General features: G+C 47.0%; 1 long non-coding RNA gene across 2 annotated transcripts; it reads left to right on the top strand.

The window, feature by feature from the left end:
- The first annotated feature begins 19,298 nt into the window (after positions 1–19,298).
- Positions 19,299–64,339, top strand: LOC135425669 (uncharacterized). 2 transcript variants are annotated; one of them, XR_010435691.1, is made up of 5 exons: positions 19,299–19,435; positions 19,685–19,728; positions 50,513–50,787; positions 55,719–56,008; positions 60,871–64,339. It is a non-coding gene; the product is annotated as an uncharacterized LOC135425669 (long non-coding RNA). The 2 variants fall into 2 exon arrangements; XR_010435692.1 differs by lacking the exon at positions 60,871–64,339 and adding an exon at positions 56,618–57,652 and having other exon boundaries at positions 19,300–19,435.
- The last annotated feature ends 7,368 nt before the right edge of the window (positions 64,340–71,707 follow it).

Genomic DNA, 71,707 nt, shown 5'->3' with positions numbered 1-71,707 from the left:
GTTTTGTGGCCAGTTCTCTTCACCAAACTGGTGGAAATAAAACCCCTCAGCTATTTGTACAGTTTGGATATAAGCTTAGATTTTTGCCAGCTCAACTCATAGCCTGAATTAAGCACATGTTGTGCCTAATTCTCATTAAGAACAATAATGGAGGTAACAAAACAGCTTGTGATTAGAAAAGTGTAATTATATCCTTGTGTGGAGTTACTGGGATGAAACATGGTGGAGCTCTGGACCCAGCTGGAATTGTGGGGTTTTCAGCCTGGAAAGGTAGGGTACCCAAGGATTTATTTTCTTCTTTCCATTGTTGATCTCTGAGCTGTAGAAGATCCTTCAAAGCACTACAAAGTGTCCAATGCGTATGAGAATTGTGAAAATTAATTTAGAATTTTATTTGCTGTTTGCCTTAGTTTTAGTAATATACATCAAATTAAACTCATAGTCATGCCCATATGAACCCAGGACTCTTCTGCTGCAGTTACTGGGATGATTTCAGGTTTCCTTTCTCCCTGTTCCTCCATCCTCTGTCAGTGCCGTGCCTCCATCAGTTCTCCATCCTCGGTACTTCCAAAGGCCCAGCTTGCTCTGGAGCAGGGCTGGCTGTGGTCACTCTGCTTGGAGGGTCCTGGCTTCACACCCCATGATGTGCCAGCTCTCTGGCCTGCCTGGCTGCACTCCCTGTGCTGGGGGCAGAGCTGTGGGTTTGCCTCCCCCGAATTCGGAGGCGCCGCTGGCAGTGGAGCAGGGGCTCGGCTGTTGCTTGGTAACTGAAGCCACGTTTCAAAAATGTACCCATTTACAGCCAGCTTCCCAAACTAATGGCTTTGAAAGGAAGAGTTGTTCTTTCAGGATCGTTTTCATTTTGTACTTTCTTAAAAAAAAGGAAAAAGAAAAAAAAAAGCCTTTCAGCTCCAGCTTTGCTTTTCTTCTGTGCTCTCTTTCCTCGCATCTGGTCCCACAAAGGGGAGCAGTGTCACATGCCTGGGAGCAAAGTCCTTTCATCCCCCCCTCCTTAGGGTTCAGCTGTTATCATTCTGAATTTCAGGCTGAACGGAAGGAAACACTGAGCACTTCCCATAACATTGCATTTGGCATTTGCTGAGCATGGCTTTCCTCTTGTAAGAGTTCTACCTGTCAACTACACACCCCCCACCTGGAGGACAGGTCAGTGGAAGGTGGGACAGGTGTTACAGAAGTGTTTGGTGTCTGTTCTCAGCTCTCATGGTGCTTTGCTGGATGTCCCTCTTGGACACACCACTTGCTCCTCAGGCCTTGCTGTCCCTTCCACAGAGCAGCCCGGGGAGCTGGTGCAGGGCCCTGTGCCCCATGGGCAGCCAGGCTTTAGGCAACTTAGCCATTGCATTTCCATCACCAACGTTGGTTGAGGCTGTCAGGTCTGGCTGGGTCTGCACCTGGAAGAGTTGCATCCATGGTAGACCACAGGCAACCAAAAATCTTAACTGCTCTGAGACCAAACTGCTGCTGTTCAGCTACTGGCAGCCATCTGTTCCTCATTAGCCTACTGGACAGCCAGCTCGTCCCTGTGGGATGCAGCTGGGAGCCAAGGCAGCATCCACTGAGGGCAGCAGGCAGGTGTGAGCAGTGGCTCTAGCTTTAATCTCTGTGTTCCTGCCCGTGGAGCACCTCAGCCATGGATGGTGCAAGGGCTTTGATCTAGCAGGAAGCTGAACAGCCTCTGTATGTCATTGACATTGCAGTTATTCCCAAAGACACAGTATGGAACTGTCCTTAGTAACTAATTTCTATCCAATCTGAAGTTTTTGTGTGGCATCAATACCGGGATGTCTTCCACATAATTGCTCTTATGGTGCTGGTAATAAATCCCAGGAAGATGATTGCTCTGTCCTGATCCCTTGATGAGCAAATTAAAAGCATTCCAGATTGTATACACAAGGGCACAAATTCTCACACCCTTTAAATTCCTGGGAACGGAAAGTGGCTCTGCAAAATAACCAGTCACTGGTGTAATGAAATATAAACCTTTATCATCAGAGCAGTGAGAAGGTGTGTTTGCTGTTTTGATGCCAAGGAAGGTTTTTTTAGGTTTTAGTGATAGTTCCACAAGCTGTAATGTTCCTTGGCTGCCCAGGCCCTCCTCCTGCCTCTGGAAACATCAAAGGCTGTAGCTGTTGTTTTGAGTTTCAGTCCAGCTGTGAGAAGAGGCTGTCAGATAACAGCAGCTGAGAAGGCTGGTCACATCACCAGCAAAAGACAGCAGTGAGGTGTCTTTCTGTGCCGCTGGCAGAATATTGTCAAATAGTCCTGGCCCAGCTGAAAGAGTGACAGAGCAGATTGTAGCCATTCCATCCCCGTGACCTGCAGGTTGCTGCAGTGCTCTGTGAGCAAGGTGTCAGCCATACCATTATGTGGTACAGGAAACCAGGACAATTTTTCCTGGTCCTTGTTGCTGTAGACTCTCAGACTTGAGTGGGTGATCCCACGTGGGGATAGGTCAGGTTCTTCATACAGAGTCAGTGCTGGGTGGCTGGTGGAATAGGCCAAGGTTGTTCCTTGTGTACAGGACCACAAAACCTGCCAGGATGTCCAGGGAGCAGCAGTTCTGGTGTCAGTGCTGTGCTGAGAGGGCTCCTGAGCAGAGATCATGGCCCCTTTCCAGTGGTACCCAGATTGCTGCCTGATGGCAGGAGGTGGTGGTAGGACAAGTGAGATCATCCCTTGTGCTTTGAATGGCAGTGCCATGTCTTGGGCTCAGAGGTCAGTTCCACCATCATGCTGAAGCCTTTTAGTGTGTCCAAAGAGATGCACCCGATTTGTGCCGGCTCCATCTGTTTGAAAATTGAAATGACAGCATCATAACAACACTTGATGTAGGCTGTCACCTTTTATTTCACCACTGCTGCCCCTAGAAACACACACAGTTGCAAAAGAAGCCAGCATCCAGAGGAATGTGCTGCTAACACAGTGGGAGCACAAGACACAAAGAACGTACGATAACGTGGGCTGGGCACGGAAACAGGAAAACTGGGATGGTGAACGTGGTGTGAAAACAGAGCTGGCAGAAATCACGAGGAGAGGACTCAGTGCTAATAAATACTGCATTAATAACAGGAAAGGATGACTCACAACTCGAGCGGACTATAATGCTCATCTCGTCTTTTCCAACAAGTTCAGAACCGAGCACTCGTTACTGGGCTTTGTTCTCCCTGATTGCTTTTAATTTCTGACTCTCTGTTCTGGATGGCTGCAGCCATCTGAACCTTTGGGTGCATTAATATTTTAGCAGGATGGGCAACAGGAGGCTGTGAAATGTCAGTTGTCTCTGAAAATCAAAAGGGATTTAGAAGTAGATGATGGGTAGGTGGCTGTCTTAATTCAGCAGTGTAACAGCAAAGCTAACACAAACTCCCTCCTCTCTTTCATCCCCTCCCACGTGCACTCGCTGAAAGGAAAATAAAAGACGTTTGAGTTCATTGACAGCTGGTGATGTGTTCAAAAGGATCTTTACTGAGCTGGTAAACAGTCATGACTCCCTCCCCTTCCCCAAATTCTGGTTTGATGACTACTTTCTCTTTGCTTTTGAGATGGAAAAGGCTCTTGAAAACATGAGCCACTATGTAATAAATTAGAGAAAGGGGGAAAAAAGTGCACACTCATACTTCTGTATCTCAGGGCTGAAGTCAAACAGCAGCTGCTCAGAGCTGGCCTTCTCAGAAACCTGGAGTCAGACCTTCCTAGTCTGCCGTTAGTGTCCTTTTAAGAGCTGTTCATTCATCAGGGTATTTCATATAATCTGACAGGAAATTATATTTACGATGCTTTTAGCTCCATTTGGGACATTTTTTTAACACTACTTCTGGGATGTAAATTATTTAAAAATCATCAATTTAGTTCTTTACATAAAGAGATGAAAGCTTACCAAAAAGCTTTCCTGTTCATGGCAGTCTTAAATTCTCCAGCAGAACTCTGGATTTTTGCTTAATTGAACACCTAAAGAATAAAAAGAGCTTGGCCTCGTAACATTTTTAGTAGAAGTAAATTTTAGATTTATTTAACCCCGTTGACTTTTGAAATACAACCACTAACGGCATCTGTTTAAATATTGTCCTTCAGAATGGATAAAGTGCTTTTATCACCAGGCATTAAAGTCACTGAAGTAGCATTTTATGTACCCCTCTGCCCCTTGCACAGCTCTTCCAGCGGCTCCAGCCCTGTATTCCCATTCCAAAGAGATGGATAAAGATGGGCTCCCCCATGGGAGGGGCGTTGGGAGTGCAGCTGCCCAAGCCCCCTCCGTGCAGCAGGGCAGGAGAGGCACAGGGGAGGCCTGGGGGCTGGAGGTCCTGGTGGTGCAGGTCAGAGCCCAGGAGCCCTCCTGCTCCTGCTTCACCTCACCTGCCCACAGGTGAGGTGCCCGTGGCTGCTCTGGCCCGGGAGGGGTGGCTGTGGCTCCTGACTCCCTCTCAGCCAGCTGGGCACAGTGAACCTCACACATGCCCAGCCTGTGGCTCTGGCTGTGGCACAGGGCAGGGCTTTGTGCCAGCCCTGACAGCCAGGCTGGTCAGGATGCCAGCAGGACTTGTCCTCTGGTGTAACCTGCTGCTCACATGCTCCTCCTCAAGTGACACTTGTGGCTGTGTGTGATTCCTTTGGCCTGGCAGTCCTTTCAAAGAACTAATGGGAGCAGTGACTAGGAAATACTTGAACTCCTGGCAGATACATAGCAGATGTAAACAACCTCAAAGCCCAAAGATAAATGTAATCGAAAAGTCCCCAAATAAAAGATGTCTGTATGGATGCCATTTGCCTCTCTGATCAGCTCCAGCCCCAAACCAATCCTCAGGTATGAAGTGCAGGATGGAGCCACAAAAAGGACTGCTCCTAGAAAAGGGGCCCCTCCAATCCCACAAGGGAACTGCAGTGAATGGTTTTGACACTTTTAAAACCAAAATACATCTGTCATGCGTAAGAGTGTGGAAACTTGCTAAATATTCATGAATCTGGGTTTTCTTTTGTTCCCATTATGCCTGGGGAGTACGGGATGTTTCCCCCCTACCAATTACTGTCTGTCTGATCCCTGCAAATCTGAGGGCAGAGGGGCACGTTCCACATCAAGGTGCTGTGCCTGATGCTAACCTTAAAATCGATATGTGAAAAGTTGGTGGTTGCAGGTGAGTGACACTACAGATTCACTGAAGACACTGGGATTCCCTGTCGTAATTAGCATTGATTCCCCTCTCGTTCTGGGGCTTTGTTGTCTGTGAACTCATTAAATTGTGACCTGCATGTAGGACTTGCATTTATGCCCTGGAAAAGTCAGCAGATTTGCTATTAGTTATTACACTCCTGAGGCTGCAGTTGTTTAAATGCGTGTGATGAGAGGACTGTTGAGAAATATTTCAAGAAAGAACTATAAAAGCAGGTTCCAAGGGTACTTTTTTTACAGCCAGAATCTGTTCTCTTGCCTAAATGTGACATACTAAAAAAACAGCACTCTGTTTATCAAACCAGTGTGGAATTTCAATGTCTGCACTCATTGTTCCTGATGAATAGGGGGTGGCAACAGCACTGATGAAGCTTACTTGGAGTTGATTTGGCTCAGTTCTTGCTTTCTGTAGGAGGACGTGACTCTTTTTTTGTGCTTCTTTGACTTGTGAGAGATGCTGGAAAACCAAGGTCCAGCCTCAGTGAGGCTCTGCAAGATGCTCTCCCTCAGCCTCCAGAAAAGTAACAGCCTTTGTAGAAGCTAAAGTAATACAGTTTCCAAACACTTCTGATCTACAGAAACGGTGAGCTCAAACACTCAGTCACCACTGCTGGTTTGCTGCTGAGGCCAGTGGAGTTTGCCTGCCCAGCACTGTGTGGCAGTGCTGGCTGGACACACAGACAGCCCTTGCCAGACCTGGTGCTCTCAGTTCTCACCGAGTGCTCAGGGAGAATATGGTGCACTTCAGTGGTTTTTCTGGGTTTGAGGGACTTTTTTTACTGTTGGATTGAAAACAGAAATTTCAGAGAGTAAGGCAATTTATTGTCCCTACGCTTAGGCCAGTATTCACCAGGGGGCCAATTAAAATAGTGCAGTGCTTGTTAATAATAATTCAAAGTGGCTTTTCAGTTCAGTTTTGGTTTATTTAGGGATGCACGCTGGGACACAGCCAGCACTCTTCAAAGGACCAAGTGCACAGACCCGGCACAGCTCAGGATCTTCACACCTTTAACCATGACTTACCAGGGCAGCTAAAGGTCACTTTTACTGATTCTCAGTGGGAATACTGATAATTTAAGGAGAAATTAGCACAAACTTTATATATTGTTTTTGTCCCTGGACACTTATCTCCTGGGCATTGAAGTGGAATTTCAGTTAAAAAGCTGTTCTGGTTTTGCAGCTCTGATGGACGGAGTCTCTACATTAGTCATTACACCACCTAATAAAACCCTGGCATGATTTACATACTTTAGTAAGTAAATGGACACCCACCCATTGGCCTCATAAACTAGTGAAGCTCCAGTGACTTCACTCTTACAGTTAATGAGTTGCTGGAATTACTTACAAATTCGGTTGATGATATTCTTCTATATATAGCTCTATTTAAAGCTCTCTCCTCCAAAACGTAAGCATGTGCTTGTCCTCAAGAAAACTCTGACTTGTGTTTAAATTTAGAGTACTGATTAAATCTCAGTGATCTCAGTGGGGTTCTTTATTAGGAAGAGGTGGTGTTGCCTTTAAACACACTGTAAGGTGAGTTCTTAAATGTGGGTGTCCCTGTAGAGCAATACTTTTGAAGTAACTGTGTAAGATCAGAAGTTAAAGAGATTTTGAAGGGTTAAAAAATTTTCTTTTAGGCCTACTGGTACAGCTGGAAAGTGCAGATGGTTTTGGGGTGCTCCAGGCCCCCCTGACCTGGAGCAGGACCCTGAGGCTTGTGGTGGAGCTGCATTGTAACTGCTGAGGCTGCCCAGCAGACAGGGCTGGGGCTCTTTTTTTTCCCACGTGGGAGCATCTGGAGCCTGGGAGGGACCTGCTGAAGATCTGCTGTGCAGTGGAAATGGCACCTCCAGGTTAGGTCTGGGTGCAGCTGGAGGCAGTGCCTCGGGGTGCAGGGCCAGGCTGCCCAGGATGTGGTGCAGGGGCAGTACTGGCACTAGGGGAGCACCTCGTGCTTGGGGAACAGGGTTGGGGTGTGCAATAATAGGGTTCTGTATTTGTGAAACCCTGTGAGAAGGCACTCAGGCTGGATGTGTAGGGTGCACTGTGGTGTAATAACATCATGTGCCTGGGTGGGCATTGCAGAGCAGGCTGTTTAAATGCAGAAGGACCCCTGTGTGTGCCTGACAGCTCAGTCCTCTGAGAAATGTGGAGTCTGTGTCAAATACTACTTGCAAAAACTGAAAGGATGCCTCTACCCCTAGTCCGACACCTGCAATGACTTGGGAAGCCTCCTTTGTGCATTCCAGCCCGATGGCAGGGGCAGGTGTCTCCTCACCAGCCCTGTGTGGGTGCCCTGCTGCAGAACCAGCCTGCTGCTGGGTGGCTGTGGGGGACAGAAGCCCTGTCAGGGCAGGAAGCAGCAGGTTTCCAAAGCTGGAATTTGTGGTATATTTGGATGAAATGTCAACTTTTTGCTTCCCTGAAAGCCCAGCCTCCCATAAGGGCTGTGACCTGACCCCTTGGAGCCCTGTGTCCATGAGGCTTATACAGTGTTTGCTCTGGGATGTTTAGTTACTCCATATCGACATATCATAAACTCCACCATTTTGGTACACTGGTAATTTTCTTTACAAAGTGGCTGTAAGTGTGAATTTAATCTACTTATTTTTGATGTCCACTGAAGCTTTAGACAGCAGTTTAGTCATTATTATTGCTATTGTACAGCTGCTCTCTGGAGGAGCTTAAACCATGTCAGAAAGGGAACCAACATAATGAGCCTGACAGAAATTCAGAAGAAGAGATTAAATTTAGGATAATGAGTTCTGTTGAATTTTTAATGTTATTGTAACAATTCACACCACTGCAGCCTGTTCACCTCTGGACTCAAAACTGAAATGTGTGATTGGGAATTGGGCTGTGCAGATATGTCCTTCTCCAAGTCTTTTCCCCTTAAAAAGAAAGAAAAAGCAAGATAAAAAAACCACTACAAGTTCTCCTCCCTCTTCCCCTTCAGTTTTCTCAGATCGTTTGCTCTGTTGCTGCCAGCCATTCTTCCCAGACCCACTGCCTGCCACGTGCAGACCACCAGCCCCAGGTGAGGGCACACGTGTCTCTGTCCTGCTTCTTTCCTACAGCTGCAGAAAAGATGCCAGACCAGCTGGGGACCACACGGGCAGAGGTGAATCCAACCTCATTAAATTGGCTTGTTTTCACTGGTTCCTTGGAAATGTGATGAGGTCCGAGGTGAGGAGGATGGGGCTGGTTTGTTGGTTGTTGTGTTGCCCTGATGGTGCTGGGCAGGCACAGGTTTGCAGGAGCAGCTCCTGGGCCGCAGGACTCACACCCGTCCTGGTGCCTCTCCTGTGCTGACATGATGGGATAATTGCAGCAGGGTGGGCAATGCAGGAGCCTTGCTGGGCTGCTGCAGTGCAGAACCATTGTAAGAGGGTTCTGTTCTGGAGGTCAACAAACATGAGAAGATGGACGGAGTTTTGTGTGCTGAAGAGGAGGAGATCACTGAATCATGGTATCACAGACTGGTTTGGGTTGGAAGATCATCTTGTGCCAACCCCTCTGCCATTGGCAAGAACACCTTTCACTAGACCAGGTTGCTCAATGCCCTATCCAACCTGGCCTTGAATTAGAGAAATTTTGTGCCTCTTCTGGATGGTGCCAATAGAACCAAAAAAAAAAAAAAAAAAAAGAGAAAATGTTTGTCCAACACATGAAAATGTCCGGAATTCAAGGCTTCTCCAGATGTGCTATGGGTCCTTCCTGCCCCTTGGACACTGAATCTTTTTTCAGATATAGTCCAGTTCCTGTATCTTCTAAGCAGTCTCTGAACAAAATCTTTGCCTCTTCTGAGATGGCGTTGAATAAATTCTGTGTAGGAGCTGAAGCAGCCTGTTCTTGCTTCCCTGAATCAGAGACCAAGATACAGATTAACTTGAGCTTTGTGAACTCCTACCTGTGGGATTTTAGAGCTCAGTGGTACCTTCAGAGCCTGGGTTGCAGTACTGCACACACTGCAGTGTGCCAGTGATGCAGTGACAAGTGGGTGCTCACACAGCAGGGAGCAGTTGGACAGGGGGGTGCCTGGGAAGCTGGTTGCTCCAGCTGAGAGTGTTGTTCCAGGTTCCAAGTAGAGTTTGGGACTCAGAAGTACTGATAAAAGTTGCATTTCACTAGTGAAACATTAATTCTGGAGTTTTTACCTGTTCCTCTCATCCTTCTCTCCTGACAGGAACAGCATCGCTGTTTGGTATTGAAAACAGTAATTCCCTTATCTTAGTTGCTGAACAATGTGATATAGTTAATAAAAGTAATGACAGTTTATTCACTGAAAACCAATTAGTGTTCAACTTTCCAAGGGAATGGAAATCAGGAATGGAAAACAGATTGGATGATACCACATAAAGAAATAATTTATTTGATGGAAAGGACATTAAGAAGGTGTTTCATCCATGGCAGGATGAAAAATGAAGCAAGTTTTGTGGCAACCATAAATATTTTCATCTGTCAGTGGTTTGTTCTTTAATGGAGACGTGAGGGAGCATAGTCCCACACAAGCATTGTGGTGCTCATGGCTTCTCTTGTGCTCTGCTCTGGGGGTTCTGACACTGGAACTGGATTTCTTCTGTCGAAAAAGATGCACTGGTGACAGAAAGGAAAAAGCACAAACCAACTCAAACTTATTACAATAGAACAGAAGAAGCACCCCCAGATTATGTCATTATTCTGGTTTAATCAGCCCATTGTGCTGCTCCTGCCCATGCAGAACATCAGTTGCTAAACCCATCTGTGAAATGTGGCATTGGAGCTTCACTGGCTGAGAATGAACGACAGAGCTAATGGTTGCTTAATCTGTTGTGTATTTTTTTATGGTGTGCTGAAACACCAGGGTGGAATCTGGAATTCCTCAATTATTAGCTTAGTATTAGGAAGAATAAGGATGCAATTAGGGTTTGAAAAAATTAGGTTAAATCCCCATTTCCTGATACAGAGATAATAAGACTCCTCCTGTTTCACATTAGTCTCCAGACTGGTAGACAGGCTGGACAGCAGCCCTGTAATTGGTGCAAATGGTACTGGACATGCTTGGAAGCACCTCAAGAATTCAACTTCAGCTCATCTGACTCCTGGAGAGCTGCAGTTTCACATCCTCATGCTTTCACTTCATTCTGGATTGCCTTTGTCCTTGCTTCTGCTCTTTGGCCAAGTCCTGTTTCCAGCTCGGTTCTCTACACCTTTGTGGCAAAAAGAATGATCTCTCCTGCTGCCTGTCCTGCCCTGGCTTCTCTGGTTCTTCATCACCCCTTTCCCAGTCTCTCACTTATCCTTTAGAACTGTTCCTGTTTGATGCTCTGCACACAAAGGAACTTGATGCTGTTATGGGAGGTGAATGCTGCCCCCCTTCAGAACTGTGTCATGGCTTCCAGGAGTCAGGAGCCAGCAAAGGGCAGCAAAGAACCGTCCTCTGGGAATATCCAATTTCCTTTGAAATACTGATGAGTTGGCACAGCGTTGTCTTACTGATGAAGTTCTGCAGCTAATTGGTCCTCAGATAATTAGCCTTCCCAGTAAGGCAAAGCCTTTGTCCCAGATAGCACTCTTAGAAAATAATTTTTTCTTGAAACAATGATTATAAAAATATCCCTACTTTCCACTGTGTGTCCCCCTGGCAAATGGAGCATTATGTTGTTTAACTGCTCTTTGAAAAGCATTCCTGAGATAAGATCATTAATAGACAAAAATGGTTTAACAGAGGCAGCTTTGTTGGAAAACCTTCATTGGTGGTAGACTGGGAGTAATTAAGTGAAATGTAATGACTCAAAGCAACAAACAAGCTTTGGCATAGCTGTTTATGAACACCCAGTTCTCCTGGGGAAACCTAATCTGACATGAGCAGGGCACATGGGGTGCTTGGGGCTGCAGGGGGCAGGGGTGGCATTTCTGAGCTGCAAAACTGTGCCAGGCTGGCAGCTCCTGGAGGGGTTCCATGAATTCACTTGTCCCACAGGTGTTCAGTTTGATCCCAGCTGCATGATTCCCCTTTTTGTCTCCTGTTCATAGCCCTGGGGACAGTGACCTTCATCTAGCTCTGGCTTTGCACGTGGCTGTTGGTGTTAGTTGTCGATCTGAGTCGTGTTGTCACTAGCACTCATGTATATGTATCTATATCTATATATCCTCTCTGTGTACCTCCCAATCCATCATGTTCTGCTAAGTGCAAGTAGTGGAGTTTCTACAGCAAAGTGGAAAATACAAATGCAAAGGAGAAATAGCTTTTACAGTGATTTATAGAGAAAGTGAATCTCCAGAGCGTGCATTTGACTCCAGTTGTACAGTGGCATCCCAGGGGATGGGAAGAAGTCCTGTGGTGATTTTTAAAACTTCTTAGAGACACATGAAGATCAGAACTTAATTTTCATGTCTCTTCTGTAGCTGCCTTGTAATTAATTTCTCTGAAACAGTTTGTTTTTATGCTGCCAAACACTTCAACACTTATATGTAAATTATCAACATCTGAAGCCTCCTTTCCTTAGAAAGAATACAGGGCAATCATCAGATAAAAGTCATTACATATTCACAGCTATTCTGCTCCACTGATAATAAGACATTCTTAGGGGAAAGTGACCTTTTTACAATAGTTATTAGTGTCAGGACTTCAGAATTGTCTTTTCTTATTACAAGTCCTACCAAAAACATAAAAAAGAGTGAGGTTTATGATCTTAAAGATGTGTCAAAGCACAACCATTAGGGACATTTTCACAGAATGTTATTTATATAACCCATTTTTGTGGGGTTTTTATGGCAAATATTGAGAGTGTTGACAGAACTCTGCATTCATGACTTCTTTTGACTTCTGACCATATTCTAGAGATTCCAGATAGGGTTTCCAGCACTGTGTTTATGGCCTTGGAAGTCTCCCTAGCTCCAAGAAAAAGATGTTCCCATACACATGAGAACATCAGCTCCTTCAAATGCAGAAATATTTTTGTGCTGTCCTGAGTTTGTTCCCTGAGTGGAGGGCAGCTCCATTAAAACACTATCCCACAATTTCCCTCTGCTTTTCCTGGTCTCCATCCCATCCAACGCAGCCAGGGATGCTCATCCTCAAGCTGCTGTGCCAGCAGGATTCAGCCCCATGTGCCTGCACTTTGGTATCTTTCCAAAATCAATATTTTAAAGAAACTTAAATTATTCCTCCTACTGGAATCATGATTCATGCAATGATAGCATCAATATTAATACAATAATCGAACTTTAATGTCGGTTGCTAAGCAACCTGTCATGCCCACAGAGCAAACTGGACTCAAACCAGAACAACTGGAACCGGGGAAAATTTAATGCGAAAACGAAAATATTAAACGAGGGGAAACGTCAAGTACCAGATTCTGCAGAACCATCCTCTGGGCTCAGCTGGAGGCTGAGATCTGCCTTTTTGGGATGTTCCCTTTCTGTCTGGTCTCCACTGGAGCTCAGCCCCAGTGCTGGGGGCACCCCGTGACTGGCAGTGCCAGCGCTGCTCCTGGGGAAGGGCCACATCCTCTCTGCTCAGGCTCTGTGGAAACAAAGAGGAAATAGTTAAAGAAAAAACCTGATTCTCTTGCTTTTTCCTTCCCACACACTTCTGAAGACCCATTCAGTGTTTTCCTTCTGGCAAACTATTTAGTCAGAGCAGTCCCCAGAGAGAACTCTGTTTCTGCCCTGTGAAGGTTATCAGCCCTATGAAGGCTTTCAGTATGGCTAGTTTAGGATGTGTTTTGATGTTCAGGGAGCTGGGATTAACAGAATAGAGGGAAATGACTTATTCCAATAGCTCTTCAAATTAAGAAGTAAGTCCATTTAAAAGAGGGAAGCTCATGCAAAGTATTTCCATTATGCTGTTTTTTTCTTTAAGCATTATCTTGAGAAGCCTGAAGAAGTCTGTTTATCTGGGAAATGAGATTCTGTTTTGGTAGATGATGCAAGTGGACATTGGGAAAGGGTATCAGAGCCAGCTGGTGCAGAAGAAAAAGAGAAAAGAGGTCATTCATTATGATTTTTTCCTCATGGTTGCCAGCAAAACAGAGGAAGAACCATGTCCTCTGGGATATCCCAGCTGGCAAGAACATCCTTGCAGGCTGACTTCCAACCACACCAGCAAACAGAAAAAAATAAATTAAAAATCCCTGGAGACCTACATGTTTGTGGATTCACCAGCACGCTGGCAAGTGCCCTAGTTGTTTTCCTCTGTAGAGTGATGTAAAGTAGAAAAAAAATAGGATCTCAACTCTAGGAACAGACCCAAATTGCTGTTGTTTTTGTGTTTCAGGGCTCAGCAGTGTTTCTTTGCCTTTTCTCTCTGCCTTGCTCTGCTTTCCTCCTCCTAAAAAACACTTCTGCCTGTTGGCTTGCAAGGTTCCTGTACTGAGCATGGCCATGGCTGTGGAGAGATGCCTGGCAGGTCTGGTATGGTCAACAGGATGGTTTTTTCCATTCCCAGATATCAACTACCTCATTTTCCTCTGACCATAATATCCTTCTTGTCTCTTTAATTAGCTCACCTAACGCATTGGCTGCAAACAGCGACCCAGGCTGCTCTTTCTTCTTTTTACATATCAATACCTCATTTGCTGTGACTAATAATTTATGCAGCCCCAGCTGTCCTGCTCCCTCATCTTTCCACTCACTCCCTGAGGTTTGGAAGTGCTGGACAGAAGCTGCCTGGCAGCAGGGCTGTCAGCTTGTGCTCAACACCGAACTCACTGAGCTGGACCTTGACCTGCACGAGTCCATTTCTGGGTCAAAAGTTGCCAAAGGGCAAGAACTGTCTCTGTCACCTATTTGTAAAAAAGGCAGTTGAGGCAAGTGTCTGTTGCTCTTGAGAATCTCCTGGTGTTCATGCAGAACTGCATTAAATGACCTTTAAATAGTCATTGCTTGGAAACCTCGACCTCACCAGCATGTGAGGTCCATGTTCACCCAGATTTATTGCCACTACAAACAGATGAAACACTGTGGAACTCTTCCTCTCTGTCGTGCTGCCATGCAGTTGATGAGCATTATAGGTGGCTGTCAATCCAATGTGGATGTTTTTGTGCTGTTCATCAGATCTTAGATGCTTTTTTCTGCATGTCATTGGCCTGTTCTCACTGTGCAGTCCCAGTGTGGCTGTTTATAGGTGCTCAGTGCCATCCCTTGGGCCAGGCAGGATGTGCAACCTGCCATCGAGTGAGAGCCCAGGGACCTTTTCCCCAGGCAGCTCTCAGGGACATTCTCCTTCCCAGCAACCCTCGTAGGCTCCACTCTTACCTCTGTGCTCTGCAGAGGTTTCCCTGCTCTGCTCTGATTTAGCATCAACGTGGCTTTGCCACAGCTGGAGCTCACAGGTCTCATTTTTCCTTAAAGACATGATACATGTTTTATCACTGCCAACACAAGGTCCTCAGGAACCACTCCAAGCCCACTGCTACCCTCAGGTTGGTTGCTGTGGTGTCTGCTCTTGGCTGAATGCTGGTACTTCATTGCAAATCCCAGTCCCGTTTGTGAGATTTGGTCCAAAGAAATGAGAAAAGCTTGCAAAAATTTATTTGATTTTGAAAAAAATTTTCATTTTAATGTCTCAAAGTATTGAAATTCAAATTAAAGAAAGAAGGAGGATTAAACTCACTTTCTCTGGGAAGTACCCTATTAGTTTTGGTTTGTTTTTTTCACCTGATTTGGTAATTTTTGTTTGAAAGCACAGTCCAGGAGCACTGAAGTCAATGAAAATTTTGCTGTTGACTTCAGGCACAGCAAGCAAAGGCAAACCCTTGAGGCAAATTTGGGTTGCTTGAGGCTGGAAATAGGGCTGCTGCTGCACAGATGAGCCTTGCAGAGAGCCAGGTTTGCCTCCATTGCCTGGGCACTGTATCAGTCTTGCAGCCCTCAGTGTGGCACCTGAACTTAGAACTGATCCAGTGTCCTGATGACCTGAGCTGCTGGAGGTGCTGGAGGCAGCAAGGGCAAAGGCAGAAATTGCTATGAAGCACAAATTTTGCTGACTTTCCATGGGTGTCAGGTCCTCCAGTGCCTCTTGTGCTTTCCAAAATATAAAGGGCTTTGATTAAAGCAATCACGAGAGTAAGCCAGGATTTTGAAATTGTAGGAGGCCTTGACATTGTCTTTTGAACATTGCGGGTAAATTATCCACGGGAAATTACTTCCATTGCTGCCTCCATTATTTGGCCTTAATCCTAACTTGATACCTTTGGCTACATGATAAAATTCTCCAGTTACAAACAAATGATACATTTTTCCCCCCTTCCTGCTGAGGGTTTGGGTCATTCTTGCCGATATGAATTTTGGAGGTGGTCTTTTACACCATTCTTTCTGCCAAATACTGTATGTTTTGTGGTTCCAGTTTTTCTGCAGCTATTTATTTTTCCTTTGACTGAAGTAGAAATCAGACCTAAATAATCTGCTTGATTTTTATCTGAGGCAGCTGTGCTGGGACAGAATCTATTGTTCAGATCTGTTACCTTTTACACAACAGAGATAAATTAATTAAAGGGCTTTCCCCTGACATTCAGACTCTTGCCTGCATATGTTCACATAAAAGATGAATGGCAATGAGGTTCTCATTACAGCGTGATGAATTAGCCTTTTCACTTCAGTTCCAGCAAAGTCTACTTCATGGTCAACGCTCTTGTTTAGGCCCAGACTTTTTTTTTCTCTCTTTGAATTGCAATCGTGATCATAAAGTGACCAGAGGCAGCCCATATTAAAAATAATCTGGGAAATATAGTGTGTTATAATGACCTTTGCCTCATGGCACTTCCCTCCTGGCATTCCCTCTCTTATGTCTGAGGTGCAGAAACATCCCTTCTTGCCATTCTTCAGGGAGGGGCACAGCCAAATTTGAGGAGACGTTTTGCTCAGCTCAGACTCCCAGGTCTGGCTCTGTGGAGATTCCCTTCCTGCTGCACCAGCACTTCTCTGAGGAGTTGTCCTCAGCCCCTGCACAATCCTGTGTCCTGGCACATCACTGCTTCTCCAGAGCCCTCTCATTCACAAGAGCCCTGGTTTTTTATTATGATGATGTTCTGCTGTAGAGTCCTCTGCAATCTGAATTTGGAAACACTTAGGATTTTTAGGGTATTTATCTTGTCAGAGTTGGGGCTTTGTTGGGTTTGTTTATTTGCAAGCCCTGGAGAATTGAAGTTCAGTGGTACTGATGTTTTTTAGAAGTCAGTTTTGGTTATTGCTCTGGAAGTGCTCGTACTCCTGTCCAGACATGGAATGAAGTCAGCTCCACATCACTCTGATAGTCAGTCTCATGCAGAATATTCAAATAATTCCCTGGAGTGCAATGTAAGGAAAAAAGCAGAAAGAAAAAAAAAAAGTAATTGTAATTTGCTGTTGGAATTCACACAAATTGGAAGACGATCTGCCCTTCAAACCTCTGTTTTGATCAAGCCTTGTCTTCACGAGGGTGACGGGCAGCTGTAAGAAGGAACCCCCCATCTGGGCACATGCCATGGTCCACATGCCCCTGGGCCAGGAGCCTACTGGGGGTCACTGACCTAAGGACACATCCTCTCTGGGTTCTCACACTGTTTTCTGAAACCTGTTAAATGGTTAATATTTGAAATGCTTTTGATTTCATTGTTTAATGTAATTTTATTCAGTAAAGCTGCCACATTGCATAAGAGTATTGGTATTTAATATTTAATAGCATAAATCCCATGTGAGTCCCAGGCAGAGGATAAAAATTACATTTTAAATTAATGTGCACTCAAAGCCTGATGCTCTTTCTGCATTTAAAGGCCAATGGCCATTTCAAGCCCAGTGCCAGCTTCCAGGGGCGATGCCGTGTTCTCCTCTGTCAGAATGGCCTGTCACCATCGCAGGCTGTGTGGCAGTAACTATTTGTGTGCTGAAACAGGATGAGCAGGAAGGCTCTGGTGGCACTGATGGTGTGAGGGCAGGTGCTGATCTGCCCTCCTGCAGTCGGGGTCCTGCTCCCGATGGTGCAGCGCGAGGGCTGGCACTGCCCTGCACCCACAGCACCCCACCGAGGGGACACACGGCCCAGTGGGGGGGTCCCCAGTCACTGGTGACTCAAAGAGCTCATCAGTCCAAAATGGTGTGACTGTGGTCCCCGTGGGTGCCCAGGGCACTGTCTGAGCATGGATGGAGCGGGAGCGAGGGGTCCCTGTCAGCGCTGCTGTTCTTGAGCAAATGAATCTTATCATGAGGTCAACAGACCTCTGGCTTTTGACCTGAGGGCCAGGGAGCTCCTGGGACTGTGGCCATGAGTGACACAGTCCAGCTCCTCAGCGTGTCTTCAGCTGTCACAAGCGTTATGTGTGGGACACTTGCTCTGTTTTGGGGACAGGCCACACAGCAGCACTGAAGTGGGCCACTTCTTCTGAAAACATGGGGCAAAGCTTTTTTTCCTCCTGTACGAGTGCAGTCAGGTACCTCCAGCTGGGAGCCCTGTGCTCCATGGGAATTTCAGCACACCTGGGATCCATCCACACACTCTTTTGTCATCCTTTGGTCTGTCAGCGGGTGACAAAGGACCCCAGAGCAGTGCCCACAGCATGGCCTCAGGTCTCCATGGTGCTCAGCCTGCTGACACCAGCACAGGACAGCCCAGGACATGCAGCAGCACAGTGTGAACACAGCTCTGGCTGCAGAGTACTGATCCTGCAAACACTTGATGAAGCAAAGTGATGATAATGTCTTTACTTTTTCTCTGATGGCTTTCAGCACAAATTATTTCCTTTTTTTATCTTCTGGGAGAAGACTTGAGATGGAAATCTGCACCTAAATTTGTTCTCTTGAGATGTAGCAGCCAAAAATATGTTCAACTTGTCACATGGTTTGTAGACCCACACCTCAACTAGCAATAGGCATTGTCCCTGAGATGTAATGTCCTATGGCCTCAGTGAAAGTGATATATAAATATATCAATTATACATTATAATATACATATCTAACATTTCAGATTATGTAATGCCACCATCTGCTGCTTTACATAAACAGTGCTCAGCTTCCACCTCTGCTGCTTTACATAACCCTGTCCCAGCCACGCCACTGTGTCTGTGCTGCACGGGGCAGGGGATGGAGGAGGGACTGTGCTGCTTGTTCTCCTCGAGCTAAATGCCTCTCCCTTCACGCAGGGCAGAGGTGGAACTTGCAGCCATGAACACCACATAAACTTGCCCATTTGTTTCCCACTTATTGTTCTTGTTCTTCCATATTCAAACCAGGCAGCTTGTGTTTACTTTGATACTCAAAGTTACTGCAGGGTCAAGTAGAAAGAGAAGATTGGCAGGAAAGGAGCAAATCCTCCTTAAACAAAAATGTCTGCAATAATTAGCAAATGTGACAAGAGAGAGCTGATAAGCAAAAGGTAAGAAGGGAAAAGTAAGCTTCAGGGCAATTAATTAAGATGGTGAATGAAAAACAACCCAAAATTCCTGCAAGCACTTAGCAGATGGGAGAGTATTCTGAGACCATGGTAGTTGTTCAAGCAGTGAGGAAAAGCTGGAAATACAGGGATTTGGGACCATTTTCTAAAGGAGTTGCTTTGTTTTCCAGGAAATAGTTATGAGGAAGGCAAGGCAGTGTTTGGTTTCTTTGCCCAAATCTGTACTTCTGCTGTTCAGGGAGCCTAAAGAAATAAAGGTTCCTTTGCAAAACTGGAGACCCACACCCAGCTCTGCTCTTCAATTGCAGGTGCCAAAGCAGTGCTTTGATTAACCTGCAGTGCAGCACACCTCAGGTGATGGTTTGGGATGTCACCTGTATCCCACTGTGCAGCTGAGCCCTTCCATCCTTTGGTAGTCCCTTCCCACCCACCCACCCTCAGCTCCAGAAGAAGCCAAGTGCTGGTGCCTGAGCTCCCTCTGTACCACAGGAATGTGAGAAGTCTCTCTAGGCCCAGCCCCAAGCCCTCAGGTGGGCTCAGTTACCCTCCCCACCTGTCAGGGTCAGTAGAGCAGGTGAGGCACTCCAGGAGGGGAGGGATTAGTGGGTGGATAAATGCAGGAAGGTGACTCCCCTTTGCCTTTGTCCCTGTTTGTCTTGGGGTTCTGTAGCTGGCTGAGCCTAGGCAAGAGATTTGGGTATTTGGAATCTGGCTGTGGAGGGATGATGGGCTGACATCATCATCAACATCAAAAGCTCTCCTGAGGACTCCTGAAAGACTCAGCTCTGGGCTGTCTCCAGAGCTTTTCTGCTCCTAACACCAGGAGAAGTCTTGGTTTAATGGCTCCGTCATCACCCCCGTTTATGTTCTTTTCAGGACTGAAGCAAGCTCGACTCCTTGGGGTGAGCAGCTTTGTAATAGTTATTGTTGGGGGGTTTAGGGGTTTGGGAGGGAGAGGGTTGGGAGTGCTCCATAGAGGCAGGACTGCCTTCTGTGTTTCAATTCTTGGTGGGTTTAGTTTTGATGAGGAGCAAGGGACTGATGTATGTTATGAGGAAGTGATGAATTACCTGGCATGTCTGGAGCACTGGGGATTTTCTCACATCAGGATGATGGTGATTGATTTTTCTTTTTTTCTTTCTTTCTTTCAGATCTGCAGCAGAGGAATCTCTGGATGCCTGATTGCAGCTGACAGGTAAGCTGTGGAGTGAGCTCACCAGTGACTGTGACAGGCCTCCCTATCTCCTGTCCCCACTGCTTTTCAGACTGTAATGGCTTGCTGAAGACATGCTGTCAGGGTGATGGAGGTGTGGAGATTATTAAATGAGGACACCTTTGACTTGGTAAATTGCTTCAATCTCACAGGAGGCTCTATTATCTCCTACTGGCCCCCCTTTGTAGGGATTAAAGAAGGAAGCAAAGAAGGGGGACTGCAAAACTGCAGTAGTGTTTGTTTTCCTGCAAAGCTGTGGCAGAGCCCAGGGAGGAAGGTGGGAGTGTCACCTGGCTTTGCTTCTGCCACGCTGCTGGGCAGTGGAGGCAGAGGGTTGATTAATTGATCCCAGCAGGTCCTGGGTGCAGAGAGCTGTCATTGCCTTTGGGGGGGTGTGAAACACAGCACATCTGGTGTCTTGTCCCTTGCCGGCCCTGGGAATTTTGGGGAAATTATTCTGTGTCAGGCTGCTCTTCCCTGCACTCTGCTGTGTAGGCTCCATCCTGCTCCAAGGGAGGAGAGGACTGTAGCATGGGGGCTGGAGTCTGGATCCAAAACTTGAGTATCTGTTCCTCGGGAAATGAGGCTGCAGTTCCAATTTCTATAAAATCACTCTTCGCCAGAAGTGATGGAGCTGGTTTGGACTAATGACAGACCCTTGGCATGACAGTGTGACTCGAAGTCCTGTGTGTTCTGTGGTCAGCTGTGAGTTGGAGAGGGAAGGGGGCAGAAAACAGCAAAATGAGCTGAAATTAGGCAGAAAGGTGCTGAAAAAGGAATGAAGCAAAACAGGAGAAGGGTAGAGGTCTGTTTGAGGTGCAACCAATGCAGAAATGCTGCTGTCCTTGGATGACAGTCACTGTGGATGGGAAGGCATGTACCTACATTCCTGAAATAAAGTGGGAAATAGTCTGAGAGCGGTTGGTGATGTTACATTTGGTAGTTGCTTGCTGAAGTAAGTTCTCTGTTGGTTGGATGTCACAGCAGAAAGGGTGGTAGTCAGAGCTGTAACTGGATTGTGAATATCTGAGCAGGATTGCCATGCTCTACATGAGAAAGGTGTGCTGGGTGAGAGGGACTCTTGTTGCCATGTAGGACTGGCTGTGCAGGTCACTCACTGGGAATGGCCCCAGCTCCTGAGACCTGTGCATGTCTCAGGGTAAATGCTTTCTTGTGAGTGAACTTCCCTGGGTGCACTGAACGTGGCAACTGAACAGAAAGAAATATTCCCATGTGGTCCCATCTCTCTTCTTCTTCCCTAGGGCTTACACAACTTAAAAAAAAAAAACAAAAACAAAAAAACAAAAAACCCCACAAACAACCAAAAATCAAAAAACCAAGAAGTAAAATTAAACTACTCACTGCTGAATAACCTTCTCTAAGAAGACTGGAGTTAACCAAGCTGAATTTACTGAGATCTTTGCAATGAAATGAGCTGATTACCAGTAGGAAGAAACTTAGTTTATTATCTGATTTTTAAAGGCTTGAATAATTTTAGCCATTGGCTTTTTTGTCAGGCAAAAGAACTATTTCAATTATTATCTCTAATAACTTTGGAGGGCATCTTTAAAGTTCTTTTCCATGAATCCTACTTCAAATGCTACTGCAGAGATAAAAGCAGCGAGCTTAACCCAATGAATAACTGATAAACCAGAAATATCACTGCCTTGCCTCAGAAAATCACAGCTCAGAGCTCGTCTCATGGATGTAATCACAGTCTGGGCTCTCGCTGGCCTCTATTGGCAGCAAAGCTCTCTTATGGTATTCTGTCATTTATGACAGTTCCTCCAGAGAGTTCATTAGGGTGAACATTAATGTGGCTGAATCCAGGAAACTGCTTTTCCTGACATAATGCCAACATCTATTACAATGCTGTGCCGTGCAGGGGGGAGCTTTATGGTTGTTTAATGTGTGTGTGTGTGTGTTGCAAATGGTATCACTTTTTAACTCTCCATAAAGCAGTGTCTGTTTTCTGAATTGCCACCACTATAAATATGTTTAATGGGGAGCCTGAGCAGCTGTTGTGTTCAGCAGTTGTCTGTGATGATTATGGATTCGTGGTTACAGTTCTCAGTCCTGGAGAGCTGCAATTAATCCATACCATCCTTCAGACCATCATCAACGTGAGCACTTAGGTCTCCCCTGCTCTATTGGCATTTCTTAGAGTTCTTTGTACATAAAATCTGTATTAGGAATTGAGGCAAAGGAAAGAAGCAATGGCAAAGAAATAACCAATGGCTTTCCCTTCTTGCATCTGTCTCCAGCAGCCGTGTTGTGCAGGAGCAGCTACTCTGAGCCTGAAGCTGAGTCACTTGCTTCAAGCACAGCCAGGGTGCAGTGTGGAGGGCTGGTGGGGTGGACTCTGTGGGCTTGCTGCTTCCATGCATGGCAGAGCATGTGTGTGTACAGTTTGAAAAGAAAAACGAGAAAAACCAAAACAAAACCCCTCAAATCCACAGAAAAAACCCTGTGCTTATGATAGTAGGAGCAACATCAGGCTGAGGCTTATCATTATTCATTGCACACTTGGCTCAGAGGGAGAACACTGGAGCTGTAAACTACCTCATGCTTTTTCCCACAGCCTTATTCTAATCTCCTTTCTGGGTCAATTCCCAGGTAAGAGAGCCATGCCATTCCATTTTTAATTGTTTTCAGCTCAGGCTCCTGATTGCCAGCACAGGACTGGCAGAGCTGCCAGGATACACTGAAACACGTTGAGTACAAGCACCTTCTCTGGTCGGTGCTGCTGTGGGCACTGTGCTGAGGAGACTGCCATGGATATGGGCATTCATCTTAGTCAGCTGTAAAGAGCCATGTCTGCCAGGTGGGAGAAGAGGAGAAGACAGCTGCACTGGATCCAGCTGGCTCTGTCTGCCTGCCCTGTGGGCTGGGACAGGGGGGTCTGAGGAGTCTGAGCTGGACACTCAGCCAACAGGCAGGGGTATGACTTTGGGGAAGGACCTTGGGGGCTGCTGAGTGAGTTGCTCTGCTCAGTAGGAAATCAACTTGGAGCCCCAGTAGCCTTGTGGGGTGCAGGGGGACCCCAGCAATGTTCATTTGAGGTTTATCAAGTTCAGATCAAAGAAGCAGAGCATTAGGAACTGCTGATGGCTGCCATGGAACAGGAGTCCTTATACCTGTGCAGTGGTAGGAGATCAAGCACAGTGAGTCACGTAGAGTTGCCTAAGAGACGGGATTGGAATGTTGGACTGGAAGAGAAAATCTCCAAATCCTGCTGCAAGATGTGAACTCAGGACAGGATTGTCCCTGGCTGATCCCAGGGAACACACAGCTTGTATGGGGTTGTAGCTGGAAGGGAGGCAGAGCACCTGGGAAACAAGAATGGTAATGGATGAAGAAATGAAATCTCAAAGGAGCACAAAGAAGTTCTGTGCCTGTTCCTGGCCCGTGCTGGTCTCCAGCACCAAGGCTGCAGGAGCCAGTGTGGGCACTGCTGCCAGGAACTGGGCTGGGGACATGGCCAGGAGTGTCCCTGTGTTGGGAAGGAAGACCATGCTTGGTTTTCTACCCGCCCTCTGCAGCACTTCGGAGTTTATCAAATGGATTTTGTTTGCTTTTTCAAGTCTAATGATGTCAGAGACAGCCAGTTTATAGCTCTGTTAAATAATTAGGAAGATTGGTGCAGTTAACAGCAGTTAACAGCTAGTTATTTCCTTAAACAGCCTGGGTTAGTAAACCTATAGCTGATGAACATGCTGGAGTGACTGGATTGATTGATGGTAATTTCAGGATGTGACTGGGAATTCAGTTGTCTCTTTAAAAACATTGAAACAAACAGCTTACTCTGAGTTGGTTTTGTGGGGCTTTAACAGCCTTGAGATTTTGTTCCAGTCTGGAACAAAACAACAACAAAACAGATTTACTAGGCTAATAATGTTTTTAAATGGTTTTGCTTTGCTGCAGTAAAATAATTTCTGTTCAGCTAAATCAGTGCTTCAGTTGATTCTGTTTTACATGAATATTGATATCTGCCCAGCACAGGGGTCTGGCTTGTACCATCTTGTGCTCTCTGATGGATTGAGTGATAACTAACAGCACAATTAACTTCAAAATAAGAAATGCTTCAAAGCCAGCCCCCTCCAAGTCTCCTTTCCAATAAAATCCAAACAAAACAATTTGAGAGGTTTGAAGTGCTGCATTTTGAGGGCTTTCTTTCCTAAACAGGTTTGTTTCAATCCTGACTACAGGAGGGGTGCTCAGTGGGCTCTGCACCATTGCAGGCGTATGGCAAAGGTGGCTCTGGGATGCTCAGGGGATGCACAAGTGTAGGTGTGCTTGAGTCACACGTTGTCAGTGCTGCTGCCAGGCTGGGGGAGGAGGAGAGACACAGCCCCACATGTTGCAGTGTCATCATTCCCACGCAGGCTGCAAGTGGAGCCTGTGGTCCCTGCCCCTGCCGTCCCCGAGGGCAGCAGAAACGGGGCTGGGGGAGAGGGAGAGAGGAAAAATACCAGAATTAAGGAACTTGATCAGCTAATTGGTGAAATCCTCTTTCTCTGGTTGACTGTATTCATGTTGACAGAAGCCTCTCCTCCTTCCCTGGAGTGCTCTGGCAAGTGAGACTCTAGCAAATAAAGCAAAGGATCTGCTGGATGCACAGCCATGCATAATTTAGGAACACTAGAGCCTTCTCATCACAAACTGGCATTCAGTAAGTGCTAACACAACTCCTTTGTGAATAGGAATTTTTGTGAATTTCTTCTTTTTTTGGTGAGATTTGGACATCAGACCCCTGCCAGGAATTAAAAATTGACTGTCAGGAAGTGCATTAGCAGAACTAACACTCAACAGACACATCCGTTCGTGCCTGCACGCAGTTCAAATAAAGAAATGGTTGTGGATTCTTGAGTGGGGTAACTTTGAAGGATAGTATGAATAAATAATGGAAGACTACGTTTTCCTTGAATTCACACTTTTCACCCATAAGTCATAAAACCAAACTTGACACAAGAGAAAATAGCTGGAGTGGGTAGACAAGGAAAACTCTTTCACTCTAAGGATGTGGAGGGAACGTGTTTTATGTCTCTGGACCTGGTGTGTGAAGGGAAAGAGCTGTAACTCTGTAACTGTGTATCTGTTCCCATCAGGTAGGTGTTTCATGCAGGGAGAAAGACAAAAAATTATTAAAACTGATGCTGATGTTTACTTGGACTAATAGAATGTTGTGCAGCATCACCCGAATGAAAATCAGGTTTGTAATTAGTAGGTGGTTCATCCTGTTCTAACAATGCAGAATAATTAATTCTTCTTTTTCATGCCACAAATAGTAATTAAAGAGAAATATTACATAGCTGCACCTGGTTTTCATTATATGGCTGCAACAGTGAGTAAACTAAATCTTTTATTGATGATAACAGCCATAAGTTTGAAAACTGAGTGAAGAGCGTGGAAACCCCTCTGAGGTTCCCTAGAGACATGTGAGAAATCTGAAATTATTAAAACATATGGTGGCACATACTGATTACCAACAGCTCCCGCTGCGGTTGTGAGTCCTCCTTTCTCTTTGACTTTCAGTTTTTCTAAGGATTCTCAGCTTGGTTGGTTCTTCCCCTTCCTTTGGTGACTCTCCTGTGCCAGGGAAGCCCTGTCCTGTGCCGTGGGGGACAGACAGTCCTGCTGCAGGGATGGTTCGCCTGTGTCCATTCAGCCCCATCCCCTGAGCCCCATCCCTGTCAGGTGCTGGGGCAGTTTCAAATCCCATTCACCTCCACAGCCCCTGAATCACAAGGTTTTATTGTGCTGTAGTTTTAAAAAAGCATTGGTGTGTAGCTGATATTAATGTTGTGTGTTTACACCTGGCATTTGAGACCCAGAGAGGGAGGGAGTGTATTTGTATGTCTGCTTGATGTATTTATACTGTTTGCCAAGTCCCTGAGTGCAAGGACATTCACCACCAGTCAGTGGCCATCATCCATTGCCGTTCTTCTTTATGCATGCATAAATATTTATTCATATTGATTAATATTTATTTCTCATAAATAATACATCACTGCGATCCCGTGTGTGCCGTTGCAAACAATGAAGGAATACACAAAGGGTAATGAGCATGGTGTAAAGCTGCTCCATCCCTGTGGAGCTGCTTGGAGTGGGACACATCTGCTCCTGCCCTCGGTTCAGACCCAGCTGAGTGGAACCTGCTGCTGTCTGGGCACTGCTGCTGCCTGCTTTGGGAGGAAAAACTGTCCTCTGCCCCGACTAGAGACAGCCAAGATGAAGCACATGACAGCAGCTTGCTCCATTGGCTGCAGGTGCCTGGTGCCAGGCTGCAGGGATGCCAGGGATGGAGTGCTGTCACCCACAGGGGCACGAGTCAGGTGCTGCCATACCAGTGCCTCACCAGTGCCATGCCCTGCTGGCATGTGGGGATGGAGAGCTCCAGGTGCCAGGGCTGAAAGCATGATGTTAACTGTTGCTTCTCTGAACAACTCAAGTTATTAATGTCAGTAATTTTTACCAATCTTGTCATGACTAAGCAAGATAAAAGCTGAGCCCAACAGGAGGGAAGGAGGGAAATAACATTAGAGGTGAGCACATCTGCAGCTCCTCCACCAGGAAAGGTGGGTCATTTTGAAGCAACAAACAGCAGAAACATAAAAGGAATAAACAAAAGAAAGAGAAAATAGGGAGATTGGATTAGGATAAAGCCTCTGGTTTATCAAGTTCCATTTGAACAGTATATGGGTTCTGGGGGCACTCTGTGGTGCTGGGGCAGGGACTGGCCCCACTCTCCCCAGTGAGCAGCTGTGTGTGCCTAGGTAGGGAAATCTGGAGAAAACTGGCTGTTGCTAATGGCCTTTCAGGGAACCCACATCCTCAGTCAGCTCACAGCTGAATCCTGTCCATCCCTGGGAGTCCTCAGCTGAGTGATTATTTGCCAGCAAACCCCAGTCAGTCAAGTGCAGCCCAGTCCTCTATCCTGGTGGTTGATATTGCTGTGCAAACCTTGGCATTCTGGCTGATGCCAGAATGGCTTGTTTTAGGCAAAGTCCCTGATAAAAGGGACTATCTTCTTTGAGTACCATGGTGGGGCTGGGGGTACAGCTGGAGCCTCTCACCATGGCAGGGGGAAGGCTGACCTTGCTGCAGCACAGTGACCTTGCTGGCAGGTTCATTTTTCCTCCCCTTTCCTTTCCTCCTGTGCCAGAGGCAGGATGCTGTTTTGGGCCATGCCCTAATCCTACTGATCTGGTGTTAAGGGTGTGCTTTGATGATCAAAAGGCAATTCAGCTACCAAACAGCACTTTGCTACCTCAGGTCTCCAAGTGCTTTTTAAAGAGGACAGGAACATGTGCAATGCTTCCAGCAGAGGCTCAGGGAGCTGGTTGCTGTGGGAAGTCACAGTCAGACCTGAGGCGGGATGGGCTCTGAGGGTGTCTGTGCTGCAAATGTGGGCAAGCAGCTCGGTGGGGCAGGGAGAAGCTCAGCAAGCCCAGGCTGCCTGTGTGCACACGGAATCCTCTTTGCTGCTCCTTTTTCCGACAGAACACTTGCCCCCTTTTTGCACCAACCAGGCTTTCTCTTGGTCATGGACAATGGAAAGACTTGATTATCCCAAATTTCTACTGTTAATTGTGTCCCCCCTGGTTTCCTGGGTTTGTCCTTGTATATTTGTCTTGTTGTTACACTTGTCCTTAGCAACCTGACCCAGTTTCCACTTGTTGTATATTTACTCCCTATGGCAAACCCCAGAGTCCACAAGGACAGTATGTATCCTCTTCCAAATTTGTTGTGAAATGATTGTCTGGAGGCAAACTATAATTTCCTAAGACTGCAAAACATTGAGAACCCCCCATTTCAGATGGCAGCCGCCTCAGCTCCGCAGAAATCTGTCTTTGGCCACTCAGCACCAGTTCCCCACGGTCTCTGCTCCTGTTTTTCTGAACCACTGGCTAATAATCACAGCATGTCTGTTTGCATCAGTGTTGTGATGCAGGGGAGGAGCTGGATGAGACACTTGTGTTGGTGTACAAGGCAGGTGTGATGGTGGTGACGTGGGGCAGGTTTGCAGGGCTCCAGCTTTGTCCCTGCCCCTGGCCACAGAGGGGGCTCTGGCCTGGGAGGGGTGGCACAGAGCCCTCAGTGTTACCTTGCCCAACGTAAGGAGCATTTTAAGGGTTGGGTCCAGAGGGGCAGTGTTCAAAGTCTGATGAGTAGGAGGAGATTTTACACCAGTGGGAGTCTCTTAATGTATCTGATGTTATTTAGGAAAAAATCCAGAGAGAGATTCTCTATTTTTAAATAGAGTTGCATATTTTATCTATCAAGAGAGCAAGTCTGGTGTGTCAGAATATGTAAATACATTGGGTAGCTCTGAGGTGGAGAAAAGAGCCAATATTAAAAAAAAAAACACCAAAACAGATTTGAATCTCTGGCTGCCTCATATCCTCTGCTGCAGATCCCTGCCTCCTTAGGAAATAAAAGATATTGTGTAACACAGTCTGAGCTGTCACTGTTAAGTTCTATAGCTCCAGTTTTTAGTACTCCTGGATGTAATTGGGATGCTGTACATTTTCCTAGTCATTACTTGGGAATGACGCTCTACAAAGTCAGGCTGAAAATCGATTGGAAAGCTGACTTCTTGCAACTTCCACAGCTTCTTTTCTTTTCTTGATAGTTGAAGTATTTTCTCTCAAGAAAATTGCATCTACTGAATCACTGCGCTGCTCTGTCATGTCTTGCTTTCCGTTCATAGCTGCTCCATCTTATCAGAGTGGAGATTTCATTAGGGAAATTTTGAGGGTTTTTCTTTTAATTAAAGGAGGTATCACACTTCCTTGGTCAAACTACAGCTGCTAATTCCCAGCTGTCATTGTGGCATTTGTTTAATTAAGAACAAAATTATCTGCATGACTGGAGAACCATGAGACATGAGACAGACTATTTGAACATTTGCAGGGTGGGAGCTGTGGCTGGGGTAAATCATCACTGTGCCAGGTCTGTGCAAAACGAGCACCTTCTGTCGACTGGGGACAGATTGGAGCAGCAGGAGAGGGGGAACAATCTCACCTCTTCCTTGGCTCTGAACTGCCAGTTAGACATCACTAATGATGCTGATAAGGATGTCTCCCCACAGACCTCTTCCTGTCCAAGGGTGCCTTTCCTCTTGTTCCCTCTCAAGACAAGCTTTTTGTAGGAAGAAATCCTTACAAAAGTCCTAACAAACCTCCAGTGGTGGCTGGGTGCTACAGGGCTGCTGGGGTGGGTAGCCCAGAGGATGGCCCAGCTCTCCCCTGCCTCCAGCAGTGCCTTGGGTTCATGGGATTCATTTGGGCACAGGCAGGACTGGCAGGTTGAGCTGAATGAGTTGTGACCCCAGGAGAGTCTGAGATGTTCATCACAACTGTGTTAAATGGTGACCTGGGTGGCAATTTCCCCCAATCTTTTTTTTTTTTTTTGGAATGACAAAATGGATAATTGATGAGTGCAAACCACACTTCCTACCCTGTTTCTGAGCAGACTGCTGAATCCACTTGACAGCAACACAGCCATGGGGCTTCTGCAGCCCCTTGGCTGCTCTTCACTCTCTGGGGCATCCTGTCCCATGTAGGGGCACAGGAATTTAGGCATAATCCTCTTTTGTTAGTGCCAACAGGATGGAAATAGCACAGCAGTAAGAGCTGGGTTCCTCAGGGGCTGTGTCCCCCTCCCTTGAGGAGTTTTTAAAGCCTGGGAAGGTATAAACCCATTAAAAATCTCATAACAAAAGGTGAAAAATTCAGAGAAAACTTGACCTGTTAATAAAGGATTTAGTCAAATGCTTGTGTAAATATTTATACTGCACTATACCATTAGCTTTTCCAGTTAATCTGTTTTCTGTGCTAAAGGCTCTGAGTAAAATATGTTCCCAGAGTTGTTTACGATAAAAATTAGTGCTGTATCTGGCCTATTACTCTTCCATAAATTATTAAAAAGGGGTAGATGCAAAAGTCCATTTCTGAGCGGCCTTCTTTTCCCCCCAACCACAGATCATTCTTTTCTCATCTGGAAAAGAAAACCGTGAGAAGGCAACAGAAAGGGCCAGTTTCTGGGAAGTCTGGTTTGCTTGTTGTTTTGCAAGGCAACTTCTATTTGCAAATGGAAAATTCTTAAGAATTTAAAATGTCACTTAGAGCGTCTGCAATTGCCCTGTAGAAGAGTTTGTTCACCTGTCAGCCTTTATAAGCATATGAACATGGATTTCTTTTACTCCTGGGAAATCTTGTCCAATTCTAACACTTTTCAGTGAGGTTGTCAAGGGGGTAGCCTGAAGTTAAACACAGGAATATATTATTGCATTTGACACTTTTCACAAACATTGTGCTTAGTGTATTTTGAATATTGAACACGGACAGTGGGCCCTTCAGCACATGGATAAACCTGATTCATGCCAGGAGTCCACTTAGAACCAGCAGAGCAGCTTCTGGATGAGAGGCTGCTGAGGACCAGTTCTGGGCTTCTGCCCCAGAATAATGAGATGCTGCTTCACTTGTGTGAGGAGCAGAGTTGAGCACTGGCCCCTTTGCCTCTCTCTTGGTCTGTGCTCAGCTGCCTTGTAAAGCAGATACTGATTGAACAGGAGTAAATATTTACAGAAATTCTGAGACTTATAAAAATCCTGCCTCACAGGGGTGAGGTACCCAGGGGTGCTCACCAGGAAGACTTGCTTGTGGCCCCAGTAGCATGTGAGGTGAGTGCAGCCAAGGTTCCTGGGGTGGTAGGGACACATCCATATGAGAGAGAGCCCCAAGAGATCCCAAAACAAGACATCAAGATGTTTTCCTCCTCCCTTGTGAGCTGGAGGGACCACCAGTGCAAACACCATGGCACTGTACAGACCTGGCTGAAAGCAAAAGGTGTTGCTCAGTCTGCCTGGAGCTGGAGCATTTAGGGAGGGGGACAAGCAGGGAAGGATAAAGACAAGGAATTTGTGGACCTTCAGGTTTGAAATGCTCAATTTTTAAATATCAAAATATTCTCAGAACTGTTGTGTTTCCCTTGGCTGCATCCACAGCCCTTGGGTACTGCAGCTCCCTCACCATCCGTTGGGTTGTTGCAGCCAAGCCTGGATTTCCCCCTCTGCCAAAGCCTCTCCAGACAGAGGCTTTCAGGTACACCTGTCTGTGCTGCAAGGGTTCATCCTGCAGATCCTAACAGCAAGAACATGTGCTAAAAACAAATGCTCAGTTTGAGTTGTCATTGAAAGCAAATGCCGAAGCTGCATCTGCAAGAGCCGCCCTCCGTGTGGTGCTGGAGGGATCCGCGCTGGATAAACACGTAACTTAGCAACAGACAGCAAATCGTGCGGGTTTGCAGGGAAATGTCAGCACAGCGTTTACATCAACTTGTACCTGTGCAAGCAGATCGCCCAGCCTGCCGTGGTGCCCCCCTGCCCACCCACCCAGGAGGCTGCCCTGGGCTGTCCCACAGCGCTCAAGCATTTGGGACTTCAGCTGTTTCCCTGGACTTGTTCAGTCACTTCCACTTTTCCACAGATCTGATAAAAAGTGATTATGTCCATTTGTTGCCAAAGGGAGCCATCACGAACAAAACCCTCTATGTCTTTATCCATCTCTTTCTCAAAGTGATGAACAGTCCATTGAGCCAACAGCGTTGCATCGTGTATCTGCAGGAATTCTTGTAACAGATGTGCTGAGGCTTGGAAAAACTTATTTTAGATAAGCCAAATAATCTTTTCAATTATCTTTTGCTGAAAATATTGTATTTTTATAGGCATTCAAGAGTGTTATGGCATAAAGTACCAGCCTAATTAGCATTATCTTCTCTATTATGTTTGCTGAAATATTTTTTGGAGTTGTCAAATACGTGGCTATTTTGTTATTTAGGAAGAAGGCTTTAGCAGCTGGATAGTTTATTTCTTGATTGTGTAGTTTGATCTACATATTTGACTGCAAGATGTTATCCAAAAGGATAGCAGCAGCTCACATTCGTTTGTCAGGATTATTCCATCATGGCAGGAACAGTTTCTCAGGTGGGTCCTGCAGCTCCCAAGGCCGGCACGGCGGGTGCTGGGGGGCTGGGGCAGTGTTACCCCCTCCTGGCACCCTGCTCAGTGCCCCTGTCTGGGTGAGCTGTGGGCAGTGTCTGACACGGGGACGGGATCTCCTTGGAGCCAGTGAGGCAGTGAGGCTGTGCCCTCGCTTCACAGAACATGCACACGAGACCCCCTGAGCTCCTGCCAGCTCCTTGAGCACTGAGCTCCTCATGCTGAAAAACAGCTTTTTACCACAAATTTGGTGATGAGGTGCAAGGCTGATAGAAAATCCCTCCAGCTGCTGTTGCAAAATACCATTCACCTGAAATGAAGGGAAATTTTATTGCACCAGGGAGCCAGCAGAGGGGATGCATCTACAATTCTTCCCGGTTCCTCCAGGAAATGCTATTTGGTTCTGCCGGACTGGAGCCGTGACTGCTCTGGGGCTGCTTAGAACTGTGAGAGAGGTGCTGCGTGTGTGGGTTTGCAGCCGAGATGGGGGGTGAAGCATTGTGCTTCGAGCATCGGTGTAGCCATTTACTTAAATTATCGCTAAACCTAATGTCACCCCGGCTCCTCCATCGCCTGTTATTGAGTGCTCCAGCTGAGTAATCTCATTAGAATTTGTGTCGTTCTCACCTCTGGCAGCATATACACAGCCTCGGAAAAGGTTATTCACACAATATTGCATGACCTTGATGAAAGGCTAATTTGATAAGAATTCAATTTAAAATTCCATTTGTACTGACAAACCAGGATTTTATTGATGTCACAAATTTTCAGCAGTGGAAGCGACATTAGGAGCGAGACTGCCTTGTTTGCAGGCCTGGAGGTGGAGAAAGTGGAGGATTTATATCAATGGATCGACGTACCTTGCAGCAGTTTAAATGCTTCAGTAAACTGTTCTTAAGTTTTCTTTATTGTCTTATTTTTCTTTCTGGTTTACTTAAAGAGACCTTGGCAGTGGCAGGGACAAAGCAGTGGCTGATAAGGAAGGATATTTCCTTGTGCATTTTGAAGCTCATTTCCTACTTGCCCTTTCATCCTTGGGTCTCTACCAGGTTGAGGCAATAGATAGAATAAATAGCCCAATCTGCTCTCTGAGTGGGGGGTTCATGCTGTGAGTGCAGGTTCCCCTTCTCCCTGGCAGAAGCCACAAGGTGGCTGTGGGCACAGCAGGCTGAGCTGGGCAGGGGGATCCGGACCCTGCTCGCTGTGCCTGCACCTCAGGGAGTGGGCACTGGCATTGGTCATGTGCTAGGAGCAGATGGGGAGTCCCTTGTCCAGCCAGTGCCAGTGTCCAGCAGCTTGGTTTGATGCTGAGAACCATGTTTAATGCTTACCATGTGTGATCAGTAGCTGCTGAACCCACGTACTGCCTGTGCCCATCACACTGCCTGCTGTGCCTCATTAACATCTCCTAATGAGAACCCCGTGCAAGGCGTGGCAGAATGAAAGTGGGACTGTGGTAGCCCATTGCCAAGGGCACAGGGAGTGCCGTGCCCAGGGAGGTGATGGGGCACAGAGAATAAGGTGGCAGGGGCTGTGGGAGTCAGCGTAGGCAGAAGAAAGTAGCAACTGCTGAGTGGCAGCAGCCCCGTCACCGTGAGCTCCAAACCCAGCAGGGCTCAGCAATCTGTTGTTTGTGTGAAATGTGTCAGTGTACGGCAGGGTGGGAGAGTCTGCCTGCAAAAGGCACTTGGAAATAACAGTGCTCCAGTGTGGAGACACACCTGGAGGAAGGGTGCTGGCATCTGGCACAGGTTCCCCAGGTCTGCACGTGCTGCGTGTGGCAGCCTGGCTGGGCCAGCCCTCAGGGACAGGGCCTGTGCTGCCCACAGGTGACACCCGAGGCTGAGCCAGGCTCTGTGCAGCAGTTCCAGGTGCCAGGAGATGGCACAGAGCAGGGTACAGGATGGGGCTCCCACCCAAGAATGACAGGTCATGGCCCATAAGCTGCTCGTTGGCACATGCTGCAGTTACAGCACCCGGAGAGCCACAGCACTACAGCAGATCCAGTTATAATTACTCTGAGTTAGTACCTTGGAAAAATCAAATGGGCTCTGAAAGGAACGATAGCCTCAGAAAAAAACCCCATGCAAAATAAAAAGCCAGCCTTATCTGGCTTAATTTCCGTTTGCTTTGATAGATTTTGCAATACATTACTTATTTAATGGATAGCATGAAACATCACACAGTTATATTTCAAACATTCAAATGCCCTGATCATTTAATACTATTTTCCCTGTTTTATTATGCCATAGGCAGAATTTTAATTATAATATTTATGCAAATTATGTTTGTATAATCGTATTTGAAAGACTGTGTGGATCAAATTTTCCAGCCAATTTATCTAAATACAAGCCTTAAACTTTCCCTTTATCACTGTCACAAACACTCTTTCTCCTAATTTGTCATTTCAGGCACTTCCTATTACAGTATCACAGAAGACTCAGTGTCATTCGTGGCCTCCAAAAAACATAAGGACTTAGGAGCCATAGTCAGAAAACCCAAGCCCAAGTTTGTGTATGTGGGGGTGTAGAAAATCTCAGCTCTGTACTTAAAATTATTTATTTTTGAACCGTTTAGTTTTCCCTTTCCCTGCTGGCTATCCAGAGCCTTGTCTCAAAAGGGGAACTTGGCTCAGGTGTGAGGGAAGCAACAGTGCTGTCTGAGGGGAGGGTCAGGGGTGAGTGGAACGTAAACCCCCCCATTGTATGGCAGTGATGGCCCGAGCCCCCCTGCTTCCCCAATGCACAGGCATGAGCACAGCTCTGAGCTGCCATGGGGAGCTCCCCATGGGATGGTACAGGCATGAGCACAGCTCTGAGCTGCCATGGGGAGCTCCCCATGGGATGGCACAGGCATGAGCACAGCTCTGAGCTCTGAGCTGCCATGGGGAGCTCCCAATGGGATGGCACAGGCATGAGCACAGCTCTGAGCTCAGGGCTGCCATGGGGAGCTCCCCATGTGTGTTCTCCAGCTGGGCAGTTGAGCTCACAGCTCAGGATCTTGAGCCTGTAACAATGGACTTGATGTCTTTCTCCTTCTAAATCTGCTCAGGACACCATGTAAATCCTCCCATCCATGTTAGTGGGTGATAGTGTTCGTTAGCAAATGACTGTGTAAATGAGAAAAGCAATTAGACAGATTTGTGAAAGACAAAACATGTATTGATTAATGTAATGATGACACATGCAGAATAATTTTGGACTCAAATGAAAAGTAAAAATTAAAAGGGTGAGGATAAAACCAGGTGTCTTTCTTTCAATTAGGGCATAAATCAACAGTTAGGAGCTTTCTCTGACTGCCTTCTGAAAATCCTGGCATTAATCACTGCTACTCTGTGCATAACATTCCAAAGAAAGGAAGCAACCAATATTGTCACATAATTAAAGGAAATTATATATCCAATACCTTTTAATGTGATTAACAGCAATAGGATGAAAATGTTTAAAAGCAGCAGTTAAGTGCAATATTAGCTGCCATTTAGGCTGAGCTAAATATCCAAGGTTATATCTACCCAGCTGTGAATTCAGAAGGTTTGCCTGATGGGTAAGATAAAACTCTTCGTTCAGATAATGAGGCAAATAGTACCTGGGAAAGATCATAATTGGTGCCGTGAAACAGGGTCATGGTGGTATTCAGTTACCAGCTTTCCCTGGGACGAGAACTGAATGTGCACGAAATGTCAGTATATCACAAAGATACCAATATATAAACCAGACATATTATTCTGCAATAAAAAATAGATCCGCTCCTAAATGTATTATGCAAAAGAGAGAGATGAATAGGACTGAGCTGTTCCCTTGGTCACAGCCCAGTGCTCTGCACTGATTTCTGAGAGCAGGTGGGATGACAGATGGAAACCAGCCTGGGAAGGGTTTTTCCCAGGGCTGTTTTGGGGAGGGGCTGCTGCCCTGGGGAAGCACACTGGGAAGTCCCTGCAAGCCACTGTTGGAATACAGAGGGCTGTGGGGAGAAAGGCTGAAGGGTGGACGGACAGACTGTCTGTACCTGGTGCTGTGTGGATGCTCGTGCTCCTCTCATGCCCTGTGCCCAGGCCAGGGGTGGCCATGCCCTGGCAATGCTGGGCTCTGCAGGTGGCTGTCCCAGGAGCAGGGGAGGTTCCCCTGTGCCCTGTGGAGCCCGTGAGTCTGTCCAGGCCCTGCTGAGGGAAGCTGAACCAGAGGCACAGGGTACTGTGAGTCCTCGCTCCAGTGGCTGCCAGCAGCTCTCCTCCCTGCTGGAGTGCTGGCTCTGCTCTGTGTCTGACCCTGTGCTCAATCCCATCCCCCTGCTAGGCAGGCAGGAAAGAAAGCGTGCCATTAGATGAAAGTGGACTTCTGGAGGATACATTTGTATTTTCTTTTTAACTGTCTGCTTGAAAGGACACATCATGGAGGGGGAAAAGAGCACTAATGTGCATGAGAATTTCTGTTAATGTGGAGCACATGACAGCACATATATAGATGGGGTTCCATGGTGCAGTGGGTGTATTAAATGGAACAGTTATGTCCTGGCACCAGCACAGTTTTCTGGAGCGATAATTTATTGTATGAATGTAGAGACCTGTTAAATTAACTAAGACCCAGTAGAGAAGTGTAAATTAAGAACTCTTATGTGCCCTCCTGTTCTGTCTCCAGAAGGCACCAGTGATCTCACACAGTAAAGTGCTCCATTAGAGCTTGTGCTTCAGTGAGGCAAGTGGACAACAGTGCTGGTAAATCTGGGTTGGAAGATAATTGTTTTCCTGCTTCCAATGCTCAGCAGCATTATCAAAATCCTGGGTAATGAGCTGTTCCCCAAGTGACCCGTGTGGAGTGTTATAGTTCAGTCTTTGGTGTCTTGAAGAGTTCAGTGAGGAGGTTTCTGTCCCCTTGCAGCAGCACTGGGTAAAGCCATTAGCCCCAGCCCTGGCAGGTGGGAGAGCACCTTGGCAGTGGGTTGGGAACATGGGCACAGGGCTGGGAAGGAAAGAGCAGCAGAGAACTGCCTCGTGCAGAAATGCCTGTTCTTGCTGGATCCTAATGACAGCAGCCAAAATACCAGTGTCTTTAGTTATTTCCTCATTTAATTTAGCAGAACCAGACAGCTGATGCTTTTTATTTTAATTCAAGCAGAAAGCCTTCCCCCATGCCTGAATTAATACCAGCCCAGTGGCTGGCCTCGCAGATACCAGAGTGCTGGTTTGTTTATCCAGACACAAAGCCTCCATAGACTGGGTGTGGATCTAGTGACTGCAAATCTTCATTCTAAAAGGAAATCTTCTGTACAGTTTCCTCTTGTCTCCAGAAGTCTGAGTGGAGGAGCCGGGGGCTGAGCTGTGGAATGCTGCAGCCCTGTGTCAGCAGCCCTGTGTCAGAGCACGTGCTCTGATGGGCACTGAGCTGAGCACTGACTGAGTGCCTGTGAGGGGGGTGTACAAACCACCTCCCTCCTGTTGATGAGAGGCATGAAGGAGGGTAATGCTGATGCTGCTGAAAAAATCCAATGTGACGAAATGTGTGCTCTCCACAGCTATTCAGCTGCCCCTGGGGTGACACTGCAGGTCCACGCAGCAATTGGGAATGGCCTTCCCTTCCCTGCTCTGCCTGGGGACAGCCCTGCACCAGGCTGCTGTAGCTCAGGGTTCCCTGAAGGGCCCCAGTGACAAGGGGAGCCTCCATGGCATGCCCAGCAGTGACTGGCTTCAGTTTTCCTTTTCACTTCTGAGTCTGAAATACCCTGAACACGTGTCCTTCCAGGAACCACAGTAAAAGACAGGTGAGGAGGAGCAGGGCTGCCTTAAATCCGGAGGCTTCAAGCACCCCCAGTTTTTCTCATGTCCCTTAAAGTACTGTGTCAGCTTAATGAATGTTTTGATATGTCCCACTAAATAACTTTTGCAAGCCCCCCACTAAAATGTGGCCTAAAAAGATGGAAATCAATACTGGAGTGGTGGAATTTGCCCGGTTGTCTTCTTGAAAGCAGTTAAATGACTGGGTAATAGATCCATAAATGAACATCTTATTAGCCTAATCCTGAATGGAAGAATACACAAATCAGCCATTTGTTCAGTGGATATCATTTAAGCTTGCCATCCATCTTAGTCAAAGGAGGTGCCGGGTTTAATTTATCAGTGCCTGGGCAAGAACTCCCGGAGAGGGAAGGGGGGAGCAGCAGTCTCCCACTGGTGCTCTCCTGCTGTGCATTAGCAAAGCTGTTGTTTAATTCCAGCACACCTAAATGCAGCAGTTCCTGCCGTGGGCTGTCCCACTTCCATGGGAGGAGCAGTGGGGTGAGCAGGAACATCCAGCTGTCAGAGGGTTGGGCTTGTGCTGTGAGGGCAGCCAGGGAAGAGAAGCAAGCCCTGTTTAAGCAGGGTGACCACCATGGCAAGTGCTTTCTGCTGCATCAGGTGGCAGAGGTGTGGGGCAGGAGCTGCTGCAGGTGCTGTGGGACCCAGCAGTCCTTCCCCACCTCCCGAGGAGCAAATCGCCTGGACTCTGTGGTGTCCTTGTCAAAGCCTGAAGCTGAACAAGAGACTTGTGCTCTCTTTAAAATTGACTGATTGAGACATCATTTGGATGCAAAAGTTGTCATCAGTATTCATGTCCTCGGTCTCAGATGGCTTTTATTGAGCCAGATTTGAAATGATCGGAAGTGGGAGAGTGGCAGGTTTTGAGCCAGGATTTGGGAGGTCGTGCTGGGCTTTGCAGAGGTCTCTCTGAGGAGAGCTAGAGCCTGGTCATGGAGGGGGTTCCTGGGTTTTTATTAAGCTGTGTGCTGCGAAGAAGTGGTTGTACAAGAGGGACAGGACAATCACCTTTGTCAGTGTTGGTAGCTCCAAGTAAATCAGCATGCAGTTGTTCTCCAGAATTAGTATTTCATCAGGCATGACTTAAATACTGCTGGTTAAAGTAACCCCTGACCCATGCCATTCCCTGTCCCATGACCATGGAGCCAACGTGGCTCTGTTGTGTCCAATGGCACAGCCTGTGGTTGGTGGTTCCAAGTGATTGTTCCTGTTCCTTCCACCGAGGCAGGAGCAGGACAGAGATCCCACAGTGCTCACAGGCATCCTGGGTGGCACAGACAAGCCCCTCTGCCAGACACTGGTGCTCTGGGCTCATTTGCAGGGCATGTTCTGGACACAATGGCTCCTGTCCAGGGCAGGCAGGCAGCAGTTCTGTGCCAGGTGACAGGACCTGTCACCAGAGCTTTTCTCTGCAGCCCCTGAGCTCCCTGAACCATCCAACCCATGTGCTCCTTAGCACAAACACACTTTAGGCATTGGAGGCTTGTGACACAAAGATGTGCTCATTCCCCAGACTCACAGTGTTCCACTGGGACACTGCTGGAAACAGAGCTCAAGTGTGGTTTCAAAAATACCTCTGCAAACAGGCAATGCTGGTTGGGTTTGTTGCCCATTTAAAACCCGAGTGAGACAAACCTGACAGCTGTGTTTTGGGGAAAGGAGCACCAACTGGTGTGCACAGGCTGCAGCTCCCACACAGCCAGAGTGGTTGAAGTTGTTGGAAACAGGATGAAATCCTGTCTTGGGCTGCGTGGGCTGGGACCAGAGCCGGGTGTGACTGCTGGGCTCCCAGCACAGCCCTGCCAGCGCCGCTGGGCTTCCCTCGCTTCTCAAGTGGCTTTATCCAGATATAACTCAAATCATAATATAGCTCCTTAATGTTGCTAACTGTGTGATTTAGGCTTTTGATCAGCGGACTAGAGTGATCCCAAACACTTCTAATGAACTATATATTTATCTGGGGAGTCATACCACTTTCATCCTGCACACAGCTAATAACCATAGCTCAGAAGAGCCCGCTGGCTCCGCATCTCATTTTCAATTCGTGCCTTTTTAAAGGAGATAATTATGGAAAGAAAAATGCAGGAGTTCAGGGAAACGGCTGTGCTGTGTCCATTAGTGGGAGAGGTGTGCAGGAGGTGGTGAGAGCTGGCCAGATCCTCTGCAAACCCCACACAGGTCTCTGCAGCCTCAGAAGAGGAGTGGGTGGAGTGTGGGGGCTGCAGGTAGTCACTGTGACAGTCTGTGACACTCCAGTTGCTCTTCCTCTGTGTGAGCCACAGTGGCCATCAGTGGGCAAAGTACCAGAGAACCAGGGACATTTTGCTTCCAGGTCCAAACACTCCTCAGGAGCCACCCAAGCAGGAGGCTCCACCCTCCTGCTGCTTTCAACACCACAGAGCTGCTGGAGTCTCCAATGTCTTGTTTTGGCTTTTCCTTTCTCTCTGAAACATTTTTTTAGTGCAAGTTAGAAGTTGTTCAAGTCAGGCCAAGCGTTTTAAACCATACTATCAGAACCACAAAGAGGCATGGAATTATTCTCATCATTGTTTTCATTTTAATACATTGTTGTTCCCAAATTCTCTACTGAATCGAGGTAGTTCTTTGCTTGCATTTGCAACAGATGTGAGTTCATGACAGTGCCACGTGCAGAGAGGGCTGAAATTCCTCCCTGTCCCAAGTAGCCACCTCCCAGCAGTGGTGGCCCAGTGGCTGCCATCCCAAGGGCCTCCTGCAGCCCCTCGGCTTTGCAGAACAGAACAGGGAGTCCAGAGGTGGGGGAGGCAACTATTGTGGGTCACCTTAAGACCATGTCACAATGCTTCAGTTCTTTATATATTAAGCTTATTTGAACAATGTGCTTTATTCATGAATCACTTGTGGCAGAAAATGTACAACAATGTATATCACATGCTGCAGAGAGTGATAAACAGGAGGTTTTAAGTATCTGAGAAAATTTCATCCCTCTGGCTGCTCTGGTATTTGGGGCCATTTTAAAAATTGTTCTTTGCCAGTAAGAGCTGCAAAGAAATTATCATCAATCTAAAGTGTCCAGGGCCTGAGCTCAGGCTGGGGTTAGTGGCTATTTTGCATTATATTGACGTGGTGAAATGCTGGTTGGTTTTTCTGAAATAAAAATGGCAACAGCCAATAATTAATGTTCCCATAGTTAATTAAATTGGTCCAGCTGGGAAAGTGAAGCCATAAACTCTGGCCTCAGAGATTTCTGCTGCAGGTCACATCCATTTGCTTCTCCATGTGACTGCAGAGGTCTTGTGTTCAGCCCTTCCCACAGCAGCTCCAGTGACACCAGTGACATGCCCCAGACCACCCTGGGGACTTTCTTCTTTCCCTTTGTGGAGCAGACTGGAGTGGCTGAGCACCACTCTGACCTCTCCTCCTCCTCCTCCTCCTCCTCCAAGTCATCACTCATTTGTGGGTTTATTAGCTGTTTATGAACATGCTCTAATATTTTGGGGGACAAGGCTGACCTTGGCTGTGAGCAGTGACCCCAACTGGGTGCTGTGTGTGACCGTGTAGGGGGATGTGTGGCCTCGGGGACACGTCCCCTCCCCTCAGGGTCATGAGGTCTTGACCAAAAGAGATGGATGAAATAATGACAGTAAGTTTAATGGGCTGTTGTCAGTAGTACACAAGCTACTCAGCAGTTCCCTTAAAACCCCTGTTTAAGCACAGTGGGACAGTTTCTGCTCTAGCAATGGTCTGGTGCCACTGGACTATGGTTTGGCCCATTTCTGTTTAGGTTTTAGCTTTAAATATCTTTTTTTATTATTTTCTTCTTGCCTATCAGGGCTGTGTTCTTGTGCTGTGAGGATGGGACTTCACAGAGCCACTACAAGGCTTTTGGTTCATCAGTTTTTAATTAAATTTCAACTGAAGATTCTTTTTCCTCTAGGCTAATTTTCAAATGACAAACAAAATCCCCTTAAGTGCCTTTTCTTTTCTACCATAAACTAGTAAAGCTGCTGTCAAATTCCTTTAGAAAGTGAACTCCTCCAGCCCCATAAGAGTGCAGATTATTGTTCCATCAGAAATAGAGCAGAGCTGTTCTTAATAAACAGGTGAAATAAAAACATTTATGCTCTGTGCAGAGCCCAGGTGTTAGGGGTGGAGTAGAGGTGTGCAGCAGAGCACAGGTGACTGTCCTGGTGCTGATCTCCTGGGAGATTTCCTGGGAGGAATTACAGTGTCATCCAGCTGAGAAGCTGAATTGTGCTGCAGAACTGCTTGTAAGGAGAGTGTCCAGGGCTGGGGTGCTGCTCCCGAGGCCCCTCTGCCACTGCCCTGTTGGCAGCTGCTCCGTGGGGCTGCATCCAGAGCCCCCAGGGCTTGCTCCAGGCAACAGTCCCAGGGCTGGCCCTACATCAATGGACCCCTCTGACAGGCATCACTCCCGAGACCATCCTGCTCTGAGCAGTCTCCTGTGATTAACTCCAGTTAGAGAGAACAAGCTTGATTAGACTGCAAGACTGACTTCTGGGGAAGCCACTCGCTATTCTTAATGGGGCAAGGGAAAGGTGTGGGGCTTAGTGAAGAAATAAGCTCTGCAGAATTACCTTACTGCTCTTCTCAAGTGAGTTTTCAGGCCCTTTAAAGCCTGGGTTGTAGATGTTCCTCTGCAGCCCTTAACCTCTCCAATGGGCTCTGGAGCTTTGCCCTCCTTCGGGTGAAGCACCCCTTTAAAAGAACAAACACACCAATCAGACCCTTTATGGGCTCACCTTGCATTGGGCACTTAAGAGAGTCAAAGACAACAGCCAGAGCCAGGTTTCAGCCTTAAAGTAAATTTTTTCTTTTAAACTGTACCCTCGTGCCAAGGCTGGTGCTGTGCAGCTCCCTGCCCAGTGCAGGGGGTGCAGAATCCCCTCTCGCCCTGGCATGTCTCCCTTGAAATTAGTGTGCAGTGTCTGAGGCTTCTTGGAGGCAGCTGCTCATCTGTGTAACCCCACTCCCTTCCCTGGGGTGGCCTTCCCCTGCACTGTGTCACTGTGTCTGCTGCCAAAGGCCAGAGATGCTCAGAACCCTTTAGAGACCCCCCCGAGAAGGTGGGGTTCAGGGACATCTGACAGCAGTGGTGCATTTTCTGTGCTGTATGAAATAGCCCTCAGTGCTTTACATCAAACCCTGAGGGATGAATTGTTTTCTGATTAATGTTATATATTAATCTAGGATATGATATGCAAAACAAAAGGAGAGAAGGGGAAGGTATTACTTGGTTTTCAGAGGGATTTGATAATAATAATGCTCCTATAGCCAGTCTATGAAAAGCATGATAATGAATTTTAGCTTGTTCGTGCCAGTTGCTTTTACGAATATGCCACTCCTGTAGACTTAGAGGTAATTTTAAGTCTTTTATTCCCTTCCCTGTGATGGCTGTGCAGGATCCACCAGTGTCTTGCTCAAAAGCAGAGGTAATTTCAGCTTTTTCTCCCTTAAAGGCTTAATTTTTTTTGTTCTTGAATTCTCTCATTCTAAGAATAAACAGCAGCTGCAGTGCAGGCGTGGGCAGGGGAAGGCAGGAGTGTGCAGAGGAGACAGAAGACAAATCCTGCCTGAGCCGGGCTCCCTTGGGCACTTGGATGCTCTGTCTGCAGTTCATACAACCCTCCCTCAGGACACTGCATGTGCAAAGACCACCCATGGGGTTCTGCTCCCCTTGTGCCTCTGCTGCAGCCAGGGAAGCTGAGGCTGCACACAAACTGGGAATGCAGTGAGTTGGTTCTGCCTTTCTGTCAGGGTTGTTGGAGGGATGCAAGTCCCTTTCCCAAACATCTCAAGACACCTTCCTGTGAGTCTGAGTTCCCAAATAACTGCAAAATCTGGGCCTGTAACTGTGGTGGGCAGCTCCACTAGGGAGGCAGAGGATGTGAGCAGCAGAGTTCTCTGCTGGGAGTTTGGCCAGGTGGCCATCCCTCCATCCACATCTCAGTGACCTGGGAAGCTGCAGCTGCCCAGAGCCTTACAGCTAATGTGTAGCTCAGATCTAAATACAGTGCTGATAGAATGATGTATTTTTGCATCATTATGGTGGAATTAATCAGTGCTTCTGAGTCCTCAAAGTGAGTTCATGCCGTGGTCACATCCCTCCTCAGGGGGTTTAATTCTTCTGCATCAAACACAATTTTCCCACAATAAACCAGGTGACATATAAGTGCTCTCTTCATGGAATTATGATCACCTTGCAGAAAGAAGCAGAGAAGGGGCTATTTACTCTCATTAATTCTCCCAAAATAGTGTCAGCAAGAGGTATCATGTCACTGGAACTCCATTCTAGTTTGCCCCTCAAATAACTTCTTTTCCTGTCATTTATTAAATGACCCAGAAAGTTAATCTGCAGCCTGAACATGGAGATCATTTGTCACAGGATGTCACACAACCTACCAATCCATCAAGCAGACAATGGTGCTGTACATCATGTTCTGGTACCATCCTGTCTTAAGGTCCATCTCAATGTCAAAAAAGGATTTACAAAATATTTTGGCATGTATTTCATGTGCTGACTCATGCTTGATGTCCCCTATTAGATTAATCAGCACAAGTAGGAGTTTCAGCTGAGGGCTCTTAGATTTTTTGCTGTGTAACTCCCTTTCCTGCTTTCTAAAACCTCCCCTGCTCTAGTGCTAGTTCTTTTTGGGTTCTTTCCTTTTCCCCACAAAATTATGACTAAACATATCGACCCTCTCCTTTCTGGGCCTTAAGCACAAAACTGCTTTTCATTGGCTAGTCTGGTCCTCTTTTGTCCATATCAAGGAGTTTCTACCCAGCCATGAACACTTCCCCAAAATGTTGGCCTCCAAGCACCCCTGTATGGATCCTATGAGAGATAAGGAGTTTGTTTTGGGCTGAAAATCATGTTTGGTATCTCTCCTGTACCTCCTCCCCATTGATGTGCTATGTTACAGCATCGATGCATCTGGTACAGTCATGTTAAAATTGCTGATAATTACCTTCATCTCATTGTGTTTCAGCTCTTGATAACAATGAGCAACAGCTCTGTGTCATTTCCTTTCTTCTCTGTACACACCAATCTGCTGGATTCATCTTTCTAGAAATCCACGTTGAAGATGATAAGGATAATTGATGATTCCCTTCAGGACTGGGGTCATTATTAATAGCTGTGTTCACTTTGGCTGTCAGCTAATCTCTCCTGCAAAGAGCTTATCTTTGTGCCTGTGCACAGAGCACGTGCTGCCTGCTGTGCTCTCTGCTCAGTGTTGGAGTGTCAGGGGGGAACACGTGCTGTGCAAAAGCAACACAAAATTTTAAGCTCCCATGTTGTATTAAAATTTGTAATTTCTGCTTCAGCCAAACAAACCCAAACTCTCAAACTCATCCCACCTGCACGGTCAGCACCCGGGGCAGTTTCCATGCGAGAGTCCAGTGGCTTTTATGGTGCTTGGATAACCCATGTTCCCATGGCATCCCAGTACCTCCCAGTGCTTGGTCTGATCTCCTCCCCAGTGCTGGAGGCAGGACATTGTGCCCTGCAGTGCTGCTGGGACGTGCCCTCACTGAGCAGGGCTGAAGTTCAAAGCTGCAGCTCTCAGCTCAGTGTCCCCCCAGCCTGCAGTGTGGGCACAACCTGGGCTTGGCTGTGGGGCAGAGCTGGCACCCACGGGGGGAGGACACTGATGGGGGAGACAGCACCTCACAGTGGGAAAATAGGGAATGAGAGTGAAGCAGGGAGTTGCCCTTGGAATATGTGTCCATACTCGCAGAGCACTCTTCCCCAGGGACATTTATTCTTTGGCTTCTGCTAAAATTGAACTGGTTGAGTTCAATTTTTTTAATTTGAACTATTAAAGAAAAAATCTGTTTATAGGGGGAGAAAGAAAACAATAAGCGTTTTTCCACACAAAATATTGATCTTTTGTCATAGGTCTTCATCTATCAGTCATTAGAAAGAGTTCCCAAACCCTTTGCTGAGGCTGCCTTTGTCCCCAGGTGATGCTTTGATTCTTGAACCAACTGTTGCAACTGGGGCAGACCTGGTGTCCCTTGGGTGGGCTCCCCCCTTCAGTGCCTGCCCCGTTCACCCACAGACCAAGTGCACCCTCAGAGGGACCTTAAGCCTTTTTCATAGTTGAGGGGCAGCACTTTCAGATTTTGAACTGCCCATTGTGATAAATCTCCTTTCCTGCCTCCCTTTGCACCTGAAAGAGTTTGTTCTTCTTATTTGCAAAGTAGAAAAGTGATTTTTAAGAGGTGAAAGAGTATTTCTGACTTTGATAGCATGATTAGCTGGGCTCAGAATATTGTTATAGCTTATTTTGCTCCTCTGTGATAACTCAGAAAAACAATAAATGTCTTCTTACAGCAGACTGGCATTCAGTATTGAAATTGGTCTCCTAATCTTTATGTGATTGCTTTCTTTGTGATAGAAATATTGCCTCTTGTAGGGTATTTATTGTCTAGTTCTTTCCAAAGTATTGACTTTATGTAACAGTTTGATATACATCAAATCCTTTAGAGATTTAATAAACTCTTCTGGTCAGTCTCCTGTTGTAAACACATTGAGATTTATGGTCATCTTAGTGGAAAGCCCTTTTTCGCTGAAATTCTCTACTTTCAGATATCAAAAGATATGAATGGGAGCATAGATCACCGTGGGAATTTTAACTCCCAGCTGTCATGTGTTAGTCAGGAGCTGTTGGTGGTTCAAGGTTGAAGTTTGTGTGTCGGGTGATGGTGCAGCTGCCAGGGCTGGGACAGGGGCACCACGACCCCCCTTTTCTCCCTGGGGAGCCATTTCTCCACAGCCAGGGCTGCAGGGGCCAGGCAGCCAGCTGGGCTGGTCCATCCCTGCACAGATCGACTCCCAGAGTGTTCCCATGAAAGAGCAGAGGGAAAGGAGAAACATACTGTTATTGAGGCATGAAGTTAATGAAGTATTGGTGCTATGCTGCAGCACTTGGAATTGAAAAAAAAAGGAAAACTGGGAAGAGAAACATACAAGCCTCGTAAACAGTTGCATGTGGGTTCTCTCCCTGCCAGGCTCCTTGTGGTTTCCCACCCTCCCATTCTCCAGAGATGTTATTTTTTAGTCTGGCACCAGACCAAAGGTGTTTTAGTATGATACTTAAATAAGTGTCCTGTGCTTTGGGATTGGAGAGGGGAGGAACACCTTTGTTTTTAAGAAGAAACTTTTTTCCATACAAGAATCAACTTTCCAGGGACAGCCTGCAGGAAATCCAGCTGAGCTCTTCAAATTCACTCATTAAATGCAAATATTCTCTTCTTCATCTTACATTAACCTTCCTTTAATGGCGTGAAAGTGTCTTTTCATTTCACAGCTCAGCATTTAAAGACTATATGGTGAGAGGTTTCCAAAGTGGTACAAATCAATACTAGCTGGGGAACAGAGCAGGTTCCTGCTTTGCTTGCACTGGGGAGGGGCTGTCCTTTCTAATCAGTCCCCTTGGGCTGGCAATGCATCCAAACTCTGCTCCTGCCGGCTGCTGGGGATTGGAGCCTGGGGTCTGGCTGTAGAAAGTAAATTCCAGATTGAGGCTTTCCTTTTATTTTGGTGAGATGAATTTAGATTTCCCTTCTGACAACAGAATTTGATGGAAAATGCGGTTTGTGGACACCTCTCAATGGACTTTGCATTTCCTGTTGTTGGGCTCCTTGCCCAGGAAAGGATGAGAGTCAGCAGTGAAAGTAAAATGCAGTTTCCCACCTGGCTGTTGCAGAAGGTACCTGTATCGCTTTTCTGGCTGCTTCATGGCCTGGGGACAGGTGATTAGCTGGGGTGGTGATGGAATCTCAAATAAATGGTGTGCGTCCACTGCTTCTCTGCTGATGGGACACTTAACGGGAAACTCACTGGGAATGATGAAGTGATGTATTTAGGAAAGCTGGCAGGAGAATTTGGGTCGTGTTTTGAGGCAGGATGACAAGCACAGCTCTCTGGCAGCTCACTATTTCCCACTCTGGAACTGAAGCCTGGTGTGCCCATGGCTGCACCTGGAGCTGGACCTGAGCACCAGCAGGGAGGAGACTGTCCTTGTCCCTCATTTGTGCACAGTACTGCACCAGGCTGGAATCCTGCTCAGAGCACATTTCTGGACCAACTCCCAGGGTGCTGCCAGCCACCCAGTTTGCTCCTTTGTGCACCACGTTGTTGCCAGCAGAGCAGAGATGTGGAGCTGAAATCTTGCAGCATTATTTCATCTCCATTATTTTTCTCTCCTGATCTATTGAGATATAACCCCTTCCAAAGACAGGGACAGATTATGGTGATGGAGATGGCTTAGCTGGGACACAGCTAGTCATTTTTCCTTGCTGATATTTTATTAATATATGTTATTAACCTTGATTCTCCTTCCCCATGGTGCCTTATCATCTGAACTAATTAATTCTTCTTGCAAGAGGTACAGGGAAGGGATGGGCATGTAAACGAGGCAGGTCTCCAGGTGGTACTACCTGGCATCTGCAGTGAGGGGTGATCCCAGCTGAGGAGGAGACTGGCACACAGCAAACAAAACCCAGACACATCTACCTGTAGATTGGCTGAATTGGTACTGTCCCTTTTAACTGGAACAGACACTGACAGAGATGATACCTTAAGGAAAAACAGAGCTGGTTTTCTACTTTTTTAATGAACATGAGATATCCAGGAAAAATAACCAGTTTATTTGGTCTCTCTCTCCCAGCCAGCACAATGCCAGGATGGACAGCACTGACCAGTGTCTTCAGCTCCCACTGTCCCTGAGCCACTCTCCCCGAGCTGCTGTGGGTGATGCTCATCCCCAGTTCAGCCCAGTGGGCACAACAGGATGCAAACAGGGCTGCTTCGTTCAGCCTCTTTCGTTCCCTTGCCCCTCCCTGTTCCACGGCTGACATTTGCTAATAGCTGTGAGTGCGTGAGAGCAGCAGTGGAAGTCTGAATGAAACTGGGTGCCTGGTACAGCCTAGCAGGGTAAATGTGATCCCGTTAGCAAGATGAAAATACCATATGCCAGGGAGAGATGGAAATAGATCAGAAAGGATGACTGTGCTTGTAGAGGGCAAAAAAAAAAAAAATGTACACAAACCCATTCAAAACTAAATGAAAATTGACTGAATTTGTAAACAATATTCACATCCTGAAAATGGCTCCTCTGACTCAGCCAGATATCTTATTACACTGGGTGACCTCCGTGTCCCCAGTTTGCTGGTCTTTATCTCCAAGGTTGCTGGTGGGAAATGGCATTTCCAAAATGATGCATTTGTTCCTGAGCCATGGCAGGGCTGTGGAACAGGGGGGAGTCATGTGTCCTGTTCTCAGGGACTGTTTGTCCATCCATGCTGGGAAACTTGGAATCTCTAAATGCTGAAGAGAAGAGAAGCTCCAGGGAGATGTTCCTGAGCCCTTCAGTACTGCTTTGTATGCAGCAATGAAGTGTTCACTTGGATAAGGCAATGCCATCAGCCCTGGGTCAGCGAGGGCGGGTGTCAGTCAGGACAGCAGAGCCAGGGGCCGTCCCGGGCTGGGGACAGGGACCATCCCCCTCCTCAGGGCCTGGGGGTGCCCATGCACCATCACAGGCTGGTGCAGCTGGGAAGAGGGAGCGGGAGAGTATTGTCCTTTATGCCAGGAGGGATCTGAAATCCAAATGTTGTTACAGAGAGAGCATCTCTGAGAGCAGCCTGCAGTGTTTTACAGGCATTTGAGTGTTCTTCCCTTTGAACTAAGCTGCAATTTGTCTTTGTAGATGTCTCTAATACATTAATACAAATGGTGTAGTGGTGGAAATGCATTATAATACTGCGCAGTGTTGCTCTTAGTAATTCTCCTCCTTCAGCAAGTGAACACTTCCTCACTCATTTGTATTCATTGTTTTGATGCTTAACTTGAAAAATGTATATTATACAACAGGCTGAAACCCATGACGAATAAGAGAAAAGAACCCAAGGGGATAATAAGCATCTCAGCACTGCTGTGATGTCTCCTGCTGCTAACATCAAAGCAAGCAAAGGCATCACTGCTGTGCACAGAGGACAGGGTGCATTCCATGGAGCTCCATCCTGCCATGGGGATGGTGGCCCTGACAGCAGGGAGGCTGAGGAGCACCGCTGGGATCACCACTCACAGGGGCTGGTCCTTCCTGTCCCAGTGTCACTGCAGTCAGGTCACAGCTCTGAGCTCCCTGCCATGCAGGCAGCCTGGGGTGGCACCGGCCTCTGTGACACAGCAGCCAGGGGATGGGAGGTGTGTGTGTACATACCTTCAGGTATGGAGAAGTATAACCCACTTTGGGGGCCCAGGGCGGCACATGTGCTTTGTAGGGAGCTTGGGTTGTGAGCTACGCCTGGGAAAAGTGGACCTGTGCCCCACACTGTGGCCGACACTGCGCCCCTGCCCTTCCTCTGGCTGCATCGTGGGATCAGTTGTCTGCTCTGAGTGATCTGGGTGTCAGTGCTCACGAGGAGCAGGGAAGGTTGCAGTTATTCCATATATTGTTGTCCTCAATAACCTCATCCACATCGTGCCTTGTGATCCAGACCATCGAATCCTGGATTTAGTTTTGGGGTATTATTGTTAAGGATTTTTACCCTGTGGGTGTACCTGTAAAAACCATTAATATTCAAATAACTTTGCTAAATAAGCAACTACGCCAGAGTAGTTATTTATTACTATTTATGATGACAGACTTATCTTACTGATTTCTCCAACACATTTCTCCAGAGGAAATTAGATACATTGCTTAGTTAGAGGTGTGCCAGGGAGAAAATACTTCTATAAATACTTACCAACTCATCTGGAGAGATGACAAGTGTTGGTGTGTCCTTCACAATGTCACGTTGGTCGCTGGGTCTGGTTTAAAATTCGGTTGTTTATGTTCTCCAGGAGAAAGAAAACCTGATGGTTCTAAAGCAGGGAACAAAGTACATGCAAAAAAATCAGTTTTGAACTCTGAAACCTTGAATCTAAGGCTTTTTTGCTTTTTTTTTTTTTTCTCTTCTGATAGAATCAGTGGAAAATAAATTGCCAGACAGCCTAAGGCATTCCGTTTGTGTACCTGGCACTGGAGGACAAAATGGTGATGCCAGCCAAGGTGTGTGTGCCACCAGTGCAGTGGTGAGAGCAGTGTCTGTGCCCAGCAATGAGATGCCCTGTGTCCTGTGCCCGCTCCAGGCAGAGGATCTGCTCAGGGACCCATCCCAGGGCACAGTGTGGGACCAGAAGGAGATTGGCAAGAGGTGGGACCGTGCTGCCCATGGGACTGCAGCACCCTGACAACAGGTGAGTGGGAAATTTCACTTCAATTATCTTGAAAATTATGTTACAGAAGCAGAAGTTCTGGTGGGAATCAGGCTGACGTGCTGTATGAAATGCATTCAAATATACAAATTACTTGTCTAAATCTCAGATTTTGTCAGTTATGAAACTTCCTGTGGTTTGCAGCAGGTTCCTGGGAAACAGAAACAGCTGGCAAATAATGAAAAATGTTCCTATAGGCTTCTGGCTATGGATTGCGGGAGGGATGCAGGAAAATTGCATCTGGTTTACTTGGAATAACAGGTGAGGATCTGGAATGGATGAGTGAGACTGGGGTAAAATCTCAGCATTCCTTCTTAAGTGCACAGAACCTCTGGTTTCCAGAGCTGGCCCTTGGTCAAGGTGACCCCTCAGTTCTGTTGCTGATCCTGATTCAGGCACAGAAGAGGCCCAGGGGCACCCAGTGATTTTTTTGTAATAACTGATGATTCAGAAGGAGCTGTGGGTACCTGCAGAGCCGGGTGGGGCTGGGGGGAGGCCAGTGGTCCCAGCTGTGCCCCTGGGGCCTTTCTGTGGCTGCTGGTGCTGTTCCCGGTGCGGTGGCACAGCTCCCGCCCAGCCATGGTGATGATGATGATGGCACAGCTCTCACCAAACCATGGTGATGATGATGATGGCACAGCCATGGTGATGATGATGATGGCACAGCTCTCACCAAACCATGGTGATGATGATGATGGCACAGCTCTTGCACAGCCATGGTGATGATGATGATGATGGCACAGCCATGGTGATGATGATGATGGCACAGCTCTCACCAAACCATGGTGATGATGATGATGGCACAGCTCTCACCAAACCATGGTGATGATGATGATGGCACAGCCATGGTGATGATGATGATGGCACAGCCATGGTGATGATGATGATGGCACAGCTCTCACCAAACCATGGTGATGATGATGATGGCACAGCTCTCACCAAACCATGGTGATGATGATGATGGCACAGCCATGGTGATGATGATGATGGCACAGCTCTCGCCCAGCCATGGTGATGATGATGATGGCACAGCCATGGTGATGGTGATGATGGCACAGCTCTTGCCCAGCCATGGTGATGATGATGATGGCACAGCCATGGTGATGATGATGATGACACAGCTCTCGCCCAGCCATGGTGATGATGATGATGACACAGCCATGGTGATGATGATGATGGCACAGCTCTCACCAAACCATGGTGATGATGGTGATGGCACAGCTCTTGCCCAGCCATGGTGATGATGATGATGGCACAGCTCTCGGAGCCCGGGCAGAGCCAGTGAACAGGAGAGCTCCTCACACACAGATGGCTTTGATTTACTTATTTCTTTGAGTATCTTTCCTATTGATTTGTAAAGACTCAAATACGAATGCTGTTTTGCTGCTGACTCCAAGGTAATGGAGTTTTTTTGGCAGTTACCTTGTTATCCAATCTCATATGTCAAGAAATCCACCTACCAGCCTGTCTCTGCATTAATAACTCTATTACCAGCTCTAGCTAGTTTCAGGGTAAACTCTAAAATTATGGCTAAACACATACATTGCATCTAGCTGCAGTAGTCAAACAAGCTAATTCTCTGCCCTGCTTGGAAAAACGTTCACTCAACAGCTCTTGGGACATGTCGGGATCCTTTTAGTCACAATTAACACACCAATATACAATGTTACAGCACCAGTTCTGTTAACTGATGTGCCAGCACTTTTTTATTCAGTAGACTATAAAAAACTTTGGTTTTTAGTATTTGGAGCCTTGTAGGAGAAAGCCCCCCTAACACTGATGCCTGATGACATTTAGTCAATGAATTAAGAAAAAAAAACAGTGGTGGTTCTGTCTGTCTCCCAGCTCCTGCTAGCACTAAATTACAAAATTAATAGGCTTTTAGAAGAGAGTGACACACAGTTGCTGTGACAAAGACAATTAAATGTGGAAAGCCACTTTTCTCACCACATTTAATTTTAACTGGAGGCTTTGAGAGTCAATAAATCTTTTTCTTATTTCATTCTCACATTTTCCACAGGTATTCAAGTCTTTAAGGAAAGTTCCTGGTATAAGCAAATTAATTTTTCCTTCCCCTTGATCTTTTATTTTTCTCTTTATCCCCTTCAAAAAAGAGCTGAAGTGCTTTCCCATCACCAGTATTTTGCTTTGTTTGGGATTGCTGTTACTGAGATGTGGCTCAGGTGTTGTGAAAATACAGTGGAGCAGGAGTCCCAGTCCCTTCTGGGATTTTTATGGCAAATCCAACTAGGGGGAAAAAAGCAGATGAGGCCACTTGTCTGTGGGAACATCTTGGGGCAGTGGGACTGGGGTGCAGGATTTATTTTTTTTTTTAAGAAAAAAACAGCATCATGAAAATGCAGATTTTTGTGACAGCTTTAGAAACAGACTCAGAAAATCTTTCTATTCCTAGAGCTTGGGCTTAATTAGCCTGCCTTTAAGCTAATGGTATGGAACAGAACTTTATATTTGGGTTAAAATCCATTTTTGAAGAAATGCTTCTTTAAGAAGTTGCTAAGAATGGATTTGTCCAGCCCCAATGGCCATTCAGAGGAAGCAGCAATGATTCAGCATTTCCCCCCTGACGGCTCTGCACAGGGTTTATTAGCACAGCCTATTCCAACACCTCACAGAAAGCTGTTGGCACAGCACACTGTAAATCTCTTCACTTGCCCAGCGTTGGTTTAGGCTCCTGTTCAATATCAAGTTCAGTAGATCTGGTGACCTTGAGTGGAAGCACCAGGAGATGTAGTGTTGTTGCTTCTACCAGTCAGTACCAAATAGTCAGATAAAGCCATTACTTTAGGGGGGTCAGTTGTCCATCAGCCACATCTCCTGGGCTGGAAGCATCACGGTCCCCCTCAGTCAGACACAGCCAGCCCAGTCTCTGACCAGTCTGAGGGCTGCAGAGCCCAGCACGGGGAGGTTAATGGAGATACCCCCACATTTAGCAGTTTGAACAGAAATTTGTTCTGATGGCAGCTTTTGCAGAGGCAGCAGGACTCTGGAAGACAGGAGAGCTTTAACACCCTACACCTTCTGCTCCTTTTGACAGGTCTCTCCTGGCAGGACCATCATAGCTTGTGGTTGTCTTCCATCTTCCTCAGTTCCCTGCCACTGATCTGCCCTGGGCTGATTCAGAGCAGCTTCCCTTGCAGTGCAGAGGCAGCACCACTAATGTCAGGTGACATTTATACCTCTCTCCCCACTGGCTTAACATCATGATTCTCATGGTTCAATGCTTCTGCACAGACTGATGGAGCAAATGACCCTTCTGAAGGACCCGTGTCCTTCTGGCTGTAGGGACTGGCTTGACTGATCTCAGCCTGACATGTCCCTTCCCAATGGCAGCAGCACTGAGACATGTCCTGGCCATGCCCTCATTGCTGCTTCCCAGTTGACTGGCTGATGAACACCCTGGCCTTGCCACTGGCAGGAGTGGGGATGGATGCACTGCTTGGCTCTCTGGCTGTGCCTGGCCAGGATCTGGTGCATCCTGCCCTGCCTGCCACTGCCACCTGCTCCCCGGCCACCTCCCCACCCTCAGAGCAGTCCCACGGCCCCATGGGGACTCGTCAGGAGGCCAAGGGGCTAAAGGGGCTCTGCAGCTGGGCCCTGTGGCCACATGGCTCACACTGCTGCATTATAATCAATCCCATTATGATATTGTTGATGAGGGTGAAATGAACTTGCAGTAGCTTAAAGCAAGATAGGTTAATTAAAAACCTTGATCAAAGCATCATAAACCACATAAAAGGTTCCATCTTTTAATTATTTTTGAATGGTCTCTCAGGCTGTATGGCCAAAAAGAAGTCCCTGTTCCCAGGGCCCACAAGCTGTGAAATTGTGTCATCACGTCAGATTCGGTTAACACTTGCTGTGTTAATGAGAGAAAGGCAAAGCCCAGGACAGACCCCTTTTTCAGGATGAAAAAGAGGAACTGGTGATGATTCGTTAGTGCTCCTGTGACAGAGCAACCAGGGTCAGACTGGGGAGCTGCACAGACCCCCCCCAGCCTGGGCAGAAGCTGTGCCCAGGAAAAGCTCTGGCCAAACTGGCCCCCACAGCCTGTAATTGTCTCAAGCTGCAAATCTCACACTTTGGGAATAAGGTTTCAGCACCTGCTGGATGTTTCAGTTCTCACAAGCACTTTCTGCTGTTGGATTGAAATCAAACCAGTCAGCCCAGCAGCTGAGCTTCCCAAGCTCCCTGTTTGACCCAGACCAGCTCGCCATCCTTCCCAGATCCATCATCCAGCAGTGAGGTGTGACCTGGTCTGGGACACGATGAAAGCACTGACTGCAGAGAGGGCAGAGAGCACAGAAACCTTTCTGTGAGGAAAACTTCAGTGGGAATTTTAGGTTACAAATGATAATTGTGCAGTCTGTTGCAGGGCAGCTGGGAGATGCAAGTTCAAGTCCTCCCCAGCACAGCACGGTGCCCTGGGTGAGCACAGGTATCAAGGGTGGCAGTGCAGGGATGTTCTGTAGCACAGGTATCAAGGGTGGCAGTGCAGGGATGTTCCGTGGAGAGCACAGCCAAGGTGCTTCCAAATCCCTCCTTCTGGCATATGAGATGGGACCAGAGTAGTGTGTGCTTCCTCCTGCCCTTTGGCTTCTGTACCTTTCTGTGCTGTCAGAGGCTTGTATTTACTATGCTTGTATTTACTGTTTTCTATATACTTAGAAAATGACAGACTTGTAATGCTAACTGAAGGTAGTTAAGTGGTGGTGTGAATACAAATAAATAGCATTTCCAAGCTTAATGCAGAAGTGGTGTGGACTCTCTTGGGTAAGTCTTGCAAAGACTTTCTTTCTTGTGTTGGTTTTGGATTTCATGCAATTGTTGTTTCTGTCCTATTATTTAGCCCCTGGGATATGATTTTTGGAATACAATGATTTCTTGTATAACAGGTTTCATCCCAGGTTTGAACCCAGCAGTGCTCCCTTCCTGTCCTATGGTTTTGCTATGAGAGGGGGAAGAAGTGCCTGGAGAAAAGAGCAACACCTGCATGTGCAGCTGATGAGACCAGGGTGTGAAAAGGTCCTGTCTTCCCTTCCCACCCCGCAGTGATGAAGCCCACACAGCCTGAAGCCCCGGGAAATGTGGGAGGTGTCGACACATGGTTTGTGCACCACCCCATTTGCTGCAGGAACAGACGATTGCATCTCCCCAGAACAAAGGAGAAGGACAAAGTGTCCAGGTTAGAGGGTTTGTTTGACCTCGGTGACCCTGGGCTGGAGCAGTGGCCACTGTGCCTCTGGGTACAGCCAGCACTGGGTGGTGCAGGTGGCAGCTCCATGGCAAGGTTGGGGGAGCTGGGACCATCACAGCCCCACGGAGGGAGGGGGGAGAGTCTCAGCTGTGCTACTCCTGGCACAGCTCTGAGCACACCCACCAGCTCTCAGCTGAGCTGGATTTTTGAGAACCAAGTCCTGTGTTCTGCAGTGAGTGAGAGGGGCTGTTCACGGTGTCCTGACATGAACTGGCTTCAAGTGGCCCCTTGGGCTCTCTCAATTAATTAGTTTGATGAGGAGCCGGGTTAGTTACCAAGCACATGAGCCTCAGAAGCCAAGTTACAGAGCAGCTGCAAACTTGTCTGTGCTCCTGGGCCAGCACAACCAGGGCTGCTCTGCCTCTCCCACATATTCCAACACACCCTCGTGCCCTTTTCCCTTTCTCTCTTATCAAATCCTGTTCCAGGGGCTGCACTCCCTCCTTCACCAGTGCTGCAGAGGACAGCTTTTCCTACTCCCAGGATGGATCTGTACAGTCCACTCACCTCTCAGTGTCAGTATGATTTGTATTACAGAGACATCAAAGCACAGCATCCTCTGGGAAAAGGAGAGATAAAGGGAGGAGAAAATGTTCCAGAAGCACCGACAAGCAGAAGTTGTGGTTAGTCCCTTCGTGGAAGAATAATCTCCCCACAGGTGTGCTGAGCACTCCAGCAGCACACAGCAGGAGCAGCCAGGGCTTTGTGCACAGCGTAATCTCATCATGCTCTGTTTGGATAAGAGGCATAGCTTCATGCTTTTCCCCTTCTAGGAAAGAGATTTATTATGAAAAGCAGGTCTCTGCCTCAGAGCACATACAAAAACAGTTGGCTTCATAACCTTGGGAAAAAAAGATAAATAAAGAAATCCCATGAGACACATGTGAGAACTGAGGAAGTATTAAAACATATGTTGGAACATATTGATCCCTGAAAGCCTCCTGCAGCAGACATGAATCTTTTTCATTTCCAGCCACACTGATACTTTAATGAGGATAGTGTGTGCTGCTCACCTGGATCCATCATTTATGCAGATTCTTGCCAAGCCCCCCCACAGCCATCTCTCAGCCTGGCAGAGGGGATGGGGCTGTTTCAGCTGGGGGATGTCAAACCCCTGCAGGGAGCAGAGCTGCAGCCTGTGGCCAGGGCTCAAGTTCCCAGGGTCTGAGGGCTGCCACTTTGTCACATCAGAAGGATGTCCAGGGACCTGCAATCTGCCTTGCAGGTCAGTGTCCCTCTCGCTGCTGTTTGTCCCCTGCAATGTCCCAGTGACACCAGGCTCAGTGTGAGCAGAGGCTTGGAATTGACTCTTTTATTCCTATTTCAAGTACACCAGATTTTTCCTTTTTCTTCCCCCAAAGTGTATGTGCAATAAATACAGCACAGGCCTAAGAGGATGAGAAGATGAATCACAGCTATGAAAATATTGACTGTATTTTAAGCAGGACTCCCAGCAGGTACAGCCATAGCCATCTCCTGCTGACATGCTTCAGAGGCATCAAAAGACTTTTTTTTCCACTGTTGAGTTACCGTTAATTATTCTTAAAATAAAGTGCTACCATGCAATATTAATTCAGGAGAAACTGTAAATTCCTTGCTATTCTCTAAGGCTTGTTTTCTCAATGAATTAATGTGAGTTAATTTAGCACTACACAACAAACAGGACCATTGCAGGAATACAAACTAGGTGTTGCCTCCTGAATTCTTCCTCCCTCTTGTTCTGCCCCTCTCTGATTTTTATTCAGTGTGGTACAAAAGGTCTTAGCCTGGCAGAGAGCAAATTTGCTGAAAAAGCAGAAATCAGGAAAAAATCCAGCATGATTCCCTTCTCTTGTGTGTAGTTACAATTTGGCACAGATACATTGCTCTCACGGTGGAAGAGAATGGTAAAAAACGGGCTCTAATTTTTTGTGGTATGTTAATATTAGTATCTGTGAACAGCATTTGTGTTATTATGTCTATGTAGCATGTCCTTCATCCAAGAGTGATCCCAGTTTTCTGGAGCAAGCACTGCTTCAGCCCACGGATGGCACTTTGAGCTGTTGATCTCTTCCTCTAAAAATGCAAGAGATTTTAGTCCTTACTGAGAGATAGAAAACTAAAATAAGCAATTTGGAAAGCATTCTGCATCTTGGAGAGGCTTTATATAATCTATTCAAACTCAGCTTGAAATAGAGAAATGGTTTTACCTCCAGAAGCATCCAAAAATATGTCATGTCAGCATGTGCATTGTGTAGGAAAATCACCAGATCCTCAAAAGCTGGAGGTCAAGGTCCCCTGTGCTAATGAAGGGCTTGTTTAGTGCTGCAGCTCCTGCAGATGCCTGTGGAAGTTGGATTCTGGTGAGTGTTGGGTGTATAACCAAAAGGCTCTTCACTAGTAATGTCCACACAGCCTGAGGTGGATCTTGGGGGCCCTCTCAGCCAGTCCCGAAGCTGGAGGGATGCCCAGCAGTTCCTTGGGCATCCCAAGAGAGTGGGATGGTCCTGCCTGGCTCAGGCTTCTTTCTCTGTGGGGCCAAGAGATGGGGGCTAATTTTTACTGCAGTGGGCTTCCTCTCTAGGAGGTCACAAGGGACAAGAGCAAATAGCCTCAAGTTGTTCCAGGGGAGGTTTAGACTGGATCTAGGGGAAAATTTCACGAGGGAAAGGGTGTCCAGCCCTGGAACAGGCTGCCCATGGCAGTGGTGGAGTCCCCATTCCTGGATGGATTTAAAAGACATGCAGATGTGGCCCCTGGGGACAGGGTTTAGTGATGGCCTTGGCAGTGCTGGGTGAATGGTTGGACTCAATGGTCTGGGCAGTCTTTCCAACCTCGTTGATTCTGTGATTCTATAAAGCTGGTGCTTGCTTTTTTTTCTTGGAAGATGCTCCCATCCTTCTGGGAGACCACTGGCAGAGCAAGCTGGGGTCTCATTTGCATGATGAACAAGGCAATTCAGTCCTGAAGGTGCCTGGGTGGTTTTAAAGTTCTGCAGCAGCAGTTGTGGAGAGTGGGGGTGGGGAAGCACAGGAGAAGGGAATGGCACACAGAGAAAATTTCATTCAAGCAATTAAGGAATCACCACACTTTTATGATTAACTTCTTTTCCCAGGTTGAATGCAGAAGCTGTTAGTAGGAGCATTGCTATTCCATACCTGACACGAACAATGGGAATATTTGTTCTGCCCAGGAGGATTACACCTCCCATTAATCTAAGTTTTATTGAAAGTTTAAATAACAGACAGACAAAATCTGATCAATTAGCAGTGCAATTCCAAGGAGATGTCACAGTGAAATTAAATCTCAGGCATTTTTAATGCCAAGAAGCCTAGAAGCTCCCTCCAGTTTTCTTTCTTAGTACAGTGTTTAGATTTTAATTGAAAGTTTATTCTGCTTTGTGCATCTTCTACTAAATTTTAATTTCAGACTGAAATGAGAACAGTTTTATATTACAGTGTTTGTAGCACTTCACAGATAAGTCAAAGATGTCTCATAGATGAGGGAAACAAACAGGTTTGTGTAGAGTGGAAATCTCTGGGAGAAAGTACATTTTATAAGATGTGGTGAAAATGAGGGGGAATTGATTCTGTGATGAGGAAGGATGCACAGAGGGAACCAGGCAGCTGTGATTATTGTGCTCACCTGCTCAGACCCTGGGGGGACATGCTCAGGGATCCCCCCAGGTCCCCATCAGTGCCAGACAGCCAGGGCAGTTCTCTTGCTCGTTCCACCTCAGACAGAGGCTGCTCCCCGAGCCCACCTTGGCACTGCTGCTCCTCAGCTCCCTCCCTTCCTGCCATCTCACATTTCAGCTTTCACTGCCTTATATAATCTCTTTGTCCGTGGCAAAATGTGATTGCCATCATTACTGCTCCACACATCTTCCGTTTTTATTATCCTAAATGTCATTCTCCTACAGCAAATACCAGAAGTGCCACAACCTTGCTGTGAATTCATCTCAGTGCTATCTTTGGAGACATACCTCATCTGAAAATGAGGAATACTGAGAATAGCTGTATATTTTTGGATGTATATTTTTGTCTGAATGGATGTCAGGGATCAGCTTTTAGGGCGTGTGAAAGAGATGCAAATCACTGACATGCACAGTTCTAGTTTTGTTTACACAAGAAGAGTTTCTGGTCAAACCTGGGCCTTGATAATCTTACAAAAAGCTCCCCAAAAGGGACAGACACTTCAAATTTACCAGAAAATATTGGTGAGGAAAGGTTTCTCAGTGATAACGGTGGCACAGAACACAGTAGCAGGGACTGAGCTGCCTGGTGTGCAGCACACGGGCTTTGATGGTGAAGCACTTCAGACCATTCCTCTGTCAATCACCATCAGATGAGCAAATACCAGGAGAAACTGGTGTTTATGAAAATTAATAGATGTGGCTGCACATACCCAGCATCTGATTATCTGTAACTGTGCCTACAGAGCCGACCTGTTTGTGAATCTTGGGGCAGCAGGCAGTCTGTGTTCTGGCTGGGGCACACCAGCTCTCTGTGGCATAAACCTGCCTGTTTGGGAGGTGAGGATTTGGGATTTCTCAAGTAATTTTTTCTCAGTAAAAGCAGTGATTAACCTCCCTTCAGTTATGAGCAGCAGTATTTAAAACAACAGAAAAACAGGCGGCTGAGAGCTGCCTGCAGCTTGGCTCGGGCAGCCTCTCCTCCATATGGCTTGTGAGATGCCAGCACACGAAATTAACTCTCATAAATAAGTAATAAGGGATGATTTGCCCAGATCTGGATGGGCTGGCTTCCCACAGAACACAGTCCTTAACTGTGGCATCGTTGTAACTGCAGGTGTTTGAGACCACGGAGTTCCAACACAACGTGTATTCTGGGGAGAACTTGGAAGGAAAAAACCACTTTGGGGAGGCTGCAGCATTCCAGCCTGGTTCCAAGATCCTGGAGGAGGAGTCCCTGTTTGTGTTTTCAGAATTGAATGTTTCAGTTTTCTGACATTTTCCACAAGTCAGGCTCAAGTAAAACTATATTTTGTTCAAACAGACCCTTTGAAATAAGAGAAATTTTTGCTCTTCCAGACGACTTCTTGGATGGGAATTCTTCTTCATTTCAAGAACATAGGAAAATTGAAATAATGAAACTTCCTCTGAAAAATCAAAGCCATTTGTCACACATCACACGGCTTGTGTCATCTTTCACTGACAGTACAGGGGCTTCAGACTGAAAGTCCTGTCCCTGCTGGAGCAGAAATTCAGCATGCGAGAAGGAGGCAAGGTTTTAAGTAGAACACCAGGGGAGTTTCCCATCTCTGACAAAAATAATTAAACACAGTAGTCAAATTCTCGCAGACCCTGAGGATTTGGGATGGTGGTTTTTCAGCTCATCTGCAAGGGGCCCACCCAAGCACCTGGTGCCCACTGGCAGGGCATTGGTTCAGATGCTGACCCAGCTCAAAGGGCCGAGCACCAAGGTCTGAATCCCCCTTTCCAGCAGCACTGGGGGCTCCTCGAAGCCTGACTCTGCCTCGTTCCTGAGCCCTGTGTCAGGAGGGACTGGGAAGCAGCAGAAACAATGGAAGTTCTCCTCTGTCTCCATCAGTGGAAAGGAAGCAGCGTTGCTGGAGCGACAGGGATTGATGGATGGGACCCGGGGTGCGGCACAGTCTGTCAGAGCCGAGGTTAATGAGGGGGAATGGGAATAGCCTGTGCCTGGACAGCTGACATCATCTGCTAAATTAACTGCAAACCTACTCACACGGTACTCCTGCTCCTCACTCCACTGTCATTAACCCCAGGAACCAGCTGCAGCAGGGATGTGCCTGGAATCCACACGGAGCTCCAGGCAGCTGTCGGGGCTGTGTGCTGGGCTGGCACAGCCGGGCTCTGCCAGGCTGGGGCATCACCCCCGGGCACCCCCTTGGCACGAGGGGACAGGGGACCCAGTCCTCATTGCAGGGGGACACCAGGCTTAGTTTCAGTTTGTCCCTGGCCCCACTTAGGGCACAGAGAGGCAATCATAAATAAGGTGAAGATTCCCTTCAGAATTCATTCCCACGTGTTGGATGGAGCGTCTCACAGGTGAGGACAACCTCTGCATCCCTGCTGCTTCTCCAGGAGCTGTTTCCTGGGTAGGGCTGACACCACTGTGGCCTCCAGAACCAAGCTGGCTCTGCTGCCGGGTGGGAGCACTTCAGAAGTGTTCCAAATGCATTTGGTACTCGACTGCAAAGTGTTACCTGTGCTGGAAACCAAATTAACCTACAGCTGGATGCTGGAAAACCTGGCATTAAATTATTTAATAGCTTCAAATCCTTTCCTACTTAATTCTCATTTACAGCATAAATACTGAAGTAAATTAAGTGATTTAAGGGCAAACCCAGATCCTAATTTCCATTGATGCCTTGTTCTCACCTTGCAGGAAGAAAGTTACACTGAGAGGCTGGTTTCTACTCAGCAGACACTGCTCTGCAATAGGAGGCTCCAGTTCTTCCCAGCAGTGTGATAATTCACAGTTTTAATAAGTTTTTGCCTGTCCTGGAAGTAAAATACAACATTGAAGCTGCCAGGAGCAGTTTTCTTAGTTTGTCATTCCAGTATGGCCTTTCCTGACCTTTGGACATATGCCATGAATGCTCTAATCCTCAGCAAGGGTTTTATCTTAAGCAGATATGATGAAGGATCTAAAAAGTAGGTCAGGAGACATTAGAGGCTGTTTGATTCATTGTGAACTGTGGGTACAGCATGGCTTTTAAGCCTGAAATGTCATTACTTGGATGCAATGAAGCTGCTGTTTTGCTTTAGAAAATAGTCAAATGGATGGTTGGTAGGAAAAAAGAACCAGGAGGGCCTGGGACTTCTGGGGACCAAATGCCCATTTCAAGCAGAAACCACCACCAAGCCTTTGCTTGTGTTTTGGGGTGGCAGCACCCCCTGTCCATGGCACAGCAGTGCTGAGGGTCCCTCAGCAAGGACCTGCAGTCCCCAAAAAGTGCAGGGCAGGGTTCTGCCCCAGCACTGCCAGCTCACCCTTGGCCAGGTGGCATCTAGGACAGTGAGAGCATCATGGAAATGGAAACGTGGAAGCTCTGCCTGCCCCTCCTGCTGGGTGAGCCACTGCTCTGGGGACACTCCTTGTATCTTTTCCTAAGTATTGCCAATATGTTTCCATCCCTTGCAGTGCTTTCCCAGCCTGTGTCTGTCCGGGGCACAGAGTTTTCATTTCTTTTAATGATTCTCAAGAAATTTTTGAGAAATCAAAAATGCATTTCAGAGTTATCTTCAAGGCTTACTGTGGTTCTAATGGTTTAAATCCACAGTGCAAATGCTATTTTTCGAAGCTTTACTGGTCCCCACGATTGTAATGGTGGCTTTACTGGAGCCCTGGGAGTTTAGAAAGGAAAAAAGTAGCTTATCAAGTGAAATCCCTTAAAATATACATTCTCTCACACACACACGCACGCACGTATACAGATATATATGAAAGTTTTCAAAGTTCATCTAATCTATCTCTGGTTTGGGTATTTGTGAACCAGACACTGTCATTAAGGTTCCCAGCCCTTTTCCCTTCCTGGGGATGTTGCAGCAGGCAGTTGACTGGAGCTCCCTCAGGCCTGAAAGAAAAACTCAGGCAGCTCACAGGGCTGGGGCACCCACCCTGCTCCAGAAAATGCTGCCAGGAGCAAGAGCTTGGCCTCCCAGCACTTCCCTGCAATTGCTGGAGCACCTGGGATCCTGAAATATCTGTGTAACAGCATTAGTGCAAGATGAATATAGCTCCATACCCTGGATCTGTTTAACCTAATAAATAGTTTCAGTTAATGGACAGCAAACGGAATGATGCTCAGTAAATTTGATTTTATGAGCCTTTTACTTATTTACTGTGCCCATTAGGTCAGAAGTTAGGTAATGGTAAGTGTCCATTAGTGCATTAGCTCAGTGATGAGGAAGCTGAATTGGGGAAAAAAAAAAAAATAGGTTGAAAAACCCCCAAAGCCACAGGCATTTATTAAATCTTCATTCATTAGTGGTGACTGCAATGGATGCTGAGCTGGAGGGACACTGGACCCTGGTCTTCAGGTAGAAAGTACAGCAACCTGTGAAGCCTCTTCTTCCTTCCCACGTTTGCTCCATGTCTCTCCTGCCATGGGGAGCCTGGGGCAGTGAGACAGGGATGGGGCTACCCATGTTTTCCCATCCCAGGAAAGTCTCAGTGTGGTGTGGGTGGTACAGGTGGCCTGGGACTGCTCCTTCCAATCATGAATACATCACTGGGCTAATAACAATCAAATTAATTGTTTCATTGATAACCCCTTTTGTTACTTATTTCCTTAAAAATTTCTTCTCTGCCCAGGCAAATTAGTTTTTAAAATCTCTTTTCCCAGTTTTCTGGTTACCCTGGGATTATTTACACACCTCACAAAGAGCTGTTTACTGTTCTGGGTAATTCAGTGAACATTCACATGCTTTGAATTAGTATGCAGCATCATTCTGAGTGCTGGCAATTTACTGGTAATTGGAACATCTCCTTACCCTGGAAGAAACATCCAACCTCCCAGGTTAGTTTTCACAAGTGGCATTAATTCAGCTGGAGAGCTGAACTCCCTTGTTTGTGTACCAGCAAGGAAAGACAGGGCTCGTTAGCAATTAGTGGGTAAATTTTCTTCCCCTCACTCCCTAATGGTCCTTCCCCCATAGCTGTAAGGGGTGTTGTAGGGCAGCCCCCAGTGCCTTCTCTGTTCCTGTTCCTCAGAGTTGGTGACATCTGGAGTTGGGGTGGTAGAGCCCTCGTCCCACGGCCCCAGGGCTGGGTGAGCCCACACTGAGTGGATTGAGTGGATTGCCCACGGTGTGCTGCAGATCCTGGAGAAGAGTTCAGTGGGTGGAAGGGGTTTGCATGAGCATGTGGGGAAGCAGGGCAGGAGGAACCTCTCCAGCAGCAGTTTGATCTCCCCTGGATCTGCATCAGAGGTATGTCCCATGAGCTGTTTGTGCACCAGGTGATGGTTGCAGAGACCTTTGCCCCCAGTTTGCTTACAGGATTTGGTTGGAATGTCCCTGAGACTGGTGCCTGATGAATTGCATTATCCCTTGCTCAGCTGGTGATTGAGAGTTAAATCCAGTCACAGGCTCCTCAGCAGACACGTTGCTGTTTCCATCTGTTGGGTGCACTCTGACCGTGGCCGGGCCGTGGCTGTGATAGAGACCTGCCTGTGAGACTAATGGAACCTGATAGATAGAAAATGAGATCTATTTTCTCTACTGTGTTGTCTGCTTGCTTCCCTAATTCTGTTCCACTTACAAGGCTTACTTAGGATGCTAACACTTCTCCAGGGGTTTCCTCGATAATGAAAACAACTCTGTTAGGGACTGAAGACAGGGAAAGAGACCAAGTTGCATTTGTTTGACACAGTTTTGAGGCCCCAGTGAGAACACTTAGAATCTATGCTGTGCAAAGCAAGGGTTCCTGTGCCTCTCAGAGCCTTTTTCTTCCCTGAAACTTTCCACCCCATGTACAAGCTGTTGCCCAGCCAAAAGGGAAGGCAAAGTGTTCTGCAGTCAGTTAAACCCCTGGGTGGGGTTTGCTGCTGGATGTGGTGGCCACAAGGGGACTGACTCCCTGTGGGATGACAAGGGTCCTCTGAGCAGCAGAGTCCTCACACAGCCTCTCCTGCTCTCAAGCCACTCTTTCCCTTATTGCATTTACTGTAGAACTGGAAATCATCATGATACAAATATCTCTGGTGCTTTTTCTGTTTTGCTTTTGACCTGTGAAAACATGTTTACAACAGAGTTTGGGTTAACACCCTGAAAACAAACAGCTGTGAATATGGCACTGATCATGCTAGCACAAAAATTTACATATGTGAAATTAAATACTGCTAAATAATTTAATTTAATTAGGAAATCAGTGTTTGCAGAAGCCAGTGAGCTGACAGCCTGCAGAGCTGAAATCTCCTGGCCGTGTCAAGAGCCAAGCACACACAGTCACACTGGGAGCACCCCCCAGTCACCTGCTGCATGGGGCACACCTGGCCCTGCTGGCAGTGGGACAGAGCAGGGCTCATGGGCTTCCAGTCATGTCCTTCTCTGCATGAGCAGGGGCTGGGAGCTCACAGGACCGGTCTGGGCAAACATTCAACTTCACAAGGTTGCTGGGTGGAAATAGCTTCCAGTCACTAGCACCGACCTGGGGACAATATAAACCTGCAATCTAGAGGAGAAATCCTTCACAGCCAATTAGCTGTCTCTTGAGCTGTCAAGTACCCTTCAGACTCCTTCACAGCCACTCACAGAGGCTTCAGAGCTCAGGGGCCATGCAGAGAGGTCATGGCCTCTGTCTGCAGCCCCGGGGATGGCCGTGCTGCCAGGGCAGACCACACCAGCTCTCCTGCACGTGTGGTACCTGCCACAGGTGGTGTCTCCATGGACAAGGCAGCAGAGGGTGCTGCAGTCTCGGCTACAGCCATGGAGAAACACGTGGGCTTGTGGACAGTCACCTCAGAGCTGACATTGGGAGCACTGTCTTCTCCCACACAGTGCAGTCCTTCCTCCCCAGGACTGTGCATTCACAAGGGGTGATTAATGTCTGCTTGGGAGAGGACATTCACTGGGACATCCTATTTACAAAGAGCTTCCTAGTGGAGTCCTCAGGAGAACAGGGATCCAGAGTGTGTAGTGTGTGTTGTTGGTAATGCAAAGGGACACTGTTATTTGTATTGCATTGCTGAACTCCATCAGGTCTTTTATTCACCCTGTTTCCAGGACAAATGCAGTTCCCTGTGAAGCCACCACCAATCGACACCTACTGGCAGGTCAGTACTGAAGGTTTTATGCCAGAAAGGAAACAGGCTGCTGCTGAATGCCAATGATACACAGCTTACAGTGCCACTTGCTCAGCATGAACCAACTCCTGGGCTCCCACAGCACCCCTAGGTCCTCACTGGCCACCCTGGGCTCTGCCACCAGAGCCCACCTGAGCTGGTGAGGATGGGAACACTCAGGGATGGGGCCATTTGCATGACTTCATCCTTATGCCAGGGCCTCTTTCCGCTGCCAGTTCTCACAGGAGTTTTCCCTACACACCCCTTGCCCCCTTGTTGTTAGAGCTGGTCATGAGTGGGGGGTCCCTTTTAGTGGGTCGATCCCTGTCTATTCATAGAGCAGGTCCTGGCTTGAGACTGTCATTGGTGGCAGGGCTGGGGCCAACTCACATGCATTCCCTGCAGGTCTTGGGTCCCTTGGAAGAGCTCTGCAAGCAGCCACTTCCCTCTCTCTCTGCATTGAGATTAATGTTTGAACAGCACCTGTCCCATCCATCTCCCTGGGAGCCTTCCTCTGAACAAATAGTTAGCAGGAGGAGGTGGCATCTATTTGAGAATGACAGGGCTTCAATCTATTTATTCCACAGGTAACCACTCTCCTGAAATGTCAGATTGGCTCTTCATCTTCCACAGCATGGTCCTGCCTCCACTCATTTGCAAGGAGAAAGAGTCACTGAGATTAATTGCACGATTGAATATGCAGCATGGTAAACAGTTATTTGGAAATGATTGTTTGTGTTTAATTATGACATACAGAAGTTTAACAGTCATAAATTTCTCATTGGAATTGGAATGCAAGTGTAAGCATTGACATACACCAGTGGAAGACACAAATCCACGTCCCACAGCACATCACTGGGATGTGGGGCCAGCAGCCCCACAGTGCTCACGGTGTCCCCTCCTCAGCATCACGGGCTGGAGCTGTCAGTGAGCAGAGAGTGGCTTAGAAACCAGAAATTACTTGTTTCTGCTTAGTTTGTTCTCTGTGTGAAGTTGTTAAGGCAGAGCAGTGGCTGTAAGGCACAGCAGGGACTTGACTCCCTGTTACACTGGGGATGCAGCCAGGGCAGAGAAGGGACTGTGGGCATAACCCCTGTCCCAGCAAAATGGGAAAACTTTCTGTTTTCATGGAAGTGCCTTGTCAGCAGTTTTGCTGGTCCTTCAAGCAGTTGCTCTTATTCGATGATTTTTTCCACCTTTTCTCTCTTTTTATTCTTCTTTTATCTCTTTCTTCTTCTTCCCCCAGCACTTGCACATGGACACACATTGTGGCTCTTGGTAATTGAAGAAAATAGATGGGTAGAGGGAAAAAAGTTTAATAGCAATAAAAGATATGCTAGGAAAGAGAGTGGTAATAAAGGAATCTAATTAAAATGGAAACATTCTATGGGAAAAAGGAGAGATCTTGGGGGAGGCAGAGGTAGAACACTTAGTCTGCTCATTTGAGGGAAGAAGCAGCGTTTCCCAGCTGATTAAAAACTGATATAATAATGAAAGATGAGTATTTTTCTGTCTTTGTATTTCTGAAGCAAATCTTTCATGGGACAAAACATATCACTCAGTGAGCTTCAGAGTGTTTAACTTTGTATTAGGCAAAGAACAAACTGTGTCTGTGTTGTACAATCACATGTCAGCAGAAAGGTGAGTGCATATTTTCTGAGCACCCAATCAGTGACATGGCTTTGGGGAGGATTTCAGGGGGAGACAGGAGTCCAGAGGGTCTTGTGGCAATGTTCCAAGGGTGCACAAATGGGGTATAGAGATCTCAAAATGAGATGCACAGAAAGGGCTGACCTATAGTTCTGTTTATGGTGTTCTCAGGCTATTTTAACAACAATATTGTCCCCAGCTGGGCTGTGATGGCAGAGGTGTCCTCGGTGTCCTGGCAGAGCAGTCACCTCTGCAGGGGGAGAGCGAGGGATCACAGCACAGGGGCCGTGTCCTGCAGCTGGTCCAGGGCCACTTTGGTTCTGATGCCTGAGCTGGGGGCAATGAGGGACTCACTGCACCTTTAACACAGAGTGGCCCAGACACGTCACATCAAGGTAGGGGGCAGAGAAAGTGGATAAATGGCACATGCATGTTTGTATTTCTGCATATTGTGGCTCCCTGTAGCTGTCAAATGACCCACAGTTATTCTCCCAGATTTAGGCATTTCTTTGTTCCTTGCTTGATGAGAGGAAGAGGATGGGCATTGGGACACACTGAATCAGTCCTGGGAAAGCAAATTCTCCTGAGACAAAGGGAAGGGGCGATGTGGGATGGGAGTGCTAAGCCAGAGGTGTGGCTGTGGGAATGGCTTTCCTGGGCTTTGCCTTCAGATTATTCTTTGCTGTCTCTCACTTCTAGGTCCTCTCCCTGTGTCCTGGTTTGAAGGACACCTTTGAAATAAGGGATGAGCCATAATGAGAAAAGAAACGCAAATTAATCAAAGATGACACTAGAAATGATGTGAAACATAATTTCTTTGGCATAGTGTTCTGATGTAAGGGGGTCTAGTGTGTGTGTGTGTACACAGACACATATGCATGAGCTGTCACCACTCATCGTTAGAATGCTCGTGAAGGACTATACAAATATCAACACTAATAGCTCCCACACAGGGGTGTGGGTGACCTTCAGTTGGGGCTCTGGAGTCAGATTCAGAAGACATGGGTTTGCTTGTTGTCTTTAAATTTTCCTTTGTGGTTTTAGGCACAATGGTGAGCGACAGCAGGTCCCCAGAGTGCAGCAGAGCCCCGAGCAGCAGGAGGGTAATGGTGAGACATGCCTGAGGTGGGCTGGGGCAGAAAGGGAGAAGGGGGTAAATTAAATGTCACTGTTGTCTTTTTCTCATTCTGGGAGCCAGGGCAGAGGGGTGTTGCTGAGCTGAGCTGCTGGCACTGCTGAGGTCAGTCCTGGCTTTACAGCACATGGAGGCAAGGAAGCTTTGCACAGTGCCTTGTGCTTCATAGTAAAATTCCATGTCACCCTGAGGTCTGCCACAGCCCAGCACATAGGGTGGCCAGCTGCAGTGCCAGAGACCGCTGTTCCCTGGCAGAGGATGGATGTTGATACTCCCCTGGTGAAGCATCCAGCAGACCTCCCCCCCTGAGATGATTTGCAGCTCTGTGGGCAGAGCAGGTGCTGGGGCTGCTCTGGCAGCGGGTGGTGCTGGGCAGCAGTTGGGGTTCCCCTGTCAGCTGTAGCTGAGCAACTGCTTGGGGGACAGTGTGAAACGTCCTGTCTCTCCCTCTCCTGGGCACACCAGTCCCCGGGGCTGGGCAAGGATGGGCACTGGTTGCTGGGGACGTGGGTCAGGGCAGTGTCCCCTCAGTGTCCCAGCAGCACGTGGTGGCAGTGATGCTGTGTGGCCCCACGCTCACTCTGCCAGATTTCTCTGAACAAACACCAGGCTACATGACATAAATAAGGTCACTGAATGTTATTTTAATAAAAACCATGCCCATGGTTATTGAATGGTAATGAGTGCTCTTTGGAAGTCCTGAAAATAGATGGAAATCTGCAGGATCAATGTATTATCTACAGGGAACAAATCTATCTTGGAAAGAAGCTGGTGATTTGTTCTTGTTGTGCTATGAAATTAGAAAATATTGCTATTTATGAAGCACATTTATAAAACTCACTCTTCATAGAGTTGACTTAAGGGCATTTGCTGCAATTCATGTTTATCAAACAACCCACTTGTAGCTGCACTACAAATCCAACTTCAATTCCAAACAGGTTTTGGACATGCCTCTAAAAACCCAGTCTGGTGCTATTTTAGCCTGGAATGCAATTGCATTCCCATAAAACCTTTCACTGACATGATGCTGGCTGTGGAGGACAGCACCAAGCCCTTCTGCCCGTGGCTGCTTATGAGTGAGCAGCAATGCATGAGCAAGAATATGTGTCCTTTCATGAGCTTTCAGACTAGATCTGTGTCCTAATAGGAAATCAATGTTTGGATCACAGGACGAGACAGGACAGCAGGAATTTTAAATCCCATAGGAAATAAAAATGAAAGAAGCAGTGACTATTGGGAGCTTTCCGAGTCAGAGATGGTGTTTCACCATTGTTCAGTGTTATAAACCCCACTCTGAGCTCTTGCATGTCCAGGGTCCAGAGTACTCCTATGAAGAGAAGAGTAAAATGAAGACATTGTAATGGGTTAGAGAATGCTGAACAGGCTAGCTCCATTCAGCATGAGCCTGCAACATGTCAGAACTGGCAAAATATTTCACTGTACAAGTTATTAAAAAGTTAAGAAATTGTGTACGGTGTGAGGTGTGATGGTGATTGATTGTGTGTGCTCAGAGCTCTGTTGGGTCAACCCAAGCTGTGGCATTAAACACGTGGTGACATGGCAGGAATCACAGCCATTGCTAACCCTCAAAACTGTTTTCACTACTCTGCTAAAATAAACACCTCAGTCCGGCCAAAACATATTAAAGGTAAAATGAGTCACCACTAAGGCAAACTGAAAGAAAATTCCCTTGCAGGAGGCGAATACAAATGTAACTAAACCCAATAGATTAAAGATTGAAATATAAAGTTAAACTGCAGATGAGGGACAAACTTTTTCTTAGAGATTTTCCAGGTCTTTCTTGCTGTGCACTCTGCCTTCCCCTCGCAGCACCACCCAGTGCCCTGGCAGCCCTGGCCCTGAGAACTCAGAGCCTTTATCTGCCCAAACTCCATCCCCACGTCCTCCAGGGCACGGTGACAGCAGTGCTGTGCTTTGCACTTCTGGAGTGTGTTTACATCTTGTTGGTGTTTTGCAAACATTAATTAAACCTCACAGAAGAGCAAGGGGCAGCATTCCCTCCTGGGGGATGATTTCCTTGATATTTAAGGCAAGTCTGGAGCTGGGAG

Source organism: Pseudopipra pipra, chromosome 21 (assembly GCF_036250125.1).
Source record: "Pseudopipra pipra isolate bDixPip1 chromosome 21, bDixPip1.hap1, whole genome shotgun sequence".
Classification (NCBI taxonomy): Eukaryota; Metazoa; Chordata; class Aves; order Passeriformes; family Pipridae; genus Pseudopipra; species Pseudopipra pipra.
This window is presented reverse-complemented; position numbering and strand designations above follow the sequence as displayed.